Below are 72,089 nucleotides of genomic sequence, written 5' to 3' on the forward strand. Positions count from 1 at the left end.
TGAATGCCACTGTTGAATTGCTTCAGTGCAAAAACTGTGGTTTGGAAAGAGTAACTGTATGAACGCAGACTGAGAGTGAGACTTATCTACTCGGTGTCTGAGACAATCCAACCCATTAGACTTACAGTGGTGTAACCTATTTTCGTGGATATAAGGATTCAACACCGAATTTCGTCAAAGTAAAAAAAACGAAAAATTTTTTTTGTCTTAGAAGTTTCCTCAGATATTCTACAAAATGATTAAAATTGGTTTATTTCGATTTTCTTTATGAATCCTTCAATTTGACCCCTTCAATTTGATCCATATTTCATGAACAACCATCTCGGCAACGGCGGCAGAATGCGTCACCTATTTTCGTGTTCAATGTTTGATCTATAAACAAGTCGGGAAAAACATGTGGTATAGATACCGGGTGGTATAATTAACTTCTCTTAGTATTTATCTTTAATATCAATTGATTATAACTAGTGACAATTCCTTCAAAGAACCATGATTTAAAAAAAATAGTGACTGACAAAATAAGATACGTAGCGTGATTTATTGCTAAAAGTCACTGAAACAACATAAGAATATGGTCCACTTTGTGTTCCATAGAAAATTTCTGCTGACACGGAATCCGCTAGTTCCGGATCCGGATCACGTGATTTCATTCGTTGGACTACATTCTAGCAGACGACACTTGGAATTCCGATTACCGCTTGGGATTATAAGGAAATTTGGCCGATAAAAAATGGTGACGTTTGGTAATAACTGAAATCCGCCATTTTGTATTTGTCAAAGTATACATTAATACATTTTACCTTGCTTGAAACTACTGGATTCATTCTACTAGCTGATATTGTACATTAAACCCATGTTTATCAAAACAAACTAATGCAGAGGTCGCGCAAGGAAATCCACGGAAATCCACGAATGATAGGTTTCCACGAAATTAGGTTACTTGACTGTAAATATAAAATACAGTGGTGTAACCTATATTCATGCATATAAGGATTCAACACTAAAATTCGACAAAATTAAAAAAGGACAATTTTTTTTTATGTCTTAGATGTTTCTTCAGATATTCTATGAAATGATTAAAATCGGTTTGTTTCACTGCAAAGTGCGTCACCTATATTTGAGTACAATTTTTGATCTATAAATAAGAAAAACAATATAAAAGAAAAACACATTGTATGGATACCCAGTGGTATAATTATCTTTTTTTAGTATTTACCTTTAATAATATATTATAACTAACGACAATTCCGTCAAAGATAAATGATTTAAATAAAAATAGTGACTGTCAAAATAAGATAAGATAAAACGTAAAAGTGATTTATTATTTAAAATACAAGAATATGGCCCACATTATTAGGAAATTTGGTCAATAAAAAATGGTGACATTTGGTAATAACTGAAATCCCCCATTCTGTATATCGTGGGTGACCGCTTTAAACCGCATATATGCCATATTTGGTCATTTTGACTTTTTGGTACCGTTCGAAAGCTCTTAAAGGCGCGGATCTTGTGATTAAAACCTCGTATTCTTAGCTTGATTGTAAATAACTCAAAAAGCACTAATTAAATAACATGTATATAAATAGTCAGATTTAAAACCTCGTAAAATATATTATTATACGAGGTTCAATGTTCCTTTTCCGAGGCTGAAAATGAAAAACCTCGTATACTGTATTATTATAAGAGTTTTTGGTTCAATAGGCCGGAGATTTCGAATTGTTATACGAGGTTTATATTTTCAAAGAATGAAAACCACGTAGAGCGGCAAAAAAATAATAAAGATTTTAACAAAATACGCGTACAAATAGTTTTTTGCGTTTTTCTCGAAAAGTAATTCCGCGTCATATATCGTTATACGAGATTTCAAGAGGTCAACCACGATATTTTAGAAATAGATAATAAATTTGACATTACTTTGAAACTCTAGGAAATCTTCTTTACAATCCCTTTCAGTAATAAAAAAACTTCTTACCTACAGTCAGTGTTTCTGACAGTCGTCCCTAGTAATTCATTTGAATATCATCAGTTCGTAAAATCTGTAAAGCTTTTTTACATTGGTAGGCACTACCATTAGCTATGTCTGTAATTAATTTAACTATCACATGTTAACTTTATTTAAGGCTACCATTTATCAGATGTGAAATGTATTAAAGATAAAATGGACAATCAACTAAGAAAGAACGAACTTAAGGAAGAAAGTTATAGTTTTGAAAATGACATAAATGAATCTATCCAGGATTTTATTAACAACAAACAAATTTCATCATTTGAATAGAAATCTTCGTCGTTCGATCAGATATTAGAAAAACTGATGCTGTATGAGGATTTATTTGAAACTGATTCAAACACCAACTCCAGTAAAAACTCTCTGGATGCTTTTCAGGAAGACCATACTTTGGATTCAGTCGATCTGGAGGTCTCAGAGAAATCCAACAATTTTCCTGATGAAGGCATAAAAGTTACCAATCTTACAACTGAAGATAATGATTATTCAGAAAGTTCTCTAATAAAAGACAGTTATTCCCCTTTGAAAGTCATACCTGACCCTAAATCTGTGAAATGAAATGAATGTGGAAAATTTGTTCTAAAGAGTTCAATGAAGGTATATGTGCAAAGTCATTCAGGAGAGAAACTCTTTCAATGTGATGTTTGTAGTAAAACATTTACAGTTAAATGTAATTTGAGAGATCATCAATTGACTCATAATTCAGTCACACCTGTCCAATGTCTAGATTGTTCTATGAGGTTTAAAACTGAAAATTTAATGCAGATGCATTCAAAAACTGTGCATTCAGAGGTCAAACCGTGTCATGTGAAATTCAAACTCAGACGCAATTTACAACTGCATATGAAGATACATACTGCAGAAAAACCTTTTAAATGTACGTCATGTGATTATGCGACTGCACATAAGAGTTGTCTCAAAATACATTTTTGGACACATACTAAAATCAAACGTTTTCATTGTGAAAAATGTGACAAATTTTTCACCCAAAAAGCAAAACTTCAGGATCATGTCAACATTCATAATAATATCCGTTCTTTCATCTGTAATCATTGTAATAAACCTTCCAATCGTAAAGACAATTTAAAAGTTCATCTAAGATCTCATTTAGGAACGAAACCTTATAAATGTGATGTGTGTAGTAAATTATTTTCATCAAGTCAAGGCCTGAATTATCACACGAAGAAACAAAATCATAAACACTCAGAAGGGGAGAATAAACTGGGGGATGAGGTGGCAATGAAGCCAAACATGATGTCAGTTCAGAGTATGACACCTTATACAACTATACAGGAGAAAAAACCTAAAATGTCTTCCTATGTAGAATCAATTGGTATATCTTGATAAATAAATTATAATATTAATATATAACAGGGCTGTTTATTATTGCTTACCCAATAAATGATATATTGTGGGTGACAAGACACTACACTAGGCTACTTTTCACTGGACATTTTAGACACAAATGTCTGGCAATTAAATCAAAATCAACAGCCCTGGTCTACATTATAACAAATAAATTATCTTAATGAATAATTGTAATTTGCATAGTAATTGAATAACATTGACCCACATTTATGTATGATATCTAATTTTATATTGTATTATTAATTAATATTGATATCCTTTTATCTTTGAAGCTATGTAAATAATTAAATGGTAGGTATCAAGTCAACTTTGTTCAGAAGTCATTGTGATTGACATCAAGACAGAGCACTAATATATGTTAAAGTTGCTAAGATTAAAGTTTGATTGTACTAGACCTTATCTTGCAATATTTCAGGAGTTAAAAGCTGATTGCTGTGTCCATTCGATAAGAAATCTGCTATGACAACCAAAAGAATCACAAGAGGCTTGAAGAGTGATGCTTTAGATGACAGTGATGATGATTTGAAGCTGGGATTCGTCGCGGCATATGACCATTTGGCAACCAGCCTCCAAACAATTGAAGAAGAAAAAGTTGAAATTACTGCACGATCTCAGAGAAGGAAAAGAAAACCCAGAAAAATCACGACTGCAGTTGGAACCGAATCTGAACAAGTTAGTTTCGCTTGCAAATTCTGTGATAAACTCTTCAAAAATAAAGGTAATTTGTGCCTACACATGCGAATACATTCAGGCTACAAACCTCATGTTTGTAGCGAATGTGGGAAACAATTCAGCAATATCGGATCCCTGCAAACTCACTTGAGAATACATACTGGTGATAAACCGTATCAATGTACAGAATGTGGTAAAAGCTTTATTCAGAAAACTGGTTTAAATCAACATCTACGAACCCATAATGGTCAACAACCGTATGAATGTCTAACTTGTTTCAAACGTTTCTCTCAAATTGGAAGTTTGAGAAGTCATGAGCGAACACACAGTGGGGAGAAGCCATTTGTTTGTATTGAATGTGGCCGAAGTTTCTCCCAAAGAGGGGCATTAACTGCTCATACTAGAACTCATACTCGAGAGAAACCTTTTACTTGTGAAGTTTGTGATAAAACCTTTACTCAGAAGGCAGGTCTAATCGCTCACCAACGCTGTCATGAAGTGAAGGAGGTCAAGGTGGATGTTGAAATGCAGTGATCAAAGTGATTTTGATCAGAAACACAGAAAAACTGTTGTTGTTGGTTTGGAAAGTTTGAACAGATTTTGATATTGACCCTTTGAACACTGTGTATCAAAGAAATAAAATGTCATATACCCTGGACTCTAAGTAACTTAAAGTTTAGAGATTAGGGTGGTTGATAGGTAACAAGTTACTATCCAACAGAAGGCACTGGCACAGCTATTTACTGGCTGTTAGGGTTAATATTGCTTTATTTATTGGTTGGTAGAGTTGAAAGGGTTAAAGGACTTATCATGGCCATATTTAAGGGATCTTAGAGAGTTTTCTTATTTTTGTATCATGGACATTATAGAATATAACTTCTATTTACACTAACAAAAAAACTTTCATATTATAGACTTTTGTTTATTGTAGATTACTGTGGGTGTTTTTTGAACTTAATACTAACTATGCTAACTTCACCTTATCTTGTATTGAACATTTATCTCTTTATTTGTGACCTTGGCCAGTGCTTTACATAGTTTTTAGGAACTTCTTCACTCTTAACACTATATTTGAATAACTTAACCAAGGGATAATCTTCTAAATAATGAATAGTTTTGTTTACAGGATAAATAAGAAAGAAAAGAAACAACTATATTTTACAGAATAGCAACTTTAAGTATCCTTTCTACCAAGCAAATAACATCATGTTAAGAACCAACGGACTGCTAAACAGATAAATGCACTGTGAACCCTGTAAGAGATGCAGGTTGACAAACTTGATCATTGAAGCCGATTGAGACATAAAGTGGAAGAGATCACATTAAATAACAGAACACAATATAATGGTAAACACATGTACTCCTGTTTTTTTTTTGTACACAATGTTTCAACAATTTGCATTGTCATAATCAAATATAATTGTCAAAATTAGCTCTATGAATTAGTTTTTAATTGTATTGTACATAATATATTTAAATAATTTTAATTATAATATATTAATATACAACAAGGCTGTTTATTATTGCTTACCCAATAAATGATAAATTGTGGGTGACAAGACACTACTCTAGGCTACTTTTCACTGGACATTTTAGACACAAATGTCTGGCAATTAAATCAAAATCAACAGCCCTGGTCTACATTATAACAAATAAATTATCTTAATGAATAATTGTAATTTGCATAGTAATTGAATAACATTGACCCACATTTATGTATGATATCTAATTTTATATTGTATTATTAATTAATATTGATATCCTTTTAAGTTCACTCACGTATTTTATATGAATATAAATTGACAGCTGTGATGTTATCAGTAGTTCAACAGATATTATTACTTTGTTTCCAAACTCTCTTGGAGTTGTCATACCCCTAAACTAAACTTTGTATACGCACATCTCAATCCACGTGTCGAGGATAACCTTGAATAAGTGATTTCATTCAAAATTTCAGTCGACCCCAACTGTAAATTGGTAGGGATAATCCAGGAATGATCAAGAGGTTGTTGGTTCCGATTTTGATCAGTATGTGAAAGTCTGATGACCTTAAATAAGTCATCTTCACTCATAATTCCACCCAACTGTAAATTGGTAGGTAAAATCCAGGAATGATCAATCTCAAGAGGTTTGACAAAGGATCAGGAATTTCCGTCTGCCTGATATACAATGTGATACTTTCAACAACAATTAGAATGTCAGTCTAATTATTTGACGTTCCTGAAGGTTTATATGCCAGTTGACATGGCTTTATTGAAATGAAATGAATGGAGTTTTACGTCAGACTTTTCAGCACCATGTGGGCTAATGAAGACGGGCAACAAAATGCAGGATGCAATGAGGGAAATTGGCCAGGACAGCGGCATCAGCCTGCTCTTTTTTGATTTTCAACTGTCAGGGGGAATCAGACATGGAAATGCGATGGTATTATCTCGGGATTGAACCCTGCCTTCAGTTATATCTATAACTCACTGAGCCAACACGACTCCCAACACGGCTCTACTGGGTTTAAACGGAAGAATAAATAATATATTGTTAGATTATGCAACACATAAATCAATAAAAAAATTCAAATGACAGTATAAATAACAATAATAATAATATCATAATTATTATATAATAATCAATAATATAATCTACATTTATCAAGGTATTTGTGCACATAAAGACAATTTGGAGCAAACATATAAATAAACAAGTATTAAAAGGGACAGGTGTGTGTTGATTTGAATGTAAATAGTCATTAAAATAATAAAATAGAAATGTACGAAAATCGCATAATTCCTTCAAGAATATCTTAACTAGGAATTTCTTTTCCCATTTCTATAGATGTCTTTTCTATATATGGCAGCATCTCAAAAAAGACGAAAAAAGACGACTCTTCTGTTTAACTTTCAAACACAGAAAATTCTAGACATCCACGAATTTGAAAGTGGTGACTTGAGAACACTATTACTGATTGACTTAGCTAAATAATTCATGTTTCTGAGACTAGGTGCGATTGGCACCTGTCCCTTGAACATATCATAAGTCTTGGGCCACAAAATTAACAATAACAGAAAAATATCCAAACTTTACAGTAATTTGATTGGTTATTATCAAAGTTTAAATATTAGCAGGCCTTAAAATTAATATTGGTGATTGACAATCACATAACCGAAACATTATATATCATTTTACAATAGGATTTAATGAAACTGTATATCAGCTAAAATATTTTATTATTGTAGTTTCAGACTTGTGTAATTTAAATTATTATTTATTATATCTTAGTATGTACCAGTATACAGTGTATATGAGATATATATATGGTTTGATTCTGTAAGTAATAACAGTTAAATGGGTTGTTAAGAGCAATTGCAGGAACCATAGACATCTGATTGTAAATTTGAATGGTGCAAATTGATGTCCCCGAATTTTAGAAAACCTCTTTACAATCCCTTAAATGGAAATTTAGTTCAATCATCTGGTAAACTGGACGACTATATAGGTGTATATTGTATATAGTATACCTGTAAAAGGCACATCACTGCATATTTATAGCTCAATCTAATCACACGTATAAAATATGTAACATATTATATTACAAGCTTATCTGATGCAAATTTCAATATTATAAGCTAAATATATGATAAGCTTTTGACCAAACCAATGCCTAATTTAGGCTGAAGAACAAAACCACTTTTATATAAACACAAATTTTCAATCTGATGAAATGTTTTGCCTGTGGTAACTCTACCTTCATTCCAGTCTAACTAAATTGTTTTGCATCTCATGTTCTTGATTATTTATATTGGGTCAATTTCTCATTTAACATGATTGACAGACGGATCTCTTCAGATCATGGATGACAAGTGTATTAAAGATGGGTTCCCTTATTTTCATTTATGAAAATGGAAATGCTAATACTTTTATGAATAGAAAGTAGAGGTGTCTAATGACTTGGAAAAATACCAGTTTGTCTCACATGCCCATAATTAATTCATAATAAGCTTAATTAGAAGAGAATTTCCAGCAGAATTCAAGTCGGTGGCCAATCAAGAAAGGTCGAAAAGTCTTTTTTTTTTGTTTATCCAGACTGTATATACATGGACATTTATAATTATTTAAAATCTCCTTTTATATGCAATAAGGACATAATGATATGATTAAGAATACATTGTATTCATTAGAAACACTAATTAATCTAATAGTTTGCTTAATTTGACTCTAAAAAACAAGGAAACCCATTTTTAAACTGCATTAAAAGCACATCTTATCAGATTATTGAAAGTTGAAATATATTTATTACTGACACAGTACAGACAAGAAAGAACACTGTTAAAGCTCTAATAGAAATAATATTAAAACAAGCATATTTATATATTATATATCACCACAAAAATGTATAGACTTATAAAAGGGATATTATTATTAAAGAAAAACTATTGATATGAACTGTGCGCATTTATGTATTGTAAATTTTTAACAGTGAGAAGATTTTGTATTGTATATTCATATATATTCTTTGATCTAAAACTAAACTAAACACCTTACATTTTTTTACAACCTATTAAATATTCAATATCACACCAAAGAAATGAATCCACAAAGAATAATGAACTTTACGTAAAGTTTTCAAATATTTTTGGCCTTAAAAAATTAACGGCAGGTTTTTTAAGTTAAAACTTTCAGATACCTTAAAAGGCATATTAATCTAGCTTAAATAACATCTGCTAATTAAAACCAGAAGTAACCTACTTCTAATCAATTAATAAAACAGAAAATATTTCAAAATAAGCAGTTAGGGGACTGGGGACCATTATTACTGACAATCTGAGAATAATGAAAAAAACAAGCATGCCAGTACCATAAATATAGTTCAAGTTCCTTGATAATTATGCATATAAATAAATTTTTCAGTTTTTCAAATTTAAAAAAAATTCTTGCACATCAAAACTGCATATTTGTGCAATACATTATTATCAAAGCACATGTCTTTTAAATTAGGTCATAATTGCGAAATGCTATAAAATCACAGATCTAGTCAGACAGCTATTACCTCACCTCTAGTAGAGAGAAGGCAGTGTTTGTTGATTAGGGTTCTTTATATATACAGGAGGACTGTAAGTGAGCGTAGCCTAGGGTAGAGATACTATTCATATTGGGTTGGTTAGGAATCATAGGGAGCTCACTATTCATACTGTACTGTACAATAGACGGGTCGTTATAACGTTGAGGAAAGGTAGGGGGTTCGAGCCATGTAAGCACGATCATGAGGAGAGAAAAGATAAGGCCTGTCTTGTGAATGTTGAATGTTGACCGAGATCTTATCAATCTAAAGCATCACACCAAGTTTTATCAAAATCAGATAAAAACTGTAGTGCTCACAAGAAATGTTGACGCAATGACGGACGGACCGACCGACGATCACAAATTGCTGTGGGCGTACGTATACAAATGTATGAAAATCGCATAATTTCTTCGAAAATACTTCAAACTAGAAATTTACTCACTATTTCTATAATGTCTATACATAGCACAGAGTATTTTAAAATGGCGAGTCGTCATTTTAACATTCAATCGCCCATAAATCTGGACACCATGGATCATTTGAAGGCTCAAATTTCGACGGTGAGCTGTGATTACTATTACTGATTGGCTTAGCTAAAAAAAATTCCCGTGTATGACACTAAAGTAGGCTATGATAGGTAAAAAAAAAAAGTGGCGCAACTGTCTCTTTAAAGCTAATGCTTTCGAGAGTCGACCTGAAGATGTCGGCTTTCACCCCCTTATTAGTAAGCCTACCTAGTTAAAGTAAAATTGACCATTAAAAAATGCATAATATTAGACTAGCAGCCTACATTATTTCAATACGATGAAGGCTTTGACTTTAGTCCACTGACTTGCTATCAAACTCGTGACCGTGTTTTATGAGACAGTCATTCATTCAATAAAAAAAAGTCACTCTCTCAGAACGTGTACTTAATCTTGAATGTCCAGTATTTCTAAATTGTGTAACGGGTTTTAATTATGTATGATAATCGAGACAACAAATAGTACATTATTCGGCCTTGACCGATAAATGAAAATGTTGGTCAAAAAGCACTGAAGTGGAATACTTTGTGGAAGGCTGGGCGAATGTTGAGGGTGAAGTTTGGTAGTTCTACAACTGAGGGCTTGGGGTAAAGTGTTTTAGGGCTAAATTGTAAAAATTTAACTACCAAACCAAAATGGCAGAGGCTTTGTTGAAAACTTCTCGTATGGAGGTCCTACGACGATGTTCAGAGAGTGACACTTCTTCATCGGATAGTGAATTCAATGGTGAAAATGCCGAAGATTTGTCGTACTCAGATTTAGAAATGTTCCCTGATTTTCTGTTACTGAGATCAAATGAACTCAGGGCATTACAATTGGACCATAATGAAATACTGTCACTACCAGATACAATTTCTAGTTTTAAAAATCTAGTAACTCTTGACATTAGTGCTAACAACATGACCCAGCTTAGTTCAGAACTTGTGAAATTACATAACCTAAAAACTTTTATAGCTAGAAATAATTGTTTTGATACAGATAGTCTTCCTAAAGATTTTGGACTTCTTCGATCTTTAGAAGTGTTACACCTTGGAGGCAATAATTTTATAGATATGCCAGCACAAATTACAGAATTACCCAGTCTGAGATGTTTGTATATGGGTGGAAATAAGATATCACATATTGGAGGCAATATTAAAGATTTTTCAAAGTAAGTATTGCCAAAAGTGAGAATGTACTAATGGAGGACACAATGTCACCAGGTGCAGAAAAAATATAAAGTATCATATCGTGGGTGATCGCTTGAAACTTTGAATAACTTTTTATAAGCTTACTTTTCGAGAAAAAAAAAAAAAAAATTTTGTATGCGTATTTTATTTTGATAAAAACATTTTTTTATTATATTTTACGACTATACATGGTTTTTCATTCTTTGAAAATATTCGTATAACAATTTGAGTTCTTGTCCAACCAATAACTCTCATTATAGTACGGTACAGTTACAAGGTTTCTTGTTTTCATCTGCAGAAAAGGAACCTCATATAATATAATATTTTACGAGGTTTTTAATCTGACTGTTTATTTACAATCAAGTTAAGAATAAGAGGTTTTGATCATAAGATCCGCGTTTTTATGAGCTTTCGAACGGTACCAAAAAGTCAAAATGACCAAATATGGCATATATATGAGGTTTCAAGCGGTCACCCATGATATGATAATGATAATAGAAGGAATATGTAAACCAGTCTAACTAATTACTAATAAAATCATTATATTTTATAATTGGTAAACATTTTTGTATAGTAATAGTCCTAGTAGTACTGTGTGTATTATTGAATAGACAGCAAGGGGACAACAAATTTTGGATTCTTGTTCGAGAGCTTTAACCATATGATGAACAAAATTGAGTAATTTTACTATTAAAGTAAAAACACCTGAACTAATTTCAACAAGATGACTGTCAATGACATAGCAAATTTTAAGTAGGGCACAAATTTGTTCATAGTTTTTAATATATAATTTCAACATTATACATTACACTATAAAACTGTAAGATTATTCCAAACAGAAAATAAGCTTATACAGTTATGCCACATTGAGTATAAGCTTATATCCACTAAATGAAAACTGGCAAAATCAGGAATATATCATTTACCTGCTATCTTGGATCTAATTATAAAGACCTTCCATAGAATGATCAAGCCAGTGAGGTATCAATGGAAAGAATGCAGAGTCTGTCAAAGGCATAGCTTTTAGCATAGATATTTTAGTTCAGTTGGTCATTTTCATGTGTTAAATGTTTTCTTTTTCTTTTCAGATTAGAAATTTTATATCTGGGTGGAAATTGTCTAGTTGAAATTCCTGCTGAAATTGGCTACCTCCAGAAATTGACAGCATTAGTGCTTTGTGACAACCAAATTCAGAGTCTTCCACCGACGCTGATACATCTACAAAGTTTGCGCTCCCTCAGTTTACATAACAATCAAATTTCAACTCTACCAACAGCTTTAGTTTCACTCAATATAGTGGAACTAAGTCTACGAAACAATCCTCTAGTCGTGAAATTTGTGCAAGATCTAGTCTACAACCCACCAACCTTGTTAGAGCTCTCAGGGCGTTGTGTTAAAGTCGAAAACCTTCCTTATTCCAAACAAGAGCTACCATCAAATTTGATGCAATATTTAGATTCAGCAAAGCACTGTGTTAACCCTAAATGCAAAGGTATGTAAATCTATACTCATGCATTCTTGTGTTGAGAAGTGTATATAGTGTTTGTTGTGTTCCTGAATAATCAGGATTGAAATCTAATATTTGAGGCATCCAACCATTATACTGGTCACACTCACAGCCCATTTGTCTTTTGGCATTGGTCCTACATATAATAGGTATAACATGATCCTGCACATCAGGGAGCCGCGGTGGCTCAGTGAGTTATATGCTACCTAGCTAACCTGAAGGTCCAGGGTTCAATCCCGACATAGGTCGAGATAATACCCTCAGATTTTTCAACCCGGTTTCCCCCCTGTCAGTGATGAGAGGGGCTGACATGGAAAGAGTGTCTAGTCATTGCAATGGGACAATAAACCGAGGCCCTATGTGCTACAGGCTGTGCATGTTAAATACCCCTTGACAGTTGCAAATTGAAAAAGAGTAGGCTAATGCAGCTGAGCTGGAAAAATTCCCCCCATTGCACCCTGCATGGCGTTGCCAGTCATCATTAGCCCACATGTTGCAGAAAAGTAGGACGTAAAACTATTCATTTCTTTTTTTTCCCCTTCCGCTCAAAAAATAAAGTGATACAGAAAGTATACTTCAAAGATCAGATAATGGTCTGCATTTCAGACATAGGTCTTCATTTCTGGACCTTACGCATCTATTTGTCAGTGTAAAATTCCAAACACCACTTACAACAAATGTAGAGTTTTTGAGAACTGGAGGACACTGGGTTGCGACACTGATAAGATTATTTTTTATCATCAAGTTCAATTTGTACTTGTTTATGTAATATCTTATGATTTGATTTTTATTATAAATAAGCTTATCTGATGTATTTATTTCAGGGGTATATTTCTCATCACATGTAGAACAAGTCAAGTTTGTTGATTTCTGTGGTAAATACAAACTACCATTACTGCAATATTTATGTTCACCTAGTTGTTCCACAGTGAATCCAGTCAGTGAAAGTGAAAGTGAAGACAGTGAAGATAGTGCTAAAGAAAGAATGAGAAGAGTTCTTCTGGGTTAAAATACACTGAATGCCAAAACATGCAAAAAATCATATAACCTCTTTATAAGTGCATTTTGTAGTCAATACTTCAATCTTATCTACGGCAGCCATTCTCGCTACACCTGACAATAACCTTGTATGGCGGATAAATCGGACTACTTTCAAATATAAATTTATGTCAGCTTAATTTTCGTCTCCATTGTTGACATCCGACTAGTCTCTGACACCCAGACTTCTGTCTACGAGGAGGATAGAATCTTCAAGGGAGATAATTAACATCTGATGAACTATATTTTGTATCACGGATGTAACTCTTAACAATTAAAGAAGATTTTCTTCCATCTACATACAAGGTTATTGTCAGGCATAGAAAGAATGGTCATCGTAGATACGATTGGTCAATACTTAAATTTTAACTCAGGCTTTATTCTCAAGAAAATTTCAATTTTCCCCATGATAATGATATATAATAGAAGTATCAGACCACTGTGATCAAAACTATTTTATGAAATCATTTTGATGCCAATTTTGGGTATTGGGATATGTTATTAATTATATTTTGTCATTATTTTGACTTATTCTTGTGATATACAGTGTGAATATAGTGATTGGAATGCTTGCCCTACATAAAGATGTCATTCCTAAAGAATCAGCCTTGCCTTAGTTAAAAATAGAACTTGTTATTATGTATCGGTAGTCTTAAATGGGCATTCTGCTTTTTTAAATCAGTTTTTGTGGTTTAGGGTGTGAAGCAACATGCCAACATGTATGGGAAGATGCCCTTTATCTTTTGTGAAAGTTTAAACTTTAAATATTGTTAAGTCACACACAGCTACAAGTCTCAACCCGAAACCGGTAAGTGTTTTGAATTTCCCAGGCTCTATTCTTACTGTACAAGATGAGATTTGATTTCCGATTGGATCACTAATTATTAATAACCAATCAGCAGCACCCTGAAAATGAAGAGTTGCTGATCTAGAGTTAAAAATATTCTGACTACACAAAAATCATGTTATGTATTTTTTGATACAGCAATTCTCAAATTTGATGTTTAAAATGGTCTCTCTGTCGCCAGGTCAAGGTATAGAAACTATATTAAGGACATCATGTAATAAGTTCAGTTTACACATTGAAATTAAAGCAGAATGCCCCTTTAAAGGGACAGTTGTGCTATTTTTTCGACCAATCATACTTTAGTCTCAGAATTTTTAAGCTAAGCCAATCAGGAATATAATTCACAGCTCACTGTCAAAATTTGAGCTTTCAAATCCATGTGTGTCCAGAATTATCTGCGTAGTCTGTGATATATAGAAAAGACACATATATTTGAAGTATTTCTCAAGGAATTATGCGATTTTCAAACATTTCTAGTATCTTTTGAAGACTATTTACATAGTTAAATAGCTTAAGGCAGCTAATTTTTTTACCTTTAAGATGGGTTCCCTTATTATCATTAATGAAAATGTCAATGCTAATACTTATATATAGAAAGTAGGGGTGTTCTAATGACTTGGAAAAATACCAGTTTGTCTCACATGTCTATAATGAATTTATAATTAGTTAAATTAGAAGAGAATTACCAACAGAATTCCAAGTGACCAATCAAGAAAGGTCAAAAAGTTTTTTTTTGTTTATCCAGACTGTACATACATGGACATTTATGATTAGTTAAAACTAAATAAATTCATTAGAAACACCAATTAATCAAATAATTTAAGAAATTGACTACATTTGGTCAAAAGGAAATGGTTTTCCTCACCTTATATTATTTTTTTTTTGTAACCCTAGTCATATTTTCACGGAATTCCTCATGAAGGCATATATATATATATCTCAACAAAGAAGGGCTATTATTAAAATTGGTCTTGAAGTGAAATGCAAGTGACAGACTGACAGTGTTATTTATTGGAATTTCAGATTGCCATAGGTATTAGGAATTCTTAATCAATATTATGTCCGGTATAACTAATAAACAACTTCGGCTCATTCCCGACTTCACAAAATCATCTTTTGCCATGGGCTAAAATAAGGTTTTATAGTACAGTCAGAGTGTTGGTTCTTAACATAAAGTCATTTGCTTGGTTTTGTCGGGTTGTGGGTTCAATTCTCGATTGGTGTGTGATAGTCCGATGACCTTGAATGAGTCATCTTTACTTACAATTCTAGTCATCCCAATTGTAAATTATATGGGTACAGAAAAATTGGGAAAGATCAATGCAAAGAGTTTGGCCAAGGGCTAGGTAATAGAATGAATCTTAAATTGTGAACCTGAGCTGTAAAACATAGTTGTTTCTTTCTTAATTTCATAATTATCAATCTAGAATTTAATAATACTGTTATTGAAGTTAGTGAAGTTCAGTTTTAATCAAATTTATCCCCACCCAGTAATTTTGAACTGGTCAAATATCTATAATAAATAATCACACCTTTCATTATATTTTGTATTGACTGTCCAGAGTTCACAAAGATAATAATGGTAATTGTATCAATATATCATAAAGATTATACATCAGTATGGTGTTGTAATTTATTGTTTTAAATGAAAATATATTTTCTGTTTATATCATGTACTTGTGTTATATCTTGCAATATATGAACTGAAAATATATTGTTCCAATTTGTTTTGATTTCATACTACGTGAAATCTAGAAAAGCTTGTCAGACTTTTAACGCTTGTAGTTTGAAAATACGGGTTGTGGTGAGAGTCCAAACTATGTTTCCCAACCACTTTCCCATCAAAGATCAAAGATAGCTTGTCAGGTTAAACGCCCATTGGCAGCTATAAAGAATGATATGTTTTAAGTGACTAAAATCGAGCTTTGATTGAAGATCTTCATAATGAATTTGTAGTTCAAAGCTTCCAATTTAGAATTTTACTAACATTTATTTCTACTCAGTTTTTCCAAAAACCTTTCTTTTTTAAATCAATAGCAATAAGTCAAATACATTAAACTATCAAAATCACACTGCTCTTATGTTTTTTTTGGAATTCTGCAGGAACCACAGACATCTGACTGAAAATTGGAATTGAAAATCTCTGTACAGTCCCTCTAAACTAAATCTCATAAATATGTACATGCATAACAAGTTTCATCAAGATTGGATAAAAGCAACAACCTCTATAATGTCTACAAGCCAAAATTGATGCGTTTTTATTGGGTCAAGGGCAATAACTAAGAAACCGTTCATCCAATTAACCTTGACAGATCTTATCAATATCTACAATCATACTAGGTTTAATCAAGATCGAATAAAAAATGAAGCCTCTATCGCGTCTGTAAGAAATGTGGACAGACAGGTGCGACAGCAATGTATCCAAGTTTTCATGTGCTTTAAAATAACTTCTAAACTGTCAAAATAAACCATTTATTCCTCCAACACATTTCCATGTGTTTGTATAAAAATGAATCTAAGATCTCTTAAATTTCAAACTAATGTTTGAATAACAAAAAAAGCTTGTGGCAAAGATAAAGCTAGATAAAATCATAATACCAGCTTTAGAGCACATCAATTCTTCCTCTTATCCACAAATTGAGGAAATTTGGCGAAACAGACACTTCATACATGCAAAGTATGAGCTAATGCTGCATTTGATACCTCTTGTGTTCAGAGGGTCAATGTTGTGACTATGTTGTGTACTATTTCTTCAGACTTTCTTAGAAAGCCATAACCACTATTTGCATGATAGTTATCGAATACAGCATAATTTGGATTTTTCATTTTTCACTTTGGCTATTAGTAGAAAGTCCAGCTTATTAACTATACACTGATTTTCAACTTTTCTTATCTGAATTATTGAGGTCCTTCAATTTTAGTAATGAAACAGGAATACACAATGGATTGAGAGTCAAAAATTTTGGTTTCTTCAGAGGAATATCTTCTGGTTCAGAAGAAACAGAGTTGTCTTCAGACTCATGTTCTACACTGTCCAAAGCTGTAGCACCATCTTCTTCATCTAGATTAGCTTGTGTACTGGACGAACATTGGGCAGTGTCTTCTCTCTTTCTTTTCTGACCAAGTTTAGTTTTGTTGTCTGGATTCAATAGATCTGAAAAATCTGAATAAAAAAGTGAACTTTTTGAATATTGTCAGGGATGAGACAATGTAGAGAACTATCTTGTTTAGACATTGATTTTTGCATCATGTGTGGTAAACCACTAAAACCAAATTATAATATCAAAATCATAAGGTTTTGAATGTCCCAAATATGCATAGAATCTTTTGAATTATCATCAATATATAGTCTATAGCTATATGTAACACTTTCCACTTTGATATCTACAACTACTATTGCCTTTAACCAGGGGTCGACTGGTAGCTCTATACCCTCAAACTAATAATTTCCAAAATTTTCTCATCAGATTGAAGCTATTATATTTACGAAATTTTCATGGAATTCAATGAGACAAACCAAAACTTCCCCCTCTGGGCTCTTGGACGATCTTTGACAATAGAAACTTTCAATACCTACCATTATTCAAAGCTTTTTTATGTAATTCAGTTAAAACAAGTTTTTGATTAATATCAGTTTTACAAGTTAATAATCGATGTTTCCATTGCATTATCCTTTGTTGTCCACTGGTTGATTTGGTTTTTAAAATGTCTGCTAAACTATGCATTAAATCTAATACTATTGCACACTCTGAAATAAACAATATTTAGTCAGAATAAAAAAAGTTGTCTTGAGACCAAAAGACAATAGAAAAATTGAAACATAGACTGTATTCTGCTGAAATATAGTACCATATATTTCAGAATATAATGCACAGGTTTTTACCCTTAAAAGGGCTCCGTGCAGAAGGGGTGTGCAATATACACGGTGAAATATTTTTTGAGAGTTTTTTCCCTGAAAATTTTGTACCTTGGTAATTTGGGATCTTCCTTCATCGACTTTAGCGGTAATATTGTTATATGTATGCGAGTCTTCATTGTAACCTAAGAAGTTTTCTATGCGACGGCCAACCGTCCAAATGTTGTTATTTTCAACTAATCAAAGCTTGTCATGTGGAATTCATTTCTTGATAAAATAAGCAATTATGAGAGAGGCTGTCATATCGCAACCACACTGCCTTATTTTTTATCAAGAAACAGGTTCTACATGACAAGCTATGACTGGTTGAAATAATACTCTTGGTACAGGCCTTTGGTAGAAAACTTGTTAGATTACAACAAAGACAAAAAATATCAGATACAAAAAAAGATGCGAAATTGTAATAGAATTTTGATCAAATAGTATTTTTTATATCAATTCGATGTATCTATAACTTTAGACAACAGACTGTAGCTCAGTTGGTTTAAATGTTGAAATCTTGATGTCAATTGCAATGGTGTGTAAAAGTTTGATGACACTGAATAAATCATCTGTTCTTATTATGCCAGTCAATTCAGCCAAGAGATCTGGCCAATGAAATTAAGACCTACCTACAGAGGGTAAAGATGGTAGACTGTCAGAACCTTGTAAAATACCTACCTACAGAAGGTAAAGATGGTAGACTGTCAGAACCTTGTAAAATACCTACCTACAGAAAGTAAAGATGGTAGACTGTCAGAACCTTGTAAAATACCTACCTACAGAAGGTAATGATGGTAGACTGTCAGAACCTTGTAAAATACCTACCTACAGAAGGTAATGATGGTAGACTGTCAGAACCTTGTAAAATACCTACCTACAGAAGGTAATGATGGTAGACTGTCAGAACCTTGTAAAATACCTACCTACAGAAGGTAAAGATGGTAGAGTGTCAGAACCTTGTAAAATGCCTACCTACAGAAGGTAATGATGGTAGAGTGTCAGAACCTTGTAAAATACCTACCTACAGAAGGTAAAGATGGTAGACTGTCAGAACCTTGTAAAATACCTACCTACAGAAGGTAAAGATGGTGGACTGTCAGAACCTTGTAAAATACCTACCCACAGAAGGTAAAGATGGTAGAGTGTCAGAACCTTGTAAAATAGCTGCCAAGTATTTATAGACCAGTTTATAATCTGGTTTAAATTCTTCATTGTTGGTATTAAACTCTTCATGGTCACTGATCAATGATAAAGCCTGAAAATATATTATATTGTGCTTATAAACCAATTCTGTTTTCTAGTGCTGCCACGATATATATCGGTGAATCCATTTATCACTATACGACATGCCACAATACCACATTTTGTATAGGGACGTCGTGTATCGATTCTTGGTGATTGTTTTATTCCATAAAAGATAGCTTGCCAGGCAAGATAATATACGCCCACTGGCAGCTTTGATTTTGAATAAAAATATTTAGCAGTACAGTAACAATATTTTTTGATTTTTCTGATTTTCAACAGGATTTATCCTTGGGTGATTACAAACAACCATACCAATCTTCGTCAAAATCCATCGGAATTGCGCCTTTAAGAGTGTTTACAACCGCTTCAAGAACAAGGGCAATAACTCATACTAAATATTTTTCTGATTTTCAATAGGGTTCATCCTTGGGTGATTACAAACAACCATACTAAGTTTTATCGCAAAATCAGTCAAGAATTGTGCCTTGTAGAGTGTTTACCAGCAATTGTGGACGGACGAATGAACAATACGACCCCCATTTCAATGTCAGCATATAAAAAGTGGTGATTTTTATAAGTTGTTTTATGATATAACAATTGTTTTCACTGAAATTGTTAGAAACTTTTTATAAGACAGTGGACTCTAACCACTTCTATCAACTATATTATCAAATATCACAGTTATAAAGTTATAAATTAATATATATTGAAACTTTGAAGATAAATGTTTAATTTTTATCCCAAAACCCAATATCACAATATCGCGATATGAATTGTATTAATTTTATCAATGTATCAAATCCCAACCTTCCCCAAGATGAAAATTTGTGAAAGAAAACCACCATCATGCATACATGATTTTTGTATTTTCAATTCAGCATTCCAACTTTAAGATATTTTGCACAAAAAAAAACACACATAGCAAAACCCAACAATAACTTTGCTATCTAAATGACATCAGTTCATATCCGAACTGACACCTCTTATCTTTCAGTTTGCATGTACTTTTTCTTTTTATCTTTCAGTTCGCATGCACTAGTTTGAAAATGTCACTTGACATTGTATACTTGATTTTATCATATTTTAGTACAAAAATTGACCCAGACAAAATTTTGAAATGGTAACACCTTACATAACACAGTAAAAACTTGACCATGGAAATAAAAGAGACTAAAATCCTTCTAAAAACAAACGTAGTTTCATGGAAATCCCATAAAACACAACATAAGTACTAATTGGTCAAGGGCTAGACAGTTAAAGGCCGTCGCTTAATTACCAATTTTTTGACATAACTGCGTACAATTTTTTTGACAGTGTCAACTTGACAGGATGTGCCTCAATCAGCTTTCAGTATACAAAATGTCATCTAGAAGTGAGCATGTGATATGGAATTCTATTGGTTGACTTTCAACTAGGTCACGACTATTTAACACCCGCACACTTGCAAGGCAAGGTAATATACGCCCACTGGCAGTTTTGATTTTGAATACAAATATTTGGCAGTACAGTAACAATCACCAGTATGAAATATTCAACCTTCAGTCATACACATCTTTTGAACTTTTTGAGGTAATATTGAATAATATTACCAAGTTTCATCAAAATCTGTTAAGAATTGGGCCTTCTAGAGTGTTTACAAGCGTTTTCAAGAACAAGGGCAATAACCCATACTAAATATTTTTCGATTTTTCTGATTTTCAATAGGGTTCATCCTTGGGTGATTACAAACAACCATACCAAATTTTATCGCAAAATCAATCAAAAATTGTGCCTTGTAGAGTGTTTACCAGTAATTGTGGACAGACGGATGGCAATATATGCCCCCCAATTTCATGAGGGCATATAAAAATAACAATAATTACCCTAGACAAGTTTTCTGAATGATCTATATCATCTCTAAATACCAACTGTGCTGCTAATGTTAACCAACTCTGAAATTATTTTTGACACATTTTTCATTTGGAAATCTTACATGTTTCTGTTGCTTCAAGTTATAATATAACTGTTACATTGTTCTCAAAACCAATAAATCTGACAACAGATTATTAATTGTACTTTCAAAGACATTTGGTTGAATATAAGATAGCTTGCCAGGCAAGGTAATATACGCCCACTGGCAGTTTTGATTTTGAATGAAACTATTTAGCAGTACAGTAACAATCACCAGTATGAAATATTCAACCTTCAGTCATACACTTCTTTTGAACTCTTTAGGGCGATACTGAATTTTATTGAGTATGAGTTATTTGCCCTTGTTCTTGAAAATGTGTTCAATTTTTAGCTCGTGAAAACTCTAGAAGGCAAATATTCAATCTTCAGCGCGGGACTGAATAATAAAACCAAGTTTTGTCAAAATCCAGCAAGAATCATGCCTTTTAGTGTTTACAAGATAAAAATTGAACGCGTTTTCAAGAACAATGGCAATAACTCATACTAAATATTTTTCGATTCTTCTGATTTTCAATAGGGTTCATCCTTGGGTGATTAAGAACACTCATACCAAGTTTCGTCAAAATCCGCCAAGAATTGTGCCTTCTAGAATGTTTACGAGCTAAAAATTGAACGCGTTTTCAAGAACAAGCGCAATAACCCATACTAAATATTTTTCGATTCTTCTGATTTTCAATAGGGTTCATCCTTGGGTGATAATAAACAATTTCACCAAGTTTCGTCAAAATTTGTAAAGAATTGTGACTTGTAGAGTGTTTACAAGCTAAAATTCGAACGCATTTTGAAGAACAAGGGCAATAACTCATATCAAATATTTTTCGATTTTATCGATTTTCAATAGGGTTCATCCTTGGGTGATAATAAACGATTTCAGCAAGTTTCGTCAAAATCCATAAAGAATATACGCTTCACATTTCTTGTGGGCATATAAAAGTCTTCACAATATTAGACATAGAAATCTTTTATATCAGTGACACCAGCCTCCTGGAAATTATGGGAAATGCGAAGGTGCAAGCTTGCTATGGAGAGAACTGATTTGGAGCATTCTGACACATAACATTTGGAGAAAAAAAGTAAAAAAAAAAAACGTGTTTTTTGAAATTTCTCGTAAACGAGTGAGGGTAAAAAACTATATTTCTGGGAGTAGAAATGCCCCAGACAATACCTTAATCACTTTTTAATCTGATTGGAATCAGGTACTGTTAACTCCATTTATGAATCAAATTGAATATCAAATCCTATACACCACTCCTTATTTAATCATTATTGATCTCTTCAGACTTATAGTTCATATTTATATTGAAATTTATAAAAACAGATTTCAAATTTTCGGCAATTTCAGTCACATTTCAAGAAAATGTCATGTATCATATAGTAACATCTGGCTTCCAATTTGAATTTTGCATGACCTTCTGAGCCTAAGCTTATAATATTTTCTAGCTTGTAGAAGCATTCCTCTGTATATAAATCAACATGACCTACCTCTATTGGTGCCTCTGTATCTATTCTTTTATCTGCAATAAGGTAATTTTTTGTCATTACATCATGGGATAAATACTTTTCCTGGGCATCAAGATTCACCAACCTGTCCATAAGTAGAATTACGCGGTAGGCACATCTTTGAGGAGTGTATTTTCTATGTATCAAATTTCATGAAAATCATTTTAAAACATTTTATTTTCAATTAAAGTAAAGCCTCGTTTATCTGCACATTTCCGTTCCTGATAAAATAGTGCGGTTTAACGAATTTCCAGAAAGTTGAAACAAACCATAGCATAACAAGAGTTATGTCCCTTCCTTTTTAGAAACATGTCAAGTGTACATAATAGTACAATTTTGAACATTTCCATCATAACATTCAGTTTTAACTATTATAAAATAAAATATATAAATGTCAATATATACCAAGTATATCAACATATACTCTCATTTTAAAGAGATTGTAAAGAGGTTTTCTAAATTTTTCATGTGTATCAGGAACAATAATAGCATCAAATTGCACCATTCAAATCTACTAAAATCAAGTGTTTTCTGATATCACCGCCGCAAAGGTCTTATGTAAAACACTTAGTTTTAGTGGAATTGCAGGAACCACAGACATCCTCTTAAAATATATCATATATTTTATTTTATAATAGTTAAAACTAAATGTTATGAAGGAAATTGATTAAAATTGTACTATTATGTACACATGACATGTTTCTAAATAGGAAGGGACATAACTCTAGTTATATTCAATGTACTCGAAAAAATAAGTCATAAAAAAAAAGCATCAAAAAGTTAGAAATTCTCTTTACAATCCTTTTTAATTTTGTCTTGCAACTAGTCAGTCTAAGCAAAATATTTATTACTTACTTTTTGGGGCTGCATTACGTAACTTTGCTATCAGATCCTCTATCTGAAACAATCACAAAATAGAGTAAAGAAAAAATTCATATTAGAATTATTAAATTGCAGTGAAAGGACACAACTTTCCACCCAATTGCAATGCTTTGTGGGGGACAAAAACCCTGCAAGTGTCAAGCCAAGGTGACCTAAGACTTTAACTGCATAATAATCATTCCAAACAGCTACACCTGAACATAAATAATGGTACATGTAGTAGGAATTATAATAAAAAGACACAGTCATGTGACAATTCAGAGCTCATTTTCAGCTATTATAACAATCAGTTTTCCAGTCCTACAGTCTGTTATCACTTCCAGACCAATATTAGCATTTTCCCAAAAGGTTTTGAGCTGATGACTTCATGATATATCCTGAATCTAAAGAGATTTCCCAACCTATTTCAGTCTTCACAACCCTGGAGCAATCCCCTGGACAAAAATTTGTTTCATCCACATTTTCAGCATGTGATGATGTCAGATGCTCTCTCAATTCAAAATAAATTCTTCTCCTACACCAGTTGATCACACCCCACACTCGCAGGTTGGCAAACAGGGCTTTAGATGAAGTTGTTTGATTTACCTGTTCTTTGGTTTTAATAGGAATTTGTCTCTGAATTGCTTCTATATCATCTACAGGTGTCCTAAAACATATCAATATAAATATAAAGATTTGTGTATCTCTTAAAGGAATTTATAATAACCTCTTAAAATGAACATCAAATTGTAAACCTTGGCCACTAAGAGTCTATATTCATCAGTGAACTTAACTGGTATCTTAACCATACAACAGGATCCTTATATAATCAGAAGAAATAAGTACTTAATGTTCAAAAAGGCTTCAATTGTTCAGTAGTTTTGAATAATTATTTGTAATTTTATGGATAAATAACTTAGTTTCAAGAATTTAATGGAATATGACACCAGATAAGTTCACTGATGAATATATACTTATAGGCCTAGATTGAGAATTCAAACTCAATGTTCATTCTAAATCCCGCACAGACGACAGAATTTTTTCTGTTGAAAATAACAAAAATTGTTACGTGTTCAAATTTTCATTAGCCCCACACAATGGACATTGTTCAAAAGAAACATTGCCTATGCAGTTGTCACATGACTTTTTTGAAATCAATAGTTTCAATTATAATGTTAAACCACGTGTTTTTTGTAAAAACAGCACACATGACAGACTTGAAACATTTACTCCCGAAAAAACAATTGTTCAGTGTGCTAAAACACTTGACAGAATTTTCTCACAAAATAATGTTTTAAGGTCAAAAATCACTCTGACACTTGCATGATTTCTGTCAGTGCACTTTGACATGCTAATGATAAACGTTTTTCAGAGCTTGGATGAGGAGTGTGTGAAGAGTGCAGGGTTAATCTTTTATGTGACCCATGTGCAAGTAATGCGTAAAACAGTGCCGGTGGTTAATGTCCAAGCATGAACAATAATCATATAATACCTAACCTATGCTTAAAGTAGTGCCATTCCTTGTCAATGTGTGCAAATTTTTAGTCGTGCCTTGCCTATGCAATGCATTACTCATGCATATACAGTATGCAATCAATCAAGAAATGCCACACCTTGCCACAACAAATTGCGCACCAATTGACAAGTGTCCCTTTAAGGTAATGAAGTTCAAAACTTCAGACAAAGATAGTGGACAGGATCAATCATACGCAGTTCAATATCAGTTATCACAATACCATCTTACTATATAAGCTTACCAAATATAAATATTTATAAAATTCAATTTAGATTTATTGAACATAAAATGTCAAAGGCAAAGCAGTTTAATTATATTTAATGGTGAATGTCACAGGCATTGTGTTTCAATTCTGAAAAGTGATATCAACTTTTAAAGCAATAATATAATATTTTCACTGTTTAAATAGTGTTCAATATATCAATTGTAGAGCCAGTTTAATTAAAATTAGACCAAGCTATTGTCCCTTTTTTTTATTAGTTTTTACTTCTAATGTAGCCACTTCAGTTAGGGTCTAACAACAGCCCTTGAACGTTCATCAAATCAAACTTTTGACCTATCATCGATGGAGTCTGCATTAACCTGCATCAAATTTCTTCCCTCTCCAGCACTAGAAATTTATGAAGCGGTATTTATCAGGCTAGGTCTAAAGGTTATTTTGACGAATGTTTAAGAGGCCAGTATTTAGACTGTAACTGAAGTGGCTGTATTAAAATAAATGCTAATAAAAAAGCATAATGAAAGTTTGGTCTAATTAATTCTAATTATGCTGATGGAAGGCAAATCATGTTGTTACTCAGTTTCATGCTATGAGATCTTGAGACAACGGTTAAAGCAAACATTAAGGAAGCTAGAAAGATTGATAAAAGTTAAGTAGGCTGGTAAGCTTACCACTTACTTTTCTAATATAACTTTAAGTTTCTTCAAATCTTTAAGTTTCCATTCTATTGGAAGGGACATCTTTCTGCTGGAAAATGTTGATCAATATGCAAGATTATCAAATATCTAGATTTTAGGAAATACTGTAGTACCGTTAACTTAGATCAGATAATCAGACACACATATTAAAAACTATAACATGTTCTTCATTAAACAACTCACATGAACCTATCATATCCAGTATCTAACAAATTATTTAAAAAAAAAAATGGAATATCAAATTCAAAATAGTAAATCTAAAAATAGGTAGGTAGTCTTAAAGGGACTGGTTTGCATAGTATTCAGAAGTACTAGAAATGTACGAAAATCACATTATTCCTTACCGCCTAGTTATTGAAAATGTTTCAGTTGATAAAGGCAGTAGGAATGACCCCCAACTAGGCCTAGGTACTAGGCTAAATCAGGCATAATAAATAAATGTGCAAATAAGTTTTCGGTGGTAGATCTACCCTGATATAAATTAAATAGCCATCCCTAATTAACAGTTAATATGAGTATTTTTGTTTGAAAATGTTACTCTATACTGTCATTTCTTTCAGGCATCAGAAATTAGGTCAAAGAACATAAGCACCTTTGGCCTTTTCACTTTCTTTCTTCTTCAATCAGGTCTAGGTTACTTAGCACTAGCACTTAACGTCTTAAGCAGGCCAGTTTTTCTGAAAGTAAAAGGCAGAGGAAAGTTTCACGTCAGAATAAGGACATTGAAATGTACATTTGGATTCCTACAGATTTGTCAACATAAAAGTGTTTTCGAAGAATAAATCCAGACTAAAAGTTTTATGAAATTGTACATTGACAAGTTCTTTGATGTATAGATCTAAGGGTAATGTAGAAACGCCATGTGAAAGGTCTGACAAATCGACCGATCATTCATATACGTCATCAACCTCGGAGCACAATTATTTATGACGTTTCACTTTTGTTCGCCCTTTCGGTCTCATACGGAAATATACGTAGATGAACGAGATTAAATTTTTGATGATTTCATTGGTTAACGGACCCTTCCGATAAAATTTCCGTTAGTTCTTATCATACGACAAGCGATCGGCCATTAGAAACGAATATTAGGAGAAAACATTGTCGTAACTACTTGACTGTCATCCTTTTATTTTCCAGACTTTTAATCTAAATATTTGAAGTGGAGGGTATTAAGTGAAAGGCTCTTGCATCTATCTTTCAATTCATGGCCTAACTGGCGTGGTGAGTGTGCCACATTCGTGTAAAATCTAAAGTGATCAGAGGCGAATAGATTCAGTCTCTGAAATGTAACAGATCTGAGATTTTAACCTTTTTTGTGGACAAATAAACTGTTTTTAAGACTCAACATTATAATGAGTGGTCGTCCTAGGACAACATCTTTTGCTGAAGGAGGTAAAGCTGGATCGTCTGCCCCTTTTGGAGGAATGAGGACAATCAGTAAGTTCTTATTTTAAGTCCGCATGCCAAGGATCTATTCATCCACCAAGTTATCAAAGATGGCCGCCAATCTAATCACTCGATAGTTCCTTCATATGTGTATCCGATGCTGTAAAGTGATTGGAAGCTTAATCAAACTAATAACAGTTTAATAAATAACGGATTTTTGTTAATTGCCGTTAGCACCTTGTGTGTGGTCAAAGTTAATCACCTAATCCTCTCTGGTTATGTCTACACATTAAATCTGATTACAGATTGATTGACAAAGAAGCCAACTGTGTAGATTGTGGTAAAAATTAATTTTGAGAAAAAAGTGATATCTATGGACAATATAATTGAGAGACTTTTTCAGAGTAGCTGAGAAGATCACGTTTTTATAGAAACGAAATGAATTTGCAAAAAAGTATGCTGAATAAATTTATTTTTGTCGTTCATTTCCTTCTTATAAATTATTGTTTTCTTTTTAGTTCCAGTTTTAGAATATCTATCATAGTTTTAGCTTACAAGTTCATTATAACAACGTTTTTTTTTACATTTTTGTAGACCATTTAGCTTTTCATTGTTGGTGTATTTGTTTCCTACAATTTAATCTGATGGTCATCATGATGTCAAATCATAATAGTTAACAATCATTTTAATGTTGTCATGTTAAAAGTGGTCTTTTACATGGTTATAGATCTTACTCAATGTTGTATTTCACTGTCTCAATTTGCTGAATGGAGATCTACTTATATTAGTTTTGGTTTTTATAACTTTGTACACTTCATTGATTCTGCAAACCGGTACCAATACAGATAGCGTACCAGTAACGAACTTGAGTGTATAGTTGTATTTGATTGCAGAAGCATAGAGGTTAAAGCAGAATAGTCTGCAGCCATACGGTACATAAATAAAACCCTACTTAATGAGCACTGATATTCTAAAACCCTGCTGAAGGAAAGTCTTTCTTGAGTACCACCATAATTTACAGTAGGAAAATATGTAGTTTGATAGTTTTACTATTTCTTGGTCATGAAGAGTACAATTTCTAATAAGATTTCATTTATTGTCACGAGAGTTGCGTGGGTCTCTTATTTTGTTTTGTAGTATCATAATATATTTAATTTATGCATGCTAAATTATTTTATTTAGTAATTTATTCTAATTGTAAGCATTATGCAAATGAATTTTGAAATTTTCATCAGACATAAGGATGGTATAATGATTAAAGACAGGCTTGGAAGGGATATTGATTTGCTTAGAATAGAAGGAATGTGGATTATTTCTAAAAGATCCAGGAAATTCTTTTAACGATAGTTCATTTTGTTTCTCTGTGAAAAAATCTCCAACCTAGGGACTCTGTAATCTTCCATAAATCTCTGAAGAATTTGAGCAGAACTAGTATTTTGATATTACATGTATAATTTGTTAATCAGCTTATGATAATCTTCAGTTTATTACATAAATCAGTTAAGTTAACCTGTATCTATTTTTACTCGTAGACAAAGATGGAAGCAAGGTCACAACTGTACTGGCGACTGCTGGAAACATACAAGGTCAAGACCGACCACAGGAAGTCAGTTACACGGATGCCAAAGTGATAGGAAATGGCTCTTTTGGAGTCGTTTACCAAGCAAAACTAGTCGAAACACAAGAACTTGTGGCTATTAAAAAGGTCTTACAAGATAAAAGATTTAAGGTAAACTACAGTTTTCATAAGGCTGTATGAGGTTATTCTACTGATTTCTAAAAGAACTGGTGCCTCAATGAAAAATATTCTGATCACCTCTGCAATAAGCTTACATCATGCCCATGGTATTTAGTTAGTTTCTGGTATGCATTGTGTATGAGTTTTGACTTAGACATGATGATTTAAGTCTTGTCAGTGAGTCATATATTATATTTAGTGATGGTACGTTTTGTACTGTAGGTTTAATAACACCTGGTTAAAAAGTCTTTCTGAATCAGAGGCATAGTGGTGGAAGTACATGCTTTAATAGCTGCCAGAGCTTAATTTCAGTTAACTGAAGCTCTTTTCAGAATTATAATCTTGCTATTCAACAATAAAGCATCATGACTGAAGCATTTCGACTTATTGCATGAGAGCTGCACATCCAGTAAAATATTTAATGGCAAATGGCTAGGGCTGCAACGATTTTTTCCTTCTTATTGATGCATTGCGTTGGATAAAAATAATCGTGATGTATCGCGGTATGATTTATTCTTAGCCCCCATTAATAACAAATGACACAGAATCCTTGTGTGTATAAGAAATTGCATCATGTTTTCATTTTTCAAGTATGGTTTTCACATCAAAATTTGTAAAAATTCATTTCTGACTCTGAAATTTGAGATTTTTCTCTTTCCTTCTGTAATAAATGAATCGTGATAATTATCGCAATAAATCATATCGTTGAATGAGTATCCTATAGTGTATCGAATCTCAACTTCAAGAATCCTTGCAGTCCTACAAATGGCTAATACATTTAAATAAAATTCAATAATACTATTTCTATGTATCAACAATATTTTCTTCTCTTTTCTTTCAGAATCGAGAATTACAAATAATGAGGAAGTTAGAACATCCTAACATAGTTAAATTACGATTTTTCTTTTATTCAGCTGGTGATAAGGTGAGTTAAAAATACAGTAAAATATTGCAAAAATAATTGCAGATTTACAGTGTACTTTCTGCACTGGAATGGGCTACTTAACTAGAGAGAAATGCTTGTCAGGATAGTGGCAACTTTCTGTAGGTTTCCAGCTACAAAATAGCTGGTCTTTGTTCAAAACTAATCTGATCTGATTTGTCTGGCTTACTGCTTGTATTTTTTCTTGTTCTGAGGTATTCTCACCTGTGAAATTCTGCCATTTTATTATGTCTACAAGGTAAAGCATATCGTGATGGAAAATGTCAACTCCCATGCATTTATGTCAAGGGATGTTAATTTGTTATAAGTACAAAATAAAGCAAAACCAATAGAATGCTAATTTATATTTATCAGCAATCTGAAATTTTTCTAAACCAACTATTCCTTTAATAATGACAATTTTACTTACAGAAAGATGAAGTGTACCTCAACCTGGTCTTAGAATATGTACCAGAAACTGTTTATAGAGTAGCACGCCATTACAGTAAATCAAAGCATACTATACCAATACTTTTTATAAAGGTAAGTTCTACCTACTTCCTAACCTACCAGTACTTCAGTTAGTTTATTTGACAGACTTTCTCTTTACAACCATTCTACTGTGAACACATGAAATACACATTCAAGGAAGATTTTACCAAAACAAGGTTGTTGATTGGAATGAGAATAATTTATAAGCTTACTGTATCTATAATGGTATGCTTGCTGTCATCTTCCCAAGTCGACCCAGTCTTTATAGATTATATTAGTGATTTGACCAAGGACCAGTTGGTAGTAAGGATTCTAAGAGAAGTTGTTATCCTTGTAAAGAATGGTTGTTTCGTTCTCTATGTTTCCATAAGAATCTATACTATTATGCTGAGACAACTCTTTTCTACTTTCAGATGTACATGTACCAACTATTTCGAAGTTTAGCGTACATTCATTCCCAGGGAGTGTGCCATCGTGATATTAAACCTCAGAATTTATTATTAGATCCTGAAACAGGTGTTCTTAAGTTATGTGATTTTGGAAGGTATGAAACTTTACTTTGTATTTGACACCGATGTACAAATAGTTTAGCTAAACTAAAGGCTTGATGATGGGTTCCCCTATTTTTTTTACTGTTGGTGTTTCTAATGAATTATCATTATTCTTAATCATATCATTATGTTCTAATTGCATAAAGTTAAGAGTTTTAACCAATCAGAAATGTCCATTTAAGTACAGTCTGGACAAACAAAAAATACTTTTTGACCTTTCTTGATCGGTCACTCATTGGAATTTTGCTGATAATTCTCTTCCATGTGAGTCAAACTGGTCATTAGAACACCCTTGTTTCTATTTATATAAGTATTAGCATTTTCATTTTCATCAATGAAAATAAGGGAACCCATCTTTAATTGGCTGAACACTACTCTAAATATTGTTAAAATATTGTGATCATTTTTACAATACTTCATTCTTTTTAATGGATATCCTATTTATCAACCCCACAGTTCTGGCATTGTTTTCCATTGTACATTGCGTGGCGTTGCCCGTCTTCATTTTAGCCAGTTAGGTGCAGAAAAGTAGGACAGACATTTGGTCAAATATCAACAGCATCATGCCAAGAAATACTTGTCATCTTTCTCTTCATATCCTGTTATTAAAAAAAATGCAAACTATGTCTGAAAAATTGGAAATTTTGCATGGCAGTGCTTGGTATAATAACAGGTTTCTACTATCAAAATTACTAAACTTTTATTATGTTGATGTTCAGAAACTTTATCATTTCCTGTTTATTCATTATTTCAGTGCAAAAGTATTAGTACGGGCAGAACCTAATGTATCTTACATTTGTTCACGTTATTATAGAGCACCAGAGTTAATATTTGGTGCCACTGATTATTCTTGTCGTATAGGTAGGTATATCTAATATGATCATTAAAATATAGCTTTAGACTCTGTGTATTATTTTCTCCAGTGAGTAAAATTCCTAGTTTGAAGTAGTTTTAAAGGAATTGTGTGATTTTCGTACATTTCTAGTACTTCTGTATACTATTTATATATTCAAGACCAAAACCAACCCCCCAAAATGGCGCATCTGTCCCTTTAAATTGATAAGTCGTCATTTTAACATTCAAACACATAATTCTAGACACACATGGAATTGAGGGCTCAAATTTCGACAGTCAGCTGTGAACATTATTACTGATTAGCTCGGCTAAAAATTTCTAGTTTCTGAAACTAAAGTATGATTGATTAAAAAAAATGGCACACCTGTTACATAAGCTTACCCAAAATATTCATCTAAGAAAAATACATCGTAAGGTATTGCAAACTTAGTCTTCAACTGCAATAGCCACTGTTCTTGTATCACAGAATGCATCAATTTCATTGAATGCAGGCACTCGGACTCCCTTGGCAGAAAAACTGTAAACATTATGTCCTTAATATTTACAGAATTTCTGTCAAGGACTCTTGATTGGCTGTATTCACTAGCCTACAATCCAATCAGATCACTGCATTTACAAAATTGACCTTTGCGAAGATGGACAAAACAGCCACTTTGCTATTGTATATTAATAATGGTTAATGGAATTTTACAGATGTATGGTCGGCAGGATGTGTATTAGCTGAATTATTATTAGGACAACCAATATTTCCTGGTGACAGTGGAGTAGATCAGTTAGTTGAAATTATCAAGGTACTAGGAACACCCACCAGAGAACAGATAAGAGAAATGAATCCTAACTATCAGGAATTTAAATTCCCACAAATTAAAGCCCATCCTTGGACGAAGGTAAGTTGTATTTCACTCAATTTGACCATATGGTGTCATATTTTTACATGCATGCCCACACATAAGATGGGCGTATATTGTAATCACCCTGTGGGTCAGTCCGTCCATTCACATTTGGTCCGTGCTCACTCTACAGGCTACAATTCTTTACAGATTCTTTTGATTTTGATTTTGTGTGTCAATGTCATTATGAAGATGATCTCCATCGATTTTCATGATGATCGGATAATTTTTCACCGAAATATCGTGTCTGACTTGACGTTTCACTCTTTTAGCTATATTTAAATAACTGGCAGTAAATATATATATCATTGAATTCAAACTATTAAAATTTCTTTGACATGAGACAAATCATACTTTAGTCACTAAATACTGTTTTATCATTCCTGACAGCTGCCAGTGGGCGTATGTTACCTTGCCTGGCAAGCTATCTTTTATTTCAAGGTAGCAAATAAATCCAACTACTATTTGGATTGAATAATGTACTGATTAAATTTTAATGAAACCAGAGAAATTTGAAGACAGCTGAATTTCAGAAAAGACAATGAATTCAGCATTAATGCCTATACCTTGAAAATTTGTTCATAGGCTATTCTCAGTTCTAGTAATGTTTATTTTGTAATGTTATAAATATTACAATCTTGAATTTTATTTGCTAAAGAAGATTAAAGAGACCACACAAATGTCAAAAACCATAAATAGCACATATACATACGTGAAAAGCTTGTCAAATCTTTTGAAAATCATATTAGCTTCAGACATTTATTTACATTGTACAGAAAATTAACTGACAAATGATCTAGTGTTTATTGTTCAATTTTTGAACAGCTAAGTATGTAAAGTTCACTTTGATCATATCCCCAAGTTACAAATTCTACCTGAGTTTATTGGAGATTGCAATAAGAGCTTATAATCAGGGTGGTTGATTTTTACCTCATTCGATACCTCTTGTGATTATCGTGTTTACAGGGTCAATGTTGTGAATTTCCGTTTGATATTAGGTTTCTCTCGCATTTACCACTTTGAAGAGTCGTGAAAATGGAGAAACATTGTCGACAATTTCTCCGACTTTCACCTTGCAATAGCAAATATCATGAAGGCCACTGCAGACTAACTGATTTTTGACATAACCCCCGTACACTTCCCGACAAGGTACATCAGGATGACTTTTGATCAAACATGCCAGATTTCTGCCGATCACTCCTGATTTTGTCGTAGGCCTGTCAGGCACTAACATGTGAGCAGGCCTTAGTTATAAAGTCATGATTATTGTCTGTATGGTCTCAACTTTAGCTCACAAGATTCGGATTTGCAAGAAAGTCGTAATCAGGTATCGAATGAGGCATTAGCCTGAAATCGTTCGATGTTGAAATAAGTGCAATATCCCTGCTTATAAGATGACAGATAAATATGTACATCATTGCTCTTAAAAACTGATGTTATAAGCCCACATAGATGCAGTAGGATTATTTAGATTCACAAGTTTCTATGAAAAAGATTTCATTTTTAACAAGTTTTCTAGCCAAGAATGATTATGGCCTCTATTAGCATTTCCGTTCCGATGTTCCTGTTCTTAGCTGAAAGGTTTTGCAATGATGATATAATGGTTAGCATTTTAGAACTCAATAGAAATACAGAGACCAGAATAGCTTTTTTTAAATCCCTTAAAAGATGTGAAAATGTTATGAATTTAATGGCATTGTTTGTATTTGTCAGCCATATCTGTTTGGCTGGTTTATTTTTAACATTTGAATTTTGAAAGATGATTTCTAACCGTTTCATCTGCATCGAGTAACGTCTTTATATAGATTCTGTACATATATAGATTCTGTACATAGCATCTTTATATAGATTCTGTACATATATAGATTCTGTACAATAGCATCTTTATATAGATTCTATACATATATAGATTCTGTACATAGCATCTTTATATAGATTCTGTACATATATAGATTCTGTACATAGCATCTTTATATAGATTCTGTACATATATAGATTCTGTACATAACATCTTTATATAGATTCTGTACATAGTGTCTTTATATAGATTCTGTACATAGTGTCTTTATATAGATTCTGTACATAGAGTCTTTATATAGATTCTGTACATAGCGTCTTTATATAGATTCTGTACATAGTGTCTTTATATAGATTCTGTACATAGCGTCTTTATATAGATTCTGTACATAGCGTCTTTATATAGATTCTGTACTGAGCGTCTTTATATAGATTCTGTACATAGCATCTTTATATAGATTCTGTACATAGCTTATATTAATTTCTGTTATTTCATTAAAACTCCAGTGTTGGCTATGCCGCTATGCTATTTTCTAAGTGAAGTGATGTTCAATGGTTCTAGTTTTAGTGTCTATCATCTGTGTGCTGGCTATTTCAAGTTATTGTCTTTAATGTCATATTTATCTGTTTGTTTGTTTTATCATAAATAAATAACACTCATTGTCCTTACACTTTTGTTGGTAAATTAAATTTTTCTGATTATTTTTTATGTGAATGTAAATATCAGCTTCAAATCTATACTGATAATCTGAGATTACATGTGTACACAAACTCAAACAAAAACAAAATGAAAAATGTCAGGTGGATTCCCTTTTATATTGAAATCGTTTACAGATACACGAAAGCTTGTTTTGAGTTTGAGTTTCACTGATGGACAAATGTAATTCACTTCCATCTAAGAAATTTAACTGAATTTCAGATAGGTTATTGTAACATTTCTACATGTTTTCATTTTTTGACAATAATACGGTACCGTATGTCATTACTATTTGAAAGCTGATATTCCAATTCATAAAAAAGAAATCTGTAAAATTTGATTTACTGACAAAAGTAAGAGGACAGTAAACTGATTAACAAACATTTATTAATTACTTACTAATTAAAATCCTTTCAAGTCAAACAATCAAAGCTCATGAATTTTTTTCAAAACTCAATTCCAGTTTAATCAAAGAAAAATGAATGGCGAAAACGGCCCTTTACATGGTGTACGTACGGCAAGTAATCAAAAACCCTCATTTGGTGTTTGTATTCTCAATGTTTTTTTTTCTGATCTTATATTGCTCAAATCTTGAAATAGCCGAACACACACACTCTAGCTGCTTCAACCATTTTATGATTTGACTGTATCTTAATGTGGTTATTTTCTGGGTATTTCATTCGTGTTATATTGGTGGACCACCCTGCCCCTACAAATTTCATCTCATTCACTCTAGTTTATAGTGTTTTTGTGTTTCTGTCTTTAACTGTGAATTGTACTAATGTCATATCATTACTAGACTTAATACGCTTATCATTTAATATTCTAAAAGCTTATATATCTTGCTTAGTTTCTTAGAAACCTTACTTAAACTTTATTACTCAGTGACCTGCTTTGGAGCTTTCATTTAGTTTATTGCATTGACATAGCACATAATTGGCCCATCACTAATTTGTATTAAAAATGTTTTATAAAATATTCTTTGTTCTTATATACGTTGTCACCCTTTATCTCTTTTTTTCTTTTATCATTTTGTGTGTCATCTTGCATGTATTCTATGTAACTTGTATCTGTAGTAAGCAAGTTTGTCAGCAATGTTATCATGAGAATAAATATAATTCAGTTTCTTCTGAAGCCAAAGTTGAAAATTGCAATGAACAGAATCACCCTATTATTTTGAAATGAACTTTTCTAAAGATGAAAATTTTGATTTGAAGAAATACATGTTTGGAAAAGTTCATTAAAGGCTATAGGTGGTTTAATACTGACTGACACACTATTTTCAAACCTAGATTCTATATTTGTGTTGTATTATTCCAATGTTGTCAGAAATATTAACTTAAATTAAATTACAGTTTTTTCAAAAAAAAAAAGACATTATTACAAAAAAAGGACATTATTTACAAAAAAAAAAAGGACATTTTCAAAAAAAAGGCATTATTACACAAAAAAAAAGACATTGTTTACAAAAAGAGGACATTATTTACAAAAAAAAGGACATTATTACCCCAAAAAAAAAGGACATTATTTACACAAGAAAAAAGGACATCGTTTACAAAAAAAAAGGACATTATTTAAGGAAAAAAAAGGACATTATTTTAAGGACATTATTTACAAAAAAAGTCATTATTTACAAAAAAAAAAAAAGGACATTATTTAGAAATAACAAATCGATAAAAGGACACTATTTACAGAAAAAGGACATTATTTACACCAAAAAAAAAAGGACATTATTTAAAAATAACAAAACGATAAAAGGACACAATTTACAGAAAAAGGACATTATTTACACAAGAAAAAAGGACATCGTTTACAAAAAAAAAAAATACATTATTTAAGGGAAAAAAAGGACATTATTTTAAGGACATTATTTACAAAAAAAGTCATTATTTACAAAAAAAAGGACATTATTTAAAAATAACAAAATGATAAAAGGACACTATTTACAGAAAAAGGACATTATTTACAAAAAAAAAGGACATTATTTTCAACTTAAAAAATGAAGCTAAGTTATGTTTATGAGTAATTAAAACCAAATAAAGTTTTCAAAAGGAGTAAAACTTTCTCTATGGACAATAATGGGGAAACCAAGTTTAACTAAATATTATCAAAAACACAATTTTGTTGAACACCCAGAAAAAGGAATTCAAAATGGCACTCACTCACTCACTCTGTAAGGTATGATTTCACCTGTTATTCCAGGGATTGTGATTATATATCTGACAACATGAATATATTGAGAATTATAGATAGATTAACCAGTGACACTCTAGTAATCTGATTTTTGTTATTTTGTAGGTGTTTAGACCACGAACACCATCTGAAGCTATACAGCTTGTCAGTCGTTTATTAGAATACACACCATCAGGACGAATAGCACCTATCGAAGCTTGTGCTCACCCCTTCTTTGACGAATTACGTGATCCCAATACCAGATCTCCAAATGGACGGGAGTTACCTCCCTTATTTAATTTTAGAGCTGATGGTAAGTGTAAGCTTATGATATATAGTTTGTTTTGTTACTTCTGCAGCTTTCAATAGCAAAGATCAAGGCTTCAGATATGTTTTGCTGGATAAGGATTCAAGCTTACATCAGCCTATGGCTCATGTTCACAAATTAAAATTTTTGGGTCCGGATTGTTCATTATTAGAACAATACAAGCAATACAATGTGATGCTATTCAATTTTTCTGATACTATTAAAACTCCCCATTGTTCTACCTTCATCAAAATTAACCGACTATCAAAATTCACAATGAATGTTACAATGATTATCATTGATCGAGATCTAAATCATCGACCAATCAAATTCAGTGACAGGATTGCATAGGATTTCTAGTTCATTATTTTGATATCAATCAGTCTCATAATGTTAAACTTATAACTGGTATTTACTGGTAAAATTTTTAATATTTCCTCTTTTTTTTCTTTCAGAATTGGCTATAGCACCTCACCTTAACTCTACTCTTATACCTGAACATGCGCGATCACAAGCAGCAAATTTTAATAATCCTTCATCTCCTCCTGGTGATGTTTCTCCTAACTCCTCACATACACCAGTTGGGGAAGAATCAACCTCACAGGCACCAATGGCAGGAGCTGCTGGCGGAGGCAGTGCTTGAAGATAGTAGAAATGTAGATTTGTACATCATATAATATATCATTTATTGAACAGAATGTTTCAAATTGCAATAGCAAAAGAGTTTGTGTGAGAGTGTGAGCTTGTTGGTGTGTGTGTGTGTGTGTTTATGTGTGATGGACTCATTTGTTAATTGTTTGCTGTTAATATCATTTTTAACTGCATTTGATAACATCATATTGAAATGATGTTATTTTTTAAAAAATAGTTAAAAATATTGAAATTTTTTATGAATTTGAGATTTGCAACCTAAATTGTAATTATTCTACCCCATTTTTCTTGAAATAGCCAAAGATAAAATTCATATTAATATTGGCACTTATCTTTGAGTTCTTGTGATTTTAAAATAATTTATGAGAAGTACATTTAATTTTGAAACCAAAAGTGTTAAAATTGTGTCCTGAAAGTAAACATGCTGACAATCCATTTAAACCTTTTAAACAATGATGTTCTTGATTGGGAGGTCTTCATGTTTGGGATTCATGCAATCAACTGGAAGTACAATAAAACAATTTGGCTGTCCATAAGACTGCGAAGATTCCGAATGCGCTCCAAAAACTGGAGGTGTAGAGGAATAGAAGGGTAAATTTTGAATGTGGCTCATCCAGTTTCAAACTGTTCAATTGAAGCCAGGATTGGAACAGGCGGAACCTGTTCAGAACAAACCAATCAAGCGCCACCCTAAAATTACTCCAGGATCATATATTATGTGATAAGGTATGTCAATAGACAATGTTTATGTATCAATGTTCAGAGGGTTAAATATGGATTGACTTTCATTAAAAAGTTTAAGGCATTTATATTAAAAGCGAATCTGTCATTGAGTCATAATATTATCTTATATAAATGATTAATTTCTTTTAGAATTTATAAACTTTGAAAAATCTCATATAATTTTCAAAATTAGAATGAAACAGGATTATAATTATTATACAATTAGCGATATGGTCAACTATTGTTTTTATCAACTCATTAAAGGCAAAACTCAGATTTAATTGTTCCCTTCTGAATTCATGTGGATAACTGTCAAAAACTGAAAGTTTTACTTTTTTTTTGCTGTCATTAATTTCATCATATTGAAGTAAATACCAATATATTTTTATAACAGATCTAAAAAAAAAAAAAAATTGTTTCTGGTGTCACAAGCTTTATATGGCCATTTTCAAATCAATCCAATCCAAATATAAAATGTGAAAGAAGAGTCCAAATTGTTAGTTTTTGGTGAGAAATTACGAAAATCAGACTTGTTTTTGACATCAAAGCAGGATATCACCTCCAGAAAACTGAAAATTCATATTTTGTTTTCATGGAATCTTATCTCTTTTGACACTTTTTGAAAAATAAACTATTGAAATATTAATATATGATTTTGGCATTTTGAAAAGTGATTGGTAGGACTGTTATAAGATGTTCTAGGTTTTCACTTGTTTTTAGTTTGTATTAGGTACTCGTATTAAATCTTGCCTTAATGCTTTATTTCATCGTCTTGTTTGTACTGCTGCAAAGTTTCGACACATCTTTAATAAGGGTAACAGTAAAAATTGGTTGAAAACTTTAAGAACCAAGGTACTGTAGAATATATCGTGATCATTTGTGTTTTGTTTTAAAGAAAATAGAAAAAAATAAGAGGTGTGGTGTCGGGAATGAATATTGATCATTGATCATGTCTGTTACAGTGAAAAAGACAATTTTAGTGTCCGTCGCGAGCTAATCAATACAGAACCAGACAAGAAACGGGCATGATTTGCTTCTATCATGTTCTACTGTATTGATAATCCTGTACCATACACTGCATTGGTCACCAGACCTCTTGATAGTGTCAAGACCTCTTGTATTGTCTTCGTTCTTCTGTATAGATTATTCCACACCATACATTGTTTCTTGGCACCTAAATTACAATATGTCAATCATTATTAATATTTTGTCACGTTTTTAAACAAATGGTTCACTATTTAATATCTGTACAAAACCAGTTTAGTTTAAATACCCTAAATATCCCTTATGTATTGATGTGTTCCACTAGCTAGTCAGTAAATGAACGTAAAAACCATCAATATGTATCAATAATGTAAATAATACTTGTCATCTATATTGTGTACATGTACAATTTGCCCTTTGTCAAACCCTGCTAAAGGTGCACAATCGAAATTTTATACATGCATTTATCAGAAAATACCCACATTTCTACAAGCAATGTACAAAAACAACAAATTGAGTTTTGTTAATAATTTAATTTAATTAAATCCAAAATGATTTCTGTACATTTATGATTGCCATTCTAATATTTGTGGCTATGAATTTTCTTCAGTCTATGTAAGAATGAAAAAATGGAAGAAAATTTGCCTTTTAGTTCAACTGGAGCCTTATTCTTGAAAACTTAACTTAAGATGATTATAGTGTTCCAGTGATCTGATTGGTCAATTACTAAAATTGATTGTAAATTTAGTATTTTTATCCAATCAGATTGCCGTATTTCTAAAATGCTGATTTTATTTAAGTTAAATTTTGGAGAAAAAGGCCCAGATCCATTAATGGTTTAATGAAGTTGATTTGCTATTTAAAATATAATATTATTTATTTGTCATTTCTAAACAGTTTTTGCTGAGGAAATTTTCAACCTGCGCAATTGAGATTTGTAATATAAGTTTGTTCATCCCTATTTGCTATTGTCTGTTAGGGACGTTTTCAGTTATCACAGTGATGGTCTAACTGGCATTGCCTCTGTTCCTAACTAAAAGGGGAATTTGACAGATAATTTATTGTGACATCACTGTCTCAGGTATTGAGGGTATGGTGATGTCATTTTTAAAATTTTTCCGTGGTCTAAAACTAACCTAAAAATATTGTTGTAAGGAACAAGCCTAGCTGGACTGTGAAATATTCTATCAATAATTTGAAAATGTCACTAATGGAATATGTATTTTGAAAGAGTTTGTTGTGTAAATGGTTTTTAACAAGCAGTACTTATCTATATACTAGAAATTTTTAACAGCATTGTGTCTATTTCATAATGTAATTCATTTACAAATTTTTTCTCAAAATCTCTCCTAGTTCAGGTAGTTGATTTTTAGTTTAGAATGTTTTGCTTGAAAACTGCCAATTTTCAGGAATTGAGAGATTTTGAGAAAAATTTGAGAGTAGCACTGTGAATTTGTCGATTGAATGCATACAACAAGGTACGAGTTAACACTCCCCCCCTTACTCTCTCCTAACTTGTTCCCTTTGTGTTGAGCATTCATTTGTATTTTTTAAAGAAATTTGTTTTTTTGTGTTTTATATTGTAGTCAGAAAGGTTTGTATATAGGTTCCAACTTTTCTTGTCCAAGATTGACTTATTTATTTTTATGTAGGAATTTTTAGCTGTTGGCTCTGTTAAGTTTCATTATAACTAAGTTTTTTTTTTTTGTATGAAAGTGGTCGATTAAAAATTTCAATTTAGGAACATAATAATATTATTCTTTTGTGAATATTCTAGATTTAATCAGTTATTGATTATTTAAAAGTTGACCATTGAATGCTTGTAAAAACATTAAAATGTACAGTATCTTCAGTCTTATGTTGGTATTCAATGTCCTGTGTTCCTTGCAGGAATTATGAACAGAGCAGCAGTGGCTGACAGTTAAATGCTCACTCCCTTACCATAGTGCCTGAGCTATGAACATCAAAATTTGAAATGGCTCTTTCATATAGTCTCTATTTACATCCTGCAGTACAATACAAATGCACCATTTACCTATATTGTACAGTTATATGTGTTGGTGGATTCTGTACAAAGCCATGATATTCTTAGGAATTATCTGCCAGATAAGCAACATCAAAATAGTTGTGATTAACACAGGTTTTACAATACATCATTACGTATAGGTCCCGAATCCTCACATCTAAGAAAATTTTTCTTCCCATGACTGTCATCAGACTACAAATAACTTTCATTGGCCAAGAACAATTTATTAGATGCACATATGTCTTTAACCATGTGAATTTCTCGATTCTTCCCATTTTCAATAGGTTTCCTTGGATGATAATAACAACCATACCAAGTTCCTTCAAAATCAGTCGAGAATTGTGCCTTGTAGAGTGTTTACGAGCATTTGTGGACCGACAGATGGCCATGGGTGATGCCAATATACGCTCCCCATTTTATGTGTTCAATAAAATAGAAGACACACTACTAGTCCATTTTTAGTTGATGCAAATAATGTGGATACTGTATAGCACAACACCTTAAGATTGTCATGGATAAATTTTCAAAATATAATCTGCTATAGAAAAAACTAAGTAGTCCTATTTTCCTTGAAGGTCACAACAGGTGATTATAATAATATTGGAATGACTTGATATACAATTCATTATACAATACATAATATAAATACTAGCTAGCACTACACATTATACAATACAGATACTAGCTAGCACTACACATTATACAATACATAATACAGATACTAGCTAGCACTACACATTATACAATACAGCACACAATCCTGTGAGAGGACATCTTACACATCTTTTTATCTAACAGTTTTATATGTAATGTGGTTTTTAGACGAGGTTTTACTGTATTTATTCCTTGGCAAATATTTTGAGCTACAGACTGCATCAATAGAAATTCTATTGGTCCCCTTTTTTTAGATTTTATTGAGTCAAATTCTATTCCCTTTAATTGTTAGATTTTGTCATTGCATTTCATCATCCAGAATCTCATGGTCAAGCGAATATGACATCAAAGTTCCAACACTCTAAATGACTGGACTACAGTCCATCCTAATAACAGCAAGATGACAAAAGGAACCCTTTTTTTTTTAAGTTGTTCACCATTAGTTTTTATATTCTTTCATAAGGCTAGGGTTTTAAACTGTTTCTCAAAAATAATCTGTAAATAAGCAGACACTGCCACTTTAAGCTCAAGAAAATGAACAAGAAACTAGATACGAGTAAAGTTCACAAGATTTTCTGAAAGGAAGGGATCTAGAATATATAATATAATAATAATGATAATATCTGTATAATCCCAGTTATAATATAGCCTATATAATACCCTTAACCATAATAATATGAAATGACTAGATCATTTCTACTCTTTATAGCACATTTCTTGGATTTCATGTGATATTACAATACAACTATTCACTTACTTCCTAGCTCTAGAAATTTCACTAAATCAAAATGCAGATGATTAAGAAAAAAAAATTCAAATTCATTTTGCTCATTTGTTTTCAATATTTCTAACTTGTCATCTTGATGCAAAAATGATTTTTGATTCTGCAATGCCTGTGCTTAGCAGTGCAGTGGATCTGTCTGCAACAACTTTGCATAGTATACACATTTGGTATTTCACAGACGCATGGAATTGAAGGACATTTCAAGAGAAAGATAAATTTAAAAATTGAGTTTTGTCATATTCTAACAAAAAAAAAACCAGAAAAATTGACAAATACACAGAATGAGATATGAAGTTAGGAAATAGTTCCTAAAGTAAAATGTGATTTAATTCTTTATTACAATTATAACTAATACATCATTTTTTTACGGCTCCCAATTTTATGGATGTGTACGTCAATGCATAAGCATTAAAACATAACTTTAAGATTTTTTTGCCCTAAAGTAGTTTATTTTTAATTTTTAAATCATAGTTTTGAAAATGGCCTCCATATTCTTCATGATATCACAGGTTGTATTACCTTTTATTATTGCATTTTCAGCATCCAAACTTGAAATTCCACAACAAATGACATAAATCATGATTTATCACAAAAAAATAACAATTAAAATCTTCAAAAAAAAAAATCATAAAATTCAACAATCATATGTATTGCGTGTCATTGGTTAACGAAGAAGTATTTGATTGTAAACACTCTAGATTCTAAACTACAGTCTAGCTCTACTAAATACAGTGCTGGTCAGTATATCAAAGGTGATTTGCTACTAATACTTATCACCCTGGGTCCACTCACACATTCGTACTCAATTCCTATCAAAGTTGGATAATTATTTTAAAAAGCATCCAATCAGAATAGGTCATGTATTATAGGTCAGATCAAGGCAATCATTAGGAGTTGTCCCAGGAGAATAAATAAGGGTACATAATAAGACTATGGGTTTCTGACTATGCTGTATTCCAATTCACTGAATGAAAAAAGGACCATTTAATATTTTGCCTTTGTACTTAATGATTACTGTCATGTTTTTTGAGAAATTTTTGAATCTGAAAGCCAACTCATAACAAATTAAATTAATGTTCATGATCTAACCTCTGAAAAACCTCTGCCATGTTTAATAAAAAAAAACAGAAATTATCCTATTATTAAAACCCTATAATAATAGCAGAAACTCCAACTATTTCAATTCAGAAAAACTAGATACAAGATCTATTAGCACAAAATTCACTCAATCTTCAGGTCCAAACTTGTATGATTTTTTTCTAAATGTGTCATTTTTGGCAATCCCAAAATAAATAAGTATCTATATACTAAGCGTATAATAATAGTGGAATTTGTTTCTGACTCTATATAATATAATATACTAATGTGTGTTTTTAATCTTCTAGGTTTCTAAAACACTGCTGCATTTCTTCATGTAGTTCTTCATAATCAGATTTGATTTTAGCTTCTCCATCTTTTACTGGGTCCTGGATACAATAAAAAATTATAAAAAATTCATATTTAAAAGCCAACACTGAGCAAAGTAAAGAGTTTTTTTAATTGTTTCTATTATTTTTAAGAGAATTGGAATATCAGCCTCATAATAGTACTGTTAGTCTTAGAATGTCTTTGCTTTATTAAAAATATAAACATAAGCAAACATTATGTCTTCAAAATTCGTTTTACAGAGGCCCATTTTCAGCCAAAATTTGTGACTGTTTGGGGTTGAAATTTCTAGGATAGAAATGTGTTTCTTTTCAATGTAATTTACAAAAGATTATATTTTTATCAACACAAAGACATTCTTAGACTAACAGTACTATTTTGAGGCTGATATTCCAATTCTCCTAAAAAAATATCGAAAAAATTCAAAAACTCCAAACAAATATCGAAAAAATTCACAAACTTCAGACAAATATTGAAAACATTCACAAACTTCAGACAAATATCGAAAAAATTCACAAACTTCAGACAAATATCGAAAACATTCACAAACTTCAGACAAATATCGAAAAAATTCACAAACTTCAGACAAATATCAAAAAATTCACAAACTTCAGACAAATATCGAAAAAATTCACAAACTTCAGACAAGTATCGAAAAAATTCAAAAACCAGACAATAATCATAGCATTGACTGAGGGTAACATTGTTCAAATTCCATACAATAACAAATTTTCAGAATCCAAAGATATTTTAGACATGACATGAAATAAAGAAAAAAATGTCTTTAACGAATTGAAAGTCTCAATTTAAGAGAAACATTAAATTTGAAAACCACCATTATTATATCTATAATTGGGATTTGAATAGTTCTTGTTGATTGGAAGTAGTTCAGCTGAGAGTCATAAGAAATAATTATAGGCCCACAAAGCTATCAAACCTAATTTTTAAACGATTTTCATTTTCCACATGAGAAAAAACACCCCCCAAAAAGCTGTGCCTATTTTTTCTGACCTGTTTTGCTGATTATATTACATTATAACTATCAAGCTATCACAAATGAATGGAGTTTTACACCCTACTCTTCTGCACCTTATTGGGCTGATGTAGAAAGGGCAATGCCATGCAGTGTGCACTGAGGAACATTTTGCTAGGACAGCAGCATTAGTCTACTCTCTCGATTTACAACAGTCAAAGGATATATAAGATTTGAACGACATATAGAAGCCAGGAGCACATATAACAAAAACACAAACAATATTATGGAATATAACACTTCTTTAATAGTAATGACGACAGGTGTATATTGTGTTGAAACGTTATGTGCCCAACCTTATCAAAGAAGTGTGTTATATTCCATAATATTGTCTTGTGTTTTTGTTATAAGTCAAAGGATATGTAAAGTACACAGTCTGTAGTATAACTATAAGAGATTAAATAAAATAATGAAAAACAATACCTGTAGACAACCTACCTTAAATTTCATACTGCTTAATTTATATAAAACATCATTCATTTGATCTTTAATTATAGCCCATGTTATTTTATTTTCACTCTGGGCTGTACTCTCTACAGCATGTCGAGCCATATCATAGAAAGCTATAATATTCTTTAACATTCCTGTTGTCTTATAGAATGGACAGAATCTGCAATTACATAACATAGGTTTAATACAGAATGAGTCATACATGTAAACTACTCTACATGTGAATATTTATCAAGGTTTTGATACTAGATAGATAGTTCAAACTTAGACTTTAATGTCATATTTATGGATACAAATTTTGATATAAATCAGTTGAAAAACCAAGAAGTTGTTTCATTTCTAATAATCCTGAGTAATAAAGTTGCCAAACTAATAACAAGTGGTTGCCAAGCAAGATACGCCCACTTTCCTGATACATTTTCAGTATATCAAGGGCGGTCACCTATCTGTGTCAAATCATACCAAAAATCTAATTTGTGCAAGATATTGATTTAAACAAACACACATTATTTAATAAAATTCTGACATAAACTGTCACCTCTATCACGCTCAGGAGAAAACAAATTTTGACGCATTTTTAACAGGTCAAGGGCAATAACTCAAATTCTGTTCATTGAAAAATCGTCAAATTCGAATTTGACCAAGATTTCATTGTAATACATGATCAGACCAAATTTCATTAAAATCAGATAAAAAAATCTGTAGTCTCTATTGTGTTCACAAGACTGACGGATGGGGCAACGACAATATACAACTATAATATAAGGTGGGCATATAAACACACTGTTTAAAGTGAACTGACAATATAAGCCATTGCTTGACAATGAATATCAGATGAATGGATAACTGAAAGGAATCGTGTTCACAGATTTAGATGCCTAATGGAATAGAATTCTGTATAAATATAAAAAGACTAACCTGTCATATGGTGTATAACCATTTTGTTGTAAAAAGTCATCTTTGATCAATTTAGCTACTTCCAATGTAATTTTGTCAGATTCTGCAAGAGAACCCTGGAAAAAAGGCATAGAAAAACATTAATATAAGTTGCCATAATAAGGTCCTTTAATGAGAGCTTATAAGTACAGTCAAGTAATCTAATTTCGTGCTGGCCTATTTTTCGTGCATCTCCTTAAATGATTAATAATTTACATGTGCAACCTCACATAACCTCTGTATTTGCTTGTTTTGATAAACATGGGTTTTCTGTACAATATCAGCTAGTAGAATGAATCCAGTAGTTTCAAGCAAGGTAAAATCTATTAATGTATACTTTGACAAATACAAAATAAACCAATTTTAATTATTTTATCTGAGGAAACTTCTAAGCATACAAAAAAATTTGCGTCTTCTAATTTTGACTAAATTTTTGTTGAATCCTTATATGTTACACCACTCTTGTAATATTAAACAACAGTTGAGTTTATGGAGTGTCTCTTCTTTTGCCTGACTAGAGTATATTTTTTTTAACAACAATTGATTTTTAACACCACTCGTATCCAGTGACTTGTATCCAATTGAAGCAAATGATACCACAAACTAGATATTCATGTCAAACAACATTTTTTGTCAGGCTATCCACCTACCTCAAGGGAGGTAACTCTTAATACCGACTTGATATCTTGAGACCACAACATAACATTATTTATGAATCAATGAAATATAAGGAATCGTTTAAAATTAAACATGGAAAGGTGCAGAGTTAGACAAATTTCTGTTATCTTTCATTTAATTGCATTATAAAATATATACCAACCTTTCCTACAAGTTGTACAATTTCTGATAAATCTTCTTCTTCTTGTAGAATTTCTTTACACTATAAAATCAATTAGAACAGTCAATAGACTTATTCTGATTATCTAAGACTTATCAGGGAACATAAATACAATATTGTAGATGATTGTAGTTTGCTAAGACTTGCTCTACCAGCTATCAAAATACATAATATTGTATCCAAGGATTTTGTTGTAATCATGCACAATTATCAACTTATTGATCGGACCCTAGTTCACTTTGGCTTTTTTTGTGGTGGTGATTTTGGCTAATCAAAATGATTTTTATCATACAAGGACTTGCCCATATTCATATGATATTCTCAAGTTTTGTGCCTGTTTACAAAACAAAGTGAAAGTAAAAGGGTGTTGATTGGCCATTTAAATCACATGACCTCGATCAGATAAACAAGCTTTACCTAGTAAAGGGGATGCTAAGATTATTTTGAGGACTCACAATGTTAATTTCTTACCTTAGTTCTGAGTGGTACAAAGTCAGGATAGCTTTTATCATAAAATTCATCTAAAGCTCTCATATATTTACTGTAACTAATCAACCAATTAATAGAGGGGAAATGTTTACGTTGTGCCAACTTCTTATCTAAACCCCAAAACACTTGTACAATACCTAATGTAGCAGAAGTGACAGGATCAGAGAAATCACCACCAGGGGGAGACACACTGAAATATAACACATATAATTTATACTATACTATTGTCATCAACCTTTTAAAATATTTATTCAAAAAAATTTATTTATTCCATTAAAAGCAAATATCAGTAAGACAACACAACTAAAGAGACCCCCATTTTGGGGGGTTGATTTTAGTCTTGAGTATATGTAATTAGTCTTCAGAAGTATTAGAAATGTATGAAAATCTCATAATTCCTTTAAAAATACTTCAAACTAGAAATTTTTCTTACTATTTCTATATATGTCTTTTCAATATATCACAGAGTATCTTAAATTGATGAGTCGTCATTTTAACATTCAAACGCAGACAATTCTGAACTAACATGGAATTAAAGGCTCAAATTTCAATGGTGAGCTGTGAACATTATTACCGACTAGCCATGCTAAAAAATTCCAGTTTCTAACACTAAAGTATGATTGATAAAAAAAAAATGGTGCACCTGTCCCTTTAATTTTATTGCAAAGTACAATACCTTCCACACTATAGTTTAAAGAGATTCCAAACACCAAGCAGAAAGTCATTTCGAAGATTTGCTAGCCATTGTACAAACATGTTGAATTTCAAGATTTCAAGAGTTCAAAAATCATACTTACGCTCCAACAATACTGACAGATCCTAATCTCTCTGGATTACCCAGACACTTGACACGACCAGCTCTCTCATAGAAAGAAGCTAAACGGGCTCCTAGATAGGCTGGATAACCAGAATCAGCAGGCATCTCAGCTAAACGACCAGAAATTTCTCTCAAAGCTTCAGCCCATCTGGATGTGGAATCAGCCATCATAGATACATTGTATCCCATATCACGGAAATATTCAGATAATGTTATACCTGAAATTGGATTTAGATTAGTAATCCTTGAATCTAGTTGATTCATGGCAAAATTTGTAAGGAATTATGTTTTCTCCAGTAATGTCAAACAATACTTTTTTTTAATAATTAAACCATTTTCTTTGCTTTCAAAAACCAAGCAGATTTTGTTATATTTCCAACAAACAGCAGTTCATTTGAGCAAATATGTTCAACATCTTTACAAAATTTTATTTTATACCTGTATAAATACTAGCTTCACGAGCAGCTACAGGCATGTTAGATGTATTGGCTACTAGAGCTGTTCTCTTCATAATACTCTCTGGTTTACCTTCCACTTCCATAGTTAACTACATCAAAATTTAAGTACAGAGTTATAAATTTCATGTTAACATTAATTATTAATCATCAGAACTTTACGTTATATCAATTATAAATTATCAGAACTTTATGTTATATTAATTATAAATCATCAGAACTTTAAATTAATGATAAATCATCACAACTTTATATTAATCATAAATCATCACAACTTTATGTTATGTTAATTATAAATCATCAGAACTTTATGTTATATTAATTATAAATCATCAGAACTTTATGTTATATTAATTATAAATCATCAGAACTTTATGTTATATTAATTATAAATCATCAGAACTTTATGTTATATTAATTATAAATCATCAGAACTTTATGTTATATTAATTATAAATTATCACAACTTTATATTAATTAAAAATTATCACAACTTTATATTAATTAAAAAACAGACTTTTATGTAATATTAGTTACACGTTATCAAGAATGTATGTAAATATTGATTATATATCATCAAATCTTAATGTAAATAAGAATCAAAATTAACAAAATATAACCATATATATATATATTCATACACCTTTTACATAAAAATTTATCATAGAATATCAAATAACCTTAAACCAAATATTACCAAATATTATAGATAAATATAGACTGATACTGTGCATTCATAACCACAAATCAATCGCAAAATATTTCAGGAAATTGAAATGTTGAATTACTTTTAATTACACGAGGGAAATATTTTTCACTTTTCAACACATGATTCAACAGCTATTACCAGTGATGGGGAAACCTTAAGCTACAACACTCAGAGGAGGGAATTTCTTTCACACATCAGACACTCACTCAAGAATAGTTTCAGTTCCTTTGACAGACTCACTTTCATGATGGAAATCTCTTAAAATTTACTCTCTTCCGTGTGAATTCTTTAGTATGTCAGAGAGCAGCACTCACCTGAGGGAAATCTCTCAATACTTCAGACATCTCATTACCTCTCTCACCACAACCAACATAAACAATAACATCACTGTTAGAATATTTAGATAGTGACTGAGAGATGACAGTTTTACCACAACCAAAAGCTCCAGGTATAGCAGTAGTACCACCTTGTACACATCTATAATAAGTCATTTTAAAAGGTCAATTCTATTTTATAAATCAAGAGTTCTATAGTACGAGTTAAGCAGCAGTGATGCCTAATATATATCAGGAGTTTGGCGAATCCTAGGTAACAAATAGGCTGAAAACCCCCACACCTTCCACTATGCATTCTGACCCATTGTTCTGACCCATTGTTCTGACTATGTCTGACCCAGTGTTCTGAATATGCGTTCTAACCCAGTGTTCTGAATATGCGTTCTGACCCATTGTTCTGAATATGCGTTCTGACCCAGTGTTCTGACTATGTGTTCTGACTATGTGTTCTGACTATGTGTTCTGACCCAGTGTTCTGACTATGCATTCTGACCCAGTGTTCTGACTATGCCCTCTGACCCAGTGTTCTGACTATGCATTCTGACCCAGTGTTCTGACTATGCCCTCTGACCCAGTGTTCAGACTATGCCCTCTGACCCAGTGTTCTGACTATGCGTTCTGACCCGTTGTTCTGACTATGCGTTCTGACCCATTGTTTTGACCCATTGTTCTGACTGCGTTCTGACCATGTGTGATCTTTGATATTGGTAAACTCAATAACTTACGGAAACAAAGCATCTAAAACTCTCTGTCCTGTTAACAGAGGATAATTAGCTGCTAGTTTTTCATTGACTGGTCTCATCTGTCGAACAGGCCATACTTGTAACATACTGAATTTACTTTTCTGTCCATCAAATTCTGTTTCCAATATAACATCCTACAATATAGAATTGTTAAACTTTCCACAATCACTCACATTTACACCTTATGTTTAGCCTGCATTTATGTAGGTATATTTTTTTTGCTGAAATTTGAAGTGTAAGCTTACTCATGAAACAATACCAAACATCTTAAATCTTAAAATTGTTAAAGGAATAGAATGTCTTAGAATACACTATGGCTAATATTCGTGTTTAATAGTGACCATTGGTTAAATAAGTATGCATCCCACACTTTATCAATTTTGAAAGAGCGGCAATAAAACTATATTCAGAATTTAAAACAACAGTGAGCATCCATTCAGTTTGAAAAAAAAAAACAGAGTCTGGGTAATCAACGCTAAAATAGGTAAAAGGAAAAGCCCATCAATGCGCAAACGCAAAAAGGCAATCATCTTCCGGTGTATACAAACAAACTTTTCCATTGATTAATATTCGTTGTAAATTGTGTCAGTGGTGGAGTATTCATTCTAAATTATATGAATTGCTTCTTATTGGTCTTCTGTGAATTCACATATTATCCCACATTCTTCAAGAAATATCTGACGATATCAAGGCCAATTCAAGAGTAGAGGTCAAGGACGTGGGAAACCCTGTGTGAGAGTTACTTCCTCTTGATTACAAGACTCACAATTTGAAAATCGCTTACTGGATGCATTCAGCCGTTTATAATTAATTACTTGATTTTGTGGATATATCGGATTATAGAGGGATTTTGATGTATAGTTATGACACCAGGTAAGTCCACTGATGGATATACATATACTGGTATTGGCCAAAATTGAAATTTAATGTTCATTCTATTCCTTTAAATGATACTCCATTGTCATATGACCTGATGCTTTTTCTATGTCAGCTACTCTTACCTTTATAGCTGAAGCAAGGTCATCATAGTCTTAACAAGCAAGCAACTAGCTCGATCAACACCCCTACTCTATATTCTTATGTAAATGAGTATGTATACTAAACTTACATTGATATCATATTGTCCAGGTTCAGCTACATATGTTACTGTACCCTTAGCTTTAGGTGGTAACATAATTTTATGTTTAATCAAAATATTCTCATATGCCACACCATAAATATCACCACCAGTTATATGGCTTCCAACTCGAACATTTAATGGTTCAAAATCCCATTTTTTGGTCCTATTCAAAGCAGGCGTGTTCACACCTTTAGGAATGTAGATACTTTGTGTGAGATCACAGATATCTTCTAATGGACGTTGAATACCTAAAAAGAAAAAAATGCAATTATTTTGAAATCCAAACCCATATTATATTGAGAGTGTCGTTAGTGAGTTCTTAATTGTTAACACAAGGTTACATAAAACCTAGATTGGTTTCTACTTTGAAAAAGTTTTATGGACGTCACCAGGATCTGGTTGATCACTACGACACTAGGTAGGGTGAAGATGTGCGAATTTGTGACTAATATTATTCCTGGGTTATATTCTATTTCAATCTCATTTCCTAAATTTTGACACTGATTATCTAGATATTTTAGCGGGTGTCGTGCACGTGGCAGAGAATGCTCACTCTGTCTGGAACACCCCATACTAACTCCCTCAAGATGTCCACTTTAATTTTATTTCATTTCGGAGATGTTGATTACCGATTGTTTTTTCCCCTGATTTTGTCCTGTACATGGATTTGAGACTTTGGTATTCTTTCGTTCGGATGTATTTTGATTCAGCAAGCATTTGCTATGTCATAGTTTATAATTGATAATCTCATTAGAATTTACACTTAAGCACAGTTTCACCTGGAATTTAACTTAAGTGATCAACTTATACTTCAAACAGAAAGGACTGAAATCTAATATCTAAATTCATGAGGTTATGTAAGAAACCTGAAGCAAGCTTCTCAAAAACTGAGAGTTCAGGTCATTTGATTGGTCAATTAATACAACTGGTTTTAAATTTGCTTATATCAACCAATCAGATTTAATTACCGAATTTCTCAAATCTTCCTGAAAAACTGACTGCAGCAGCAGTAGACAACCCAACCCTAATACACTGAGTTATTCCACTATCAATAGGTGATAAATATCAGCTATCAGAGGCTATTTAGCAAGTTTCAACTAATTTCTGCTGTTACTTACCATCAAAGATACTACCCATAATACCAGGTCCTAACTCAACAGATAATGGTTTACCAGTTCTTAATACAGGATCTCCTACAGTTACACCAGCTAGAATTCTTGTTAAAGTTTATCAATCATCCTTATTTCACTGTGTATTGGAAGCTTGATAATCATGCATTATCGGCTATATATACCGGTACTGAAAATCTTCAGGTCCCTAAAACTGAGATCACAGCACGTAAGATTTCAACATCAGAATTAAATCTAGTCTAGACGATATTGCATTGCAACTTCAAAGTCAAAATGATGCCTTTTGCAATTGTTTTATGATTAAACAAAATCAAAATATATCACCACTATTTGCAAATCAAATTTAATTTTTATTTCCGACTTTTGACTTACAAATTCGTGAAATATTCAGGTGATCTTTTCATCATGATAAAAAGTAAACTTTATCCTTACTCCATCCTTAATCCTTGATTATAAATCAAATTAAGTGGTTGCCTAGCAAGATACGTCCACTTTCCTGATACATTTTGAGTATATCAAGGGCAGTCACCTATCTGTGTCAAATCACACCAAAAATCTAATTTATACAAAATATTGTCGATTTAATCAAACACACAAAATGCAATAAAATTCTGACATAAACTGTCACCTCTATCGTGTTAACAAGCCAACAAGTTTGGATTTGTTTCAACTAAGTCTAGGGCAATAACTCAAATTCTGTTGATCGAAAAAATGATCACACAAAATTTTATTTAAATCGGGTGAAAACTGTAATCTTGATTGTGTCCACAAACAAATTTTGATGTGTTTTTTCCTATGTCAAGGGCAATAACTCAAAAAAAAGTTCATTGAAAAATAGTCAAATTCGAAATTGTCCAAGATCTCATCAATATAAATGATCTCACCAAATTTCATAAAAATCAGATAAAAACTGTAGTCTCTATTGCGTTCACAAGCAAATTGTGGACCAGCGGACGAGGGCGGCGACAATATAAGACCACATTGTAATGTGGGCGTATTAAAATCAGTATTGCCACTCAAATTTAACCTTGTGTCACAATTTTCAGTAACATTTGAGTCTTTGAAATAAAAAATTGTTTTTTGATTCTTGATTCTTGATTTTTACAAATTCTGCTATAACTTGATATTTCTAATGTGGAATGTTCATAGGACATTGTTCCCACCCATTTTCAAACTTCAGAAAGACATGATTGGCAAGGAGCCCTGGACAATACTGTGAAACAAAATATGCAGTAAATGATTGATCAAAAAGGATACAGGTTTCTTCATAGACCTGTATAGTTGCCATGTCTCCTTCAAGTCGAATAATTTCTCCTACCAATTCAAAATGGCCAACACGAACCAATTCATACATAGCAGCTCCAGACATATTCTGGGCAATAACAACTGGAAATAAATAAACATAAATTAATATAACAAAAATTAAAGGCCATGGTTCGCCATTCATTGGGTTGATTTGGATTTTTAATAAGGTTATATGTAAGTATTCTTCAGAAGTATTAGAAATGCACGAAAGTTGCATGATTTGTTCAAAAATAAATAAATCAAAGGAATTTCGCTTTCTATCTCTATACACAGTAGTGCTGGCACGATATATCAGTGTATCGATGTATTGCAATACGACAAGCCACGATCGCAAGATCATGTATCAATATCTGATCATACTTTTTATTCCTTAGAAAAGATTTTTTATAAGTTGGTTTATGATATAACAATTGTTTTCACTGAAATTGTTAGAAACTTTTTATAAGACAGTGGACTCACAGTTATAAAGTTATAAATTAATATATATAGAAACTTTGAAGATAAATTGATAATTATTATCCCATTACCTCATTATCACTATTATGTATTGTATCACGATACCCAGCACAAATACACAGTATAAGCAAGTATGTCTTTTCTATATATCACAGAGTCTGAATGTTGTATGAATAATTCAGGACCCACATGGAGTTGAAAGCTCATATTTCAACGGTGAGCTGTGAACACTATTACTAGGCTAATAATAAATTTGGTTTATTGATAAAACTGGACAAGAACTTGACTTACCAGGACCAGATACTCCATAAACATAACCATATTTAGATTCTTTTTCTTCGTCCCTGATTTTAGGGAGATTACGTGTTCTATCCATACCACCTGCCTAAAATATCAAACACCATATTTAAAAATTTGAGCAACCATAATAATTTTTTTTAAAAACAAACATATACCGGTAATTGCACTATTCACACTGTTATTGATATTTACATGTACATTAAGTAGTACAGTAGTCAGAGCTCTATTCCCCCCTATCTGTATCAATTAATCAATTAAATAATTAAAATCCTATCACCAAATTCTGCAATAAAACAAAAATTTTGTATTCTCAATAATGGTAATTGAATTTGATGTCTATAAGCTGTGAAATAAAATATTACACGATTGTATCCCTTTAAAGCAATAAACACCTTATTGATACCAATGTAAATGTCAGCATAGAGAAAATTATATGGCCAAGATTAGTTAAAAATATTGTGAAAATTCAACATTTATTTCATTCTACATGGTTTCAGATTTTAGATACTTATTAAATATTTCTATATCACTCTACAATTGTTGTACTTTTTTAACAGTGAAAATATTTATTATTGTATTTATTAATTGATATAATACTGGTAGTCAACCAAGTATTCACTTTACAAGCTAATAGGTATTATAAAGAGGTTTTCCAACTTTTTTTTATGTGTATCGGGTACACTGATAGTTTCAATTTGTACCATTCCGACATCTGTGGTCCTTGCAATTCTACTATAACTGACGGGCTTTTAACGTCACAAGACAGGAACTGCATATGTTATTAATAGTTAACTTCCGGTAGCTCCCCTTTAGTGACGTCATAAAACGCCGGAATGAAAATTGGAATGGTGCAAATTGATGCTATCAGTGTCCCCTATACACATAAAAAGTTTAGAAAACCTCTTTACAATCCCTTTAATTAGTCCATCGGTTCTATGGCAGAATTCTAAAGTCAAGACAATCAAAAATTGGATTTGTTATTGGTATAAACAGACAACCCACGGGAATTCGGTATAGGAATACAATGGATTTTATTTCTTAAACAATAACGTGAAGATCAAAATAGTGACGGACTAGAAATCAAAAATGACCTATTCATTTTACTACAGATTTTAAGAAAGTTAATTTGTAAGCCTAAAGTTAAAAAGTAAATAAGTCTAGAGTAAGAAAGTAAATAAATATCTTTGTATCCTAGTAAGGTTATAATTTGTTGACAGTGTTAAAATCTTCTTATAACCCACTCGTTAAGATATTTGAAGGTCAATAACTTCAACAAACCTATTTTAATTTCAAGACCAATCCATTGTTTCATTGATTTCGATTCAAACTACATGATTTTCATTCAGTTTCATTGAATTTAGTTTTATTAATTTCCAAACTTAGATGTTACACCTGTGGTATCCTTTATTCTTTTTTATCAAATTTTTGTCAATTCTAAAAAAATATACTGAATTTCAAGTATCATGTTCCAAAAAGAAATTCAAAATTTATAAATATTAAACTATAAAGCAAATTGCATTGTTTAATTACAACATTAGGACAGTCTCTCTTTAACAAAGTATTTCCTTGATAAACTGTTTTTCATAATGTAAGCTTTATAGTATTTATTTTCCCTTTATTCATTGGTTTTGTCAACTTAACTGAATTAAAAAGAAGAAAAAGGAAATTTGGTTCAGCATTTAAAGCAGTTTCTTATGATTAGATAAGCGTGATCAAAATTTTTAATAAGATAAAATATTTCATAACTAAATTTTTTTTGTCAGAGAGAGATAACAAAGTAGCAGTATACTAGAAAACATCCTTGACTGACATTATCATGAATACACAGATGTCACCACTGTTGTAAGCTTATGACAATTGTAGACAAAGTAGAACATTTAATCTTATTCTGAAAAGTGATCTAGATAGCTCAAATTGAGCTCTAGCAGCAGATGAAGCATACATTAAACTTTAAATAAAGACATGGGTTCTCAATCTTTTTCTTTCTAATACCTCTTTCAGGATTCCTGATTGATTGCAATTCCCTCCTTCCCCTGTGACACTGATCGTGAAGAGTCTTCTGTGATAAAGCTTATTTTACGATTAGTGACATCATCAAGCACTTAGTTTTAGTGGAATCCCAGGAACTACAGCGGTCTGATTGAAAACTGGAATGGTGCAAAACCTCTTTGCAATCCCTTCTAGATCAGACCTTACTGTATAATCTAGTGAGCACAAACAATAAATTTATACTGTGATCAAACATAAAATGGAAATCTACCATAATTCTGATCCTAAGACCCTTGACAATATTTATAGTACTGGTTATTATCAATTAATGTAGGCTAATGCAAAACAAATTAATTTGGTGCACAAAGTGACTTTGACATCATCAGAGATAAATTTGCTCTCTCTTTATTGCCATGGTCAATTGGTACAGCAACTAAATTCAGATACAGAAAAGTCATAAATGGGTCTGAATGTCATACAAATTAGAATAAAGAGTAACATTTCTTAATAGCCATTAAAATCATGAAATATATAAATGTCATTGATGCCGAATAATTTTTCCAACTCACCATTTTGATGCTCTGAAATCATGTGACATTCATCAAATACGCATGCGCATTACTCACGGTCATATATCCGGTTGATTAGCGGGAACGAGCACGCTCGGAAAAATAGTCGAAATATTTTGATAAATAAATTGAATAAAAGAATCCTTTTACTGCAATATGACGAGGTATAGTATCCAAATACAAAAAGATCATTTCATCAAGGAATATTTTTCATAAATCAATCAAATATTTTGTTATTTATTCAACAGGAAAGTGACTGTCCTCTGTTGCATTGCACAAAAAATAAATTGAAAGTAGAGGACTGCATGATCATGCTTATTAATAGGACATTTAGGATATATTGCAATGTGAAAATAAGAACACAACAAATTGGCTACATTGGGAATGATTGTAAGAACATAGAAGGAATGTGTCATCTTGACTATGTCAAGCTATTACAAACTTCATCTTAATACCTTGACTACAATAGCCACCTTTCTTAGTTACAGACGTAGTGATGGTTGTGAATCAAATATAAAGATTTGATATGATTGTAGGCTACAGTCAATCAAAAGCCCCTGATAACGCATGCAATCATATTCTTTAGATCTTTCTGTCCAGGGTGCTGATTGTGATTGGTTGTAGGCAATCCAATCAAATAAAAGAAAGGTGGATATTGCAGTCAAGGTATAGACACAGTTTGTAAGAGCTTGACATTGACAATGTGAAGATGAGAAACGTGTTTGATATAAGTCAAGTTGTCATGAATGTTAGTTTTTAGTGTAAGCCAGCAGAGCCTTATCTAGGCTACAGTCTTGTAGTCAATAATCTAAATCACAGCTACATGTAAATAATCATCCAGTCCTTTTTCTGCTTGAGGGGTTGATTATTAAAGGGCTGGAAAATCAAAACATTTTGTCATTTTTAGTGTCAAGTTTGTTTATTTCAGAGGCAGGATAGAATTAGGTGATATAACACAACACAATATAAAACAGTTAAAGAGATTGAATCAAGTTGTATTCCCTGTAACATATAATGATAAATTCTATAAAGATGTGCTAGAAGTTGGTGAACTGGCTAAATTAGGTATTTGTGGGAATATTATATTTTTACATTTTTGCATTTTATCATTGATCATGTTGTATGGAGACATCCAACATTATACTAAGGCTTGAAATAAGCATCCGGACATGGTCATTGTCCGGTACAATTCCAGCAAATGTCCAGTACAATCTAGTTTGAGCCGAAAGCCGAACTTTTTTATTCCTGTCCCAAATGTATGAAAATTGTTAACAGAAGTCAAGGTTGTGTTTTCTCGAAAAACGTCCCTGTTCACGTAACAATGTTTCTCACCTCTGAAAGTACTGACAGACAATAATACGGTCTGGATCATCTAGATTATTAACACAGAAGACTAGATAGATGTGGATAATCAAGTAACAAAAAAAATTGAACGGACACAATTTGTCAAGGTCATTTGTCCAAATCTTTTAGTAATTTTAATTCAATAATTACTTAAGGGGACATTCGGTTTTATTTGTAGGTCAAAAATTTTATATCAAAAAATCGTTAATGTGCGCCAACCTTCATGATATTTGATATTTTTACACGGGGTCAAGGTTAGCCTGTAAACACGATCGTTACAAGAGGTATTGAACGAGGTATAAGAGCTAATCCTGAAAGGGTGATATAAGAATAAACCCCCTGCTAGAGCCATGGTTTCTGCTCAATTTCATTTAGTAGTTATAACTGATAATCACTAAACTGACATAGACAGCTTAAAGACAAAATTTACTTAAGTTGAAAATTGATATTGTATTTCAGTGTATAATAATGATATTGTAATCAATGACAAGATGTATTTGTATTTCAGTGTATAATAATGATATAGTAGTTAATGACAGAGATGTATTTCAGTGTATTATAATGATATTGTAGTTAATGACTATTTGTATTTCAGTGTATTATAATGATATTGTAATTAATGACGGAGATGTATTTGTATTTCAGTGTATTATAATGATATTGTAATTAATGACAGAGATGTATTTGTATTTCAGTGTATTATAATGATATTGTAATTAATGACAGAGATGTATTTGTATTTCAGTGTATTATAATGATATTGTAATCAATGACAAGATGTATTTGTATTTCAGTGTATTATAATGATATTGTAGTTAATGACTAGATGTATTTGTATTTCAGTGTTATATAATGATATTGTATTTAATGACAGAGATGTATTTGTATTTCAGTGTATTATAATGATATTGTAGTTAATGACACGATGTATTTGTATTTCAGTGTATTATAATGATATAGTAGTTAATGACACGATGTATTTGTATTTCAGTGTATAATAATGATATAGTAGTTAATGACAGAGATGTATTTCAGTGTATTATAATGATATTGTAGTTAATGACTATTTGTATTTCAGTGTATTATAATGATATTGTAATTAATGACGGGATGTATTTGTATTTCAGTGTATTATAATGATATTGTAATTAATGACGGGATGTATTTGTATTTCAGTGTATGATAATGATATTGTAATTAATGACGGAGATATATTTGTATTTCAGTGTATTATAATGATATTGTAGTTAATGACTAGATGTATTTGTATTTCAGTGTTATATAATGATATTGTAGTTAATGACAGAGATGTATTTCAGTGTTATATAATGATATAGTAGTTAATGACAGAGATGTATTTCAGTGTATTATAATGATATTGTAATCAATGACAAGATGTATTTGTATTTCAGTGTATTATAATGATATTGTAGTTAATGACTAGGTGTATTTGTATTTCAGTGTATTAGAATGATATTGTAGTTAATGACACGATGTATTTCAGTGTATTATAATGATATTGTAGTTAATGACAGAGATGTATTTCAGTGTTATGTAATGATATAGTAGTTAATGACTAGATGTATTTGTATTTCAGTGTATTATAATGATATTGTAATCAATGACAAGATGTATTTGTATTTCAGTGTTATATAATGATATAGTAGTTAATGACAGAGATGTATTTCAGTGTTATATAATGATATAGTAGTTAATGACAGAGATGTATTTCAGTGTTATATAATGATATTGTAGTTAATGACAGAGATGTATTTCAGTGTTATGTAATGATATAGTAGTTAATGACAAGATGTATTTGTATTTCAGTGTTATATAATGATATAGTAGTTAATGACAGAGATGTATTTCAGTGTTATATAATGATATAGTAGTTAATGACAGAGATGTATTTCAGTGTTATATAATGATATTGTAGTTAATGACAGAGATGTATTTGTATTTCAGTATATTATAATGATATAGTAGTTAATGACAGAGATGTATTTCAGTGTTATATAATGATATTGTAGTTAATGACAGAGATGTATTTGTATTTCAGTGTTATATAATGATATTGTAGTTAATGATTGAGATGTATTTGTATTTCAGTATATTATAATGATATAGTAGTGGGTGCTGTCTGTTGTCGTATTGATAACAATGATAACCAAAGAAGACTTTATATTATGACACTAGGATGTTTAGCCTCTTATAGAAGATTACATATAGGTAATTGATATTTGATTGTCTTGTATAAAGTATTTATAATTTTGAAATGAATTTGAATGTAATTTCTAGAAAAAAGTGTTTGCTTGGTAGGATTCCAAGTTGTGATTTAAAGATGGGTTCCCTTATTTTCATTTATGAAAATGCCTTAATACTTATATGAATAGAAAGTAGAGGTGTTCTAATGACTTGGTAAAGTACCAGTTTGTCTCACATGCCCATAATTATTATTATATGCAATAAGAACATAATGATGTGAATAAGAGTACATGATAATTCATTAGAAACATCAATTAATCAAATAGTTTGTTGAATTTGACTCTAAAAAAATATGGAAACCCATGTTTGATATAATGTCCTGATAGGGTTTGAAAATAGAGGCACATGTGTTAATTTCTAAAGGGTATACTGAATATTTAGCTAGTAAATATTTCTCAAAAGTGAAGATAAGGCATACAAAGGCAGGCTTTTATTCCCAGAACTGTTGGTATTTCAGTATGTCTGGAGTTGCCTCCCTTTATTCATTTGAAACCTGTTAAATCACGAAATTCAACCTTATATAACTTTTTCCAGATATCTCATTGAAAACTTTCCAATATGTCATATGAAAGTCAATACTTAGTTCTGGACATAGAGTCAATATATCATGAGACCATTACATTTTATCAACATCCGCATGACTGTCACTGCACACAAAAAAAAATATATTTAGAATTATCCTTCCACATGAATTATCATGTTTATTAATCATATCATTATGTTCTTAAACTTCTTATTGCATATCATAAAGGGTTTTAACCAATCATAAATGTCCATGTATACAGCCTGATAAACAAAGAAAAGATTTATTGACCTTTCTTGATCGGTCACTCATTGGAATACTTCTGGTAATTCTCTTCTAATTTAGCTAATTATGAATTAATTATGGTCATGTGAGACAAACTGGTATTTTTACAAGTCATTAGAACACCCCTACTTTCAATTCATACAAGTATAAGTATTTTCATTTTCTAAAAATGAAAACAAGGGAACCCATCTTTAAGTATAATATTTTAAGTAGTAAAGAACTGGTGGTATTATGGCTATTAGCTACTTGTCTTATCCTAAAACAAAATCATAACCAGGGTCTTACTTTGGTTGATAGGTCATGTGAAAGAATTTATGTAAGACATATTCAATTTACAAAGATGACAACAATCTTGTCAAGGTTTTGGTTGGTTATTGGCTAAATCTTGTAGAAACAATCCTTTGTGGATTACCCATACCAAATTATTGTTTGGCTTACTGGAATAATGAGGAAAGATGATTTATATAGCTGACTTGCATGTAGTTTCTTCTACAAGATTCAACTTTTGCTCAGAAGAGTATATCAAAACAAGAATTTGGCCTTAAATTCATTGAAATTGCAAAGAAAGTCTGGAAATATTTTGAAATTTTGCCCTGATTATTACAATATAAACAGAAAGAGCAGGGAAATCAAATTCCCTAGGCCTGTGGTTCCCAACCTGTTGCAGCCTTCACACCCTTGGAGCAATCACCTTGACCATTCACACCCTTTAAAATTTGTATCATCCACATTTTCAGCATGTGATGATGTGAGATGCTCTCTCAATTCAAAATAAATTCTTCTACACCATTTGGCCACACACCTGACATCCTAGTCCCACATCCCACCCCCGGTTGGGAACCGGGGCCCTAGGCAATATCAGTCCTAAAAAATTCAACTTTCACATTTTTATTAACACTATAACTATCAATGTTATTTCATGAATTTTGTTGTTTTTTTAGGAACAGTGATGGTAGAACATGTATTAGATATTTGTGCTAAAGATGGAAATTATGATAATGTCTTTCTGTAAGTAGGATTTGTTAACAACATACAACTACAGGCTGTATTCTGACATTTTGACAACTTCTTATACTGTATTGTAGTGTTTTAAAGGGATTGTTAAGAGTTTTTCTTAGATTTTTATGTATATCCGGGACACTGATAACATTGATTTCAAGTCCAAATTTCGCATCATTCAAATTTTTGATCAGACGTCTGTCGTTCTTGCAGTTACATTAAACTGCCACTATGGCAAAACTGCTTGTTAGTAGCTATTTCAATGGGTTTCTTCCACCATTTTCCCCCAAGATATTTTGAATTTTGTTTAATTTGTAGACATGTACAAGTTAACAATGAAGGAGCTATCAAGTTTTACGAGAAATTTGGATTTGAAATTGTGGAAGAAAAACAGAATTATTATAAAAGAATTGAACCTGCAGATGCCTATGTGTTACAGAAATCTTTTAGAAACAAACCTAATACAGCAACTACTAACAGTGTTACCTCAGATTCACCACCTGCTCAGGACAAAAAATCTTAATTCAAGATGAAATATCATAGGATTTGATGTGATTATTATCAGATATTGTCATCTAGATATTTGCTTAACCAGTTGAAAGAGCTCACTTATTGCCATCAATGTCACTTTTTAGAATAAAATTAAACTTACAGTTTGTCTACAATTGAAATACTGTACAACTCAGAATTGTCAAAATCCAACTTTTGGGGTATTATTTTCAGCTGGTAAAGTAGAATTTTAGATGACGATATCACATAAAGAAAATGTATGACTGTATTTTAAAATAGATTTGTTTGGCTTCTAAGACATTTGAAAAATCTCAAAATTTTTCATAGGTTCATAGGCTGACACTGAAGGAGTTATATAATAGAGCAATGAAATCACCGTCCAAAGAAGGCAAAGGTGATGTCTGGTTCTACTTGGAGGTGACGCTTGCTCGCTAACCTCAAGGTCCAGGGTTCAATCCCGTCATAAGTCAAGATAATACCTTCGGATTTTTCAACCCGGTTTCCCCCTATTAATGATGCAGATAAGAAGGGCTGACATGGAAAAAGCGTCAAGCTGTTTGGATCGGACATTAAACCGAGGCCCCGTGTGCTACAGGTGTGCACATTAAAGATCACTCGATAGTTGGAAATAAAAAAAAAAGCTGCTGTCCTGGCAAAATTTCCCTCATTGCACCCTGCATGGTGTTGCCCGTCTTCATTAGCCCACATGGTGCTGAAAAGTATGACGTAAGACTCCATTCATTTCATTTCATTTTCTGGTTCTACTTTTTAAAGTCTTAAATCAATCGGTGTCATTTGATCTGAATAAAACAATGCAGTTAGTATCAGGAAATGTTGAATGTAATGTAAAATAAGTTTCATTGCTGTGGTATACATGTAACTCTCTCTGTGTCAACTTATGAATTTTCAGCTTCCTTTGTATTGTGTTAAAATAATAGCAATTTAGAGATTTAAAAAAAAACCTGACATTTTCTGTACATATTTTGTAAATATTTTCTAATCTTATTTTTTCATGTGTGATTTTTATTTTAAGCCCTTCCTTCTAACTAAATTCGTCCTAAATTTATCATTACTTTTCCCCTGCATCTTAGAGAGGCGACTCTTATCCATTTTATAAATGAAAAAATAAATGAAAACACAGATCAGACAGATAAAATAAGATGAAAAACTCCTGTTCATTGCAAGATCGTTGCATTTCTTATGTTTTCATCAGGACAGGTATACTACCTCTTGAAATTTTAAAACTTGGTTAAAATGAGTTCATCAGTGAACTTACCTGGTGTCATAACTATACAGCAAAATCCCTTTATAATCTAATGCGTTCATAAAACTAAATATTAATTCATTAAACTAAGTAATTTTGAAACATGTTAGAAGCATTTTTCATAATTACTTAGGTTAATGGATATATCATCTTATATAGAGATTCTATTCTTTAGTCATGGCACCTGGTATGTCCAACTGATGTATAGATACACTTGTTGACAAAGTTTGAAACTTTGATGTCCATTCTAAGAGGTAGTATCCTTTTAAACTCACTGAACAGGACTCTTAATAACCCACTTCTCTTGTATATAATTCTCTCATCATTGTGTGCTACCTATTACTACATGAGGAATAAAAGTTATAATTTTTAGATGATCTTTGTTAATGTGAATGTTTTTGAACCTCCAATTCAAAAGAGTTCCCCATCTATTGATAAAAAACCTGTTAAACAGTGATTATCCTCTCATGTGAATGGAATAATTTATCTTATAGGTGGTATAATTTCCTACCTTAGGATAAATCTTATTTAATTTGAGAAGAACTTCTTCTATTCTTGTAGGATTTATCTTAAGAACTAACCAATCAAATTCGATCTCCCTAGACGACCCTCGATACATAATCTGTCAAGATGCGACACCGAAAACTTTATCAGCCTGTTTTTGTTAATAATGAGCATTCATGGAAGTGAGATTTCATTCTCAGTGTATCTCTTCCAATTTCATAAGCTCCCTCCATTTTTTTCTGCTCCAGTTGTCACGTGACTAATTGACCTATAGGATTTGTCCTACCATGTAAACAAACTTTTCTTAAGGAGTTTTATACGTCCACATAGAAATGTGGTCGTATATTGCCGTCACCCGTCAACATTTGTTGTGGGCACAATAGATTCTGATGAAACTTGTTATGAGCATTGGAATTAATAAGATCTCGGTCAAGTTTGAATTTAACCATTTTTTGATAAACGGATTTTGAGATATTGCCCTTGACTTAGTAAAATCGCCTCTCAATTTGTTTGTGGGCACAACAGAAGCTACAATTTTCTATAGATATTGATGAAATTTGGTGTGAGCATTGGAATTAATAAGATCTCGGTCAGGTTCGTTTTCGATAAACGGATTTTGAGTTATTGCCCTTGACCTAGTAAAATCGAGTTAATTTTTTTTTGTGGGCACAATTCAGGATGAAATTGGATTTGATGTGATTATTATCAGATATTGTCATCTGGATATTTGCTTAACCAGTTGAAAGAGCTCACTTATTGCCATCAATGTCACTTTTTAGAATAGAATTAAACTTACAGTTTGTCTACAAACAAACTTTAACAAATCTGATGTGTGGACGTTTACTTTATATACTTATTTATATTTACTTATATATCTGAGACTAAAGTATAATTGATCAAACGATGGCGAACTTGTCTCTTTAATAGTGAAATTCGAGTCCAGTTCAGTTATAGTCGCCTACTGAGGTAACTGTACCACACCTTTCATTTTATGTTTGAGAGTAAATATTAAGTATGACTTAATAAAGCGAATGCAGCCAACCAGAACACCCGATTTCATGCGTAATTATTTATTACGGTATTTTTTCGAGCTCAGAATGGTTGTATTCGCTAGCGTATCCTGCCAAATTACTGCATTTACAAACTTCCGTGAAACAAGAAAGTGGGCCATTGCAGTCAAGGTATAAGATAAAGACGTTATACCTTAATCATTTTGAAGATGACTAATGATAGAATGCTTATAGCTATGATGAAATTTCGGCAACTGAACGACATGCACTTTGTTTTAAATTTACAATAGGGTCTTTGACGGCGCGAGGCCCACGAGAATGGGGTACAAATTGAGGACAGACTCAGTGGGGGAACAACTGTCGAGGCTGAATTCAAAATGCGGCAACTCATTGTAGACGAATAACTGGGCTGCAAACCATTTTTCTATTGAGGCAAATGCCCCCTCTGTACCCCCATTGGCGCCGCCACTGTAAACATCAGTGTTATAGGTTTTTCCTGGAATGCGAACAACTACATTATTTTGTGTATATTAAAGGAATGTAGTCGTCTTACAGAAAACTACCATAGTGTCAAGCAAGCTAGCTTTCGTGAACCTTTTCAGCTGTTTGCAGAGAATTTTAGATTGAAAATATGACGTCTGCGGATGTGCACATCATTTAAATAAGTCTTACTTAGACTACTAAGGTTTAGGATTAGGTTTTTGAAGACAAGCCTTAACCATAAGTATGCAATGAGCATATTTTGAAATTTCTATATATGTCTTTGCTATGTATGGCGGAGTATCACAAAAGGGCGAATCGTCATTTTAACATTCAAATGCAGATAATTCTGTATACATATTGATTTGGAGGCTAGAATTTCGACAGTGAAACACTTTTCATGTTTCTGATACTAAAGTACGATTGATCAAACAGACTGTGAACATTTCCCTTTAAACGTTTATAGAAAACATATACTAGCTGAATTTTTGTCTACTTACAACTCCCTCATAGTTTTGGGGTACGTAGACTAGACTCTTATTATAGCTAGGAAACCAAATAAATTATTGATTATTTGATCTCCTGCACTTATTTTTACACGTCTGTTCCCCTTTAACTATGATAGTATATTATGATGTTGTCAGCTAAAGGTCAAAGGTGTAAAATGATATTAATAGCTTAACATTATACAGACCACATTCATTCCAGTGTTACTAAAAATATATAATTTGTACATGCCGTACATTCTGACCACCGAGAAATGGATCGTTTCATGTATATCTCTCTCTGTGACTATGGGCATCCATATGAGATTGTAGGAACGTGCCATTAAATGAATGAATACATACTTCTCTGAAGCGACTAAAAGACAGTTATTTTTTAGGTCATTCATTGTTCTGCCAATAGTTGTGCGTGGTATCGTTGACATAAAGACATTCTGCACTGTTACAAACTATTTATTTCAGAATCAAGTCAGGATTTTCAAGAATTTATTCCGCTAATTTTGATATGGGTCCAACCATACTGAATATTGGCCTTAGCCAATTTTCGACCAAATTCAATACATGTACAAAACGATTTGCTATCGCACAGTAATTAAGGCTGACGGAAACAGCCGAGGATTGGCGAATATGCACATGCTTTTTCGCAAATGGGTACCGTGAAAGTTATGCTAATCGTTTTGCAATCTATCACGGTAATGGATGGCAACCATCATTTTCCGGAACTATTTTTAAAGTGTCATGTGATCACGTGATTCTGGTAATTTAAACATCAGAGGCTGCTCTTTCAGGACCAAGAGTATTTGTAAACAAAGTCAAACAAAAACTTCGAAATATATGGCTTATAACAAAATGTATAACTGGTGAGCCAAAAACATTAAATGGATAAGTAACTGTCAGATTTATCTTCTAAAGACCCTAAATTTTTATGGACTATATTTAGATTACAATATTACCAACACTTGACAAATCACTGCTAAATACCGAAATATTGCCAAAGAAGGCAAATTCTGCATTCACCACTGTGCCAGATTCAGGTTTACGAGGATTGCCCACATGACTTTTCCTAATAGCTTTGTAAGAGTGCTTTGAGCTCTTAATTTTTTTTTGTATAAAAAAATTAATTTATTGTATATAACTACACTGGAGACCAATGGTGGTTCACTGCTATCGTGGTATTCACTGCTTGCATAGTTGTATATAATTATGATAGTTTGTCAGTGATGGGTAGCATTAGTCTAAAGGTTTAGGATACCATAGCGTTCAGTATGATATTGGCCTTGTTCTCAGATGGATGGCTTACACAGTGTGAATGACAGACCTCATCTGTGACCAAACATCTCCAATTTGATTGGCAAGACATTATTTAGCATTAAGGAATCCCCTTTAATGCTTCCTTACGATTGGACGCGGCGAGATCGATTAATTCTTGTACCGCCCCATGAATTTGAATAAGGGATTTCATTGGATGACAGCATCAAACCATGGGATATTAATTGCATCGGTAAAATAATTACGATATTGTGTATATTAAGGGATAAAGATTAGTTACGAAGAGGAAGAAAGCAATGATGGTTCTGTCCAAGAGAATTAAGTTTCCAGTGTTTATCATTGTGATTCAGGTCATATTTATCCTGATTTTTGCATTTTTAGCAGAATATGATGGAACTGCACAGCCGAAAAATACTGACACATCTTCCATGCCTGTGCCAAAATATTATCCAAGTAAGTTTTTGCATATATTATAATTATACACATTTCCAGTCGGATCTCTTTTCATCCGAACATCAGAAAATAGCTTTGTTGCTCTCAAAAAGGTCAAATTTTCAACTGTTCTTGTGTTTTCGTTTTCTAAATACCGAAGTTTAAAACTGTTCCAAACTTGCATCGAAATGTAGGCATATGAATAAGAACAAATTCTACCTGTTCAACTTCAGTAGGGGCGCCGACCGAAAATAGGTCTGAACATCAATATCATCAAAATCAAAAACTCTAGTTTAAAATTGCAATATTTTAGAATTCACATTTAAAGGGATATTCTGTTTTCTTGTAGGTCTAAAACTTTTTTCGATCAAATTTGTGAAAAAATCAAGAGAAATGTGTCCTTATCTAAAAGTTTTAACGAAAAAAATCCAGCCGTTTATTTTTAAAATTTAGTTATGCATTTTGGAAGCACCCAATTGTAGAAAAACATATCGCCTACGTATATTCTTAAGGTTTCAACTTACAGGCTTAAATCGAGCCATTATAAAGCCAAAAACCAAAACTATGTCAAACTGCTTATTATCAATTATAGTACTGTTTGATTAAACTTTTTAAAATAAATTTAGTTTCATTCAAGTAAATAGACCTACATAGCTCGAAATAGCATTGGCCTACTAGAAATATTTTCATGAATAATTTACGACGTTTTTGATAATGAAAACTTTTTACAAAGAGCGGAATAGCCCTTTTTATAGGTATCATTCCACGCTGATAAAGTGACATTTGAATCTCTGTAAGAAGCATACTGTCAATACTTCTGGATTGATGTTAGTCCGAAACATTCCAGGCTCTGATAGCTTTTTGGACAGAATGTCGGCTGGTGTAGAGACAGGAAAAATACGCCTTGTTGAATGGAGACTTTCTTCATCTCTGCTGGTGCGGGGTTTTTGCCCTTTTTTTTTTAGATACCTCGGATCTGCAATACCCAAATATATTTTGAAAGATGAATATTTTTGAAGTTCAGTCATGCCATTGTTATCTCCCTGCATCATTTATGGTACGCCTCCGGTTCCATTAAAGTTTTTTTAGCGAAAGTGATCTCGCATCGACCATTTAAAACCGCGTGTCACAAAGTCACGTGATACTAACAAAACGAAAGTTACGATACTAACACTAATTTACAGTCATCGTCAAGGTAATTTAATATTATGTTCTTCAGAGGTGTGGAAAATTCCCATTAAACAGGGCCTACATTTTCTGACTCTACTCGATGCGTTCTGGTTCTTGCTTTTTTTTCCAAATAAATATGACTCAAACTGCCTGTAAAATTGTCAGTAACGTTCATGAAACATGATGCTCGTATTAGCTTTGACAATGTGAAGATGTTTAAAAGAATACCGTTTAAATAATTATGTTTTCCTTTAGGCCTGTATAACTTCATAATGTCTCCCATTTTTATTGCACGCATGACCTTAGCCAGTCAGTCAGTAACACAGGGCTCAAATCCAAACTGACCAGCTGTAATTTTGATTCCACTTCTGTGTCCAATTTTTTACACGTTTTTTACTAAGAGGACAACGATGCTACACCGTTGAAGACTTTAAGGTTGGAAAGGTGAAACAACTGTTCAATCATCTTTACAATAGTCAAGGTATTGCGAACCTCGTCTTTTACCTTTCTTGTATCACCGAATACAACAATTTGATTGGATAGTATGTCAGCAAATACAGCCTATCATATGCATCGACAGACATATTATGGCTCATTGATTACTGGATTCATTTCATTTATTTGCTAGCGTACAATCCAATCAAATCGCTGCATTTACAAACTTTCGTGATACAAGAAAGGTGGCTCTTGTAGTCGAGGTATAAGACGAAGTTCGTAAAAACTTGACGTTGT

At 32.0% G+C, this 72,089-nt stretch overlaps 6 protein-coding genes across 6 annotated transcripts; 4 read left to right on the forward strand and 2 right to left on the reverse strand.

The window, feature by feature from the left end:
- Positions 1 to 2,596: 2,596 nt before the first annotated feature.
- LOTGIDRAFT_177907 (hypothetical protein) lies at positions 2,597 to 4,579 on the forward strand (the record flags this gene model as incomplete). Its single annotated transcript, XM_009049084.1, has 3 exons — positions 2,597 to 3,164; positions 3,646 to 3,649; positions 4,051 to 4,579. The coding sequence occupies 3 exons, from the start codon at positions 2,597 to 2,599 to the stop codon at positions 4,577 to 4,579; spliced, it is 1,101 nt and encodes a 366-aa protein (XP_009047332.1).
- A 5,807-nt stretch (positions 4,580 to 10,386) lies between these two features.
- On the forward strand, positions 10,387 to 13,307 carry LOTGIDRAFT_111299 (hypothetical protein; the record flags this gene model as incomplete). Its single annotated transcript, XM_009049085.1, has 4 exons — positions 10,387 to 10,772; positions 11,880 to 12,287; positions 12,379 to 12,417; positions 13,100 to 13,307. The coding sequence occupies 4 exons, from the start codon at positions 10,387 to 10,389 to the stop codon at positions 13,305 to 13,307; spliced, it is 1,041 nt and encodes a 346-aa protein (XP_009047333.1).
- Positions 13,308 to 16,640: 3,333 nt separating this feature from the next.
- Positions 16,641 to 26,955, reverse strand: LOTGIDRAFT_230568 (hypothetical protein). The gene is made up of 9 exons (XM_009049086.1): positions 26,664 to 26,955; positions 26,052 to 26,120; positions 24,244 to 24,304; positions 23,632 to 23,674; positions 22,759 to 22,790; positions 21,189 to 21,257; positions 19,203 to 19,336; positions 17,761 to 17,933; positions 16,641 to 17,346 (listed from the first exon to the last, which is right to left on the reverse strand). The coding sequence occupies exons 2-9, from the start codon at positions 26,111 to 26,113 to the stop codon at positions 17,063 to 17,065; spliced, it is 858 nt and encodes a 285-aa protein (XP_009047334.1). The 5' UTR covers positions 26,114 to 26,120; positions 26,664 to 26,955; the 3' UTR covers positions 16,641 to 17,062.
- A 178-nt stretch (positions 26,956 to 27,133) lies between these two features.
- LOTGIDRAFT_185982 (hypothetical protein) lies at positions 27,134 to 39,672 on the forward strand. The gene is made up of 9 exons (XM_009049087.1): positions 27,134 to 27,508; positions 28,990 to 29,186; positions 30,037 to 30,120; positions 30,550 to 30,660; positions 31,023 to 31,153; positions 31,915 to 32,021; positions 32,709 to 32,902; positions 37,698 to 37,884; positions 38,334 to 39,672. The coding sequence occupies exons 1-9, from the start codon at positions 27,424 to 27,426 to the stop codon at positions 38,519 to 38,521; spliced, it is 1,284 nt and encodes a 427-aa protein (XP_009047335.1). The 5' UTR covers positions 27,134 to 27,423; the 3' UTR covers positions 38,522 to 39,672.
- Positions 39,673 to 42,832: 3,160 nt separating this feature from the next.
- On the reverse strand, positions 42,833 to 58,812 carry LOTGIDRAFT_185986 (hypothetical protein). The gene is made up of 15 exons (XM_009049088.1): positions 58,800 to 58,812; positions 56,233 to 56,326; positions 55,438 to 55,566; positions 54,169 to 54,258; positions 53,039 to 53,298; positions 51,913 to 52,064; positions 51,167 to 51,329; positions 50,127 to 50,235; positions 49,669 to 49,906; positions 48,854 to 49,061; positions 48,365 to 48,424; positions 47,527 to 47,621; positions 46,597 to 46,768; positions 44,449 to 45,166; positions 42,833 to 44,341 (listed from the first exon to the last, which is right to left on the reverse strand). The coding sequence occupies exons 1-14, from the start codon at positions 58,800 to 58,802 to the stop codon at positions 45,074 to 45,076; spliced, it is 1,866 nt and encodes a 621-aa protein (XP_009047336.1). The 5' UTR covers positions 58,803 to 58,812; the 3' UTR covers positions 42,833 to 44,341; positions 44,449 to 45,073.
- Positions 58,813 to 58,864: 52 nt separating this feature from the next.
- LOTGIDRAFT_212711 (hypothetical protein) lies at positions 58,865 to 65,328 on the forward strand. The gene is made up of 5 exons (XM_009049089.1): positions 58,865 to 58,963; positions 59,728 to 59,864; positions 62,253 to 62,372; positions 64,158 to 64,224; positions 64,534 to 65,328. Exons 1-5 carry the CDS (start codon positions 58,956 to 58,958, stop codon positions 64,736 to 64,738), a joined length of 537 nt encoding a protein of 178 aa, XP_009047337.1. The 5' UTR covers positions 58,865 to 58,955; the 3' UTR covers positions 64,739 to 65,328.
- The last annotated feature ends 6,761 nt before the right edge of the window (positions 65,329 to 72,089 follow it).

This window comes from Lottia gigantea (genome assembly GCF_000327385.1).
Source record: "Lottia gigantea unplaced genomic scaffold LOTGIsca_13, whole genome shotgun sequence".
NCBI classification, from domain to species: Eukaryota; Metazoa; Mollusca; class Gastropoda; family Lottiidae; genus Lottia; species Lottia gigantea.

Coding starts and splice junctions, on each gene's coding strand:
- LOTGIDRAFT_212711 (XM_009049089.1), top strand. Junction 62,373..64,157: donor TTATAGAAGATTACATATAG/GTAATTGATATT, acceptor TTGTTTTTTTAG/GAACAGTGATGGTAGAACAT. Junction 64,225..64,533: donor AATTATGATAATGTCTTTCT/GTAAGTAGGATT, acceptor TTTAATTTGTAG/ACATGTACAAGTTAACAATG.
- LOTGIDRAFT_185982 (XM_009049087.1), top strand. CDS start 27,424: ATGAGTGGTCGTCCTAGGACAACATCTTTTGCTGAAGGAGGTAAAGCT. Junction 32,903..37,697: donor AAGCCCATCCTTGGACGAAG/GTAAGTTGTATT, acceptor GTTATTTTGTAG/GTGTTTAGACCACGAACACC. Junction 37,885..38,333: donor ATTTAATTTTAGAGCTGATG/GTAAGTGTAAGC, acceptor TTTTTCTTTCAG/AATTGGCTATAGCACCTCAC.
- LOTGIDRAFT_230568 (XM_009049086.1), bottom strand. CDS start 26,113: ATGTCCCTTCCAATAGAATGGAAACTTAAAGATTTGAAGAAACTTAAA. Junction 24,305..26,051: donor CTTAAAGTTATATTAGAAAA/GTAAGTGGTAAG, acceptor GATATGTTTTAG/GACACCTGTAGATGATATAG. Junction 22,791..23,631: donor ACGTAATGCAGCCCCAAAAA/GTAAGTAATAAA, acceptor ACCTTATTGCAG/ATAAAAGAATAGATACAGAG.
- LOTGIDRAFT_185986 (XM_009049088.1), bottom strand. Junction 49,907..50,126: donor TGAAGCTAGTATTTATACAG/GTATAAAATAAA, acceptor ATCCAATTTCAG/GTATAACATTATCTGAATAT. Junction 47,622..48,364: donor TTGTACAACTTGTAGGAAAG/GTTGGTATATAT, acceptor CCTTTTTTCCAG/GGTTCTCTTGCAGAATCTGA.